Below are 72,089 nucleotides of genomic sequence, written 5' to 3' on the forward strand. Positions count from 1 at the left end.
CTTTGGTATTGTAATTATCTTGGTACTGTGAGAAAATACAGAATAAGCCCATTCACACATTGATATTTCCCCTCAAAAACCATCTAGGACCAAATTAAGCGTGGAAACTTACATCAGCAACACTTTCAGGTATCCTCTGTATTTCATGAATTATACAAACCCAAGTAAAAGTAATGGGTGAACCACTGATAAGAAAAGGACAAACTTTACAATTTCCATCCTAAAATTAGGGTACTGGTTCCAATGTCCTTCTGGGTCCCTATCACATCAAGAGCAGACCTTGCCAAGAAGTTTAGGTGCAAAAACTGGAACCTGCCACTAAATAATTGACAATACCTTCCACCAAGTTCTCCTCTTCCTTGTGTTAAGCAAGCCTTGTCAGTGTCTCCAAATTTTTGGCAACTAAACCATAAAGCAACTCAGAAGGTCACTATTTTTAGTGTGTGTACACTACAAAGTAGTGTAGTGCAACAGAGGAAAGGTGGCAGAGAAACAATTGATGCTAAGCATCTAAAACTAGTACTGCATAGTAACGGGGGTGGGAGGATGAAAAGGTCTCAGAAGGGTACTTCAGACTAGCTCCAAAATGCAATGAAAGGATTCTTTTTATCAGTTGAAATTCACCAATTTTATTCCAGTAATGTCTCTTTTGCTTTAGAGTCACAAAAACAAAAACAAACAAACAAAAACCAACTGAGAAACAAACAAAAAACAAAACAAACAAACAAACAAACAAAAATCCAAGCCCAGTTCAAGCACTCATAAATGATTCTGCGATGAAAACTAAAGCCCAGTAAGTGAAGACATTCAGCAGGACACTCCCTGGCACAGTTGAATTGCTGATGAAGGTTCACTCCTAGCAACAGCTTGCCAAACTGAACCGATCCGCAGCTCGAGGCCAGACGCCAGTCCAAGAGACAATTAACCTCTCCAGTCCATCAACATCTGGAAGAGCTCCAGTGTTGGCTCAAAAGCTGAGTAAACACATGAACTCTTCCTTAAGCCCAGCCTAATGAGTCCACCAGAGAGATGTAACAGTCCAGGCCAGAGCTGTACTAACAGTTAAAGTGCATATGAGTGAAGTTTATTTCTGACTGACTGACTGAATTAGGCATATATCTCTCTATCCAGTTATGTTAAGGCACCATAAGACATGCATATAGAGAAAGATCAACCAAAAAAGAGATAAGACAGCATATATATATATATATATATATATATATATATATTTTTTTTTTTTTTTTTTTTTTTTTTTTTAACTGGCAGACTCCTTCCATTGTAACAGAGAGTCCTTTATAGTATAGGGTATTTTTACCGGAAATTCTTACTTCTTAGCACTGCTCAGATGGATACTATGCCATCTCTGAAAATGCAAAAGAATTGAATAGCTATGTGCAGTGGATCGGCTTTCCAATGGGTGCAGTTCCGGCCAGCCCTGCCGCCACTACATCCAGGGGCTCACTTTGCCAGAGGCGTGGGCAAACTCGACCACGGTGCGGATAGTGCGCAGAATAGAAAGGCGGGACTCTCAGGGTGTGCAACCAAGGGATGCGTGTTCCCAAGGCAGCGTTCCGGAGAGAGACGCTGGCCTCGAAATGGCACGGCTTTTTATTGAGTAGGTTCGGGGGTGGGATCGCGTGGGACCAATTAAAACTCTTTGCCAACGTATAATGAGGGGATGCACAACTTTTGAACCAGTAACAGGTAACTTGGGGAGGAGGAATACATGATGAGGGGGTGGGGAAGTTATATAACTTAAAGATTGACAGGTAACCGAAAAGTGGTAAACAACTATTATGGGATGGGGCTACCAGGACAACCAAGATTTTGGCGGGAAGGTTTGAGGGGGGGGGAAGGAAAGTCTGAGGGAAGGAGAGAAGGAGAGGGAAGGAGAGGCCATCTTAAACAATAGAAATAAATACAAAATTATAAAACACAAATTATAAAACCAAACTGGAGCAGTGAAAACCCAATTGGAATTGAATTTAAGCACCACCACATCTCCCCCTTTTTTATTTTTTTGTGATGGCTTTTGGTAGTGTCTGCTTGGGGGATAGATGTTCTGTTCCGTGAGCCACCTCTCGTCATCAGTCTCCGGTGAAGAAGTCCTCTGGGTCAGGGTATTCCTCATCTTCCCATGACGGGAGCTGCTGCATCTCGATCTTCTCGACGGGAGGAACACTGGCCCAGACGTTGTTCACGCTGAGTGAAGAGGTGGCTGCAGTGATGGTCTTTTGCGTGGATCGTCGGATGATGCCAAATGCAATTCCAATTATAAGTAACAAAAACAAAATTAGGAGTCCTGTGTTTACAGCAGAATTGACCCAGCCTGAGAGTCCTCAGTTTCCAAACAATTGGTCAAACCAGTCCTTCTGGGGCTCTCAGTTGGTATCTGACTGGTCTCTCCTGTAACTTAAAATATAATAAAATAAATTAATCAACAAAAAGCCAGTGAGGAATGGGGAAGGAAGGAGCGGACCTCTCTTCCTCCGGACCAACGGGCTTCCTTTTTCTTCGCCAAGTGACATTTTTCACCTGATGAGCTGACTCTTTGGAGGCCCTGGGAATGTAAGGTTTCACCCACTTGGCCGGCACCCATTTAAGCCTGGTGGGTGTCGATACGCAGGCGTACCCGCGTCCCCAAGTGATTAAATCATGTGGACCTTCCATTCTCATGGTCTCCGGGTCCTTGACGAGAACTGGCGGCTTGGATTCTAATTTCAAATTTGGGTTCCCTCCAAAGTGCCTAATTATTGGGGGATTCATAAGTTCGAATGAACAATTTAGAAAATTAATTGTGTATAAGGCCCTGGCTAATCGAATTTGGGGTGACTCCAATTTCAGAATTTGTCCCTGTTGATTGAGGACTCTTTTGATGTTTTGGTGTGTCCTCTCCACAATTGCTTGGCCTGTCGGGGAGTAGGGGATGCCGGTTTTGTGTTCTACTCCCCATTGCTGGAGGAAGTTGCGGAACTCCTTGGAAATATAGCTTGGCCCGTTATCCGATTTGATGACTTTAGGGATGCCTAGGAAAGAGAAGGCTTGGAGAAGGTGTTTAACAACATCCCCTGCTTTCTCCCCTGTGTGGGCGGATGCATAGACTGCTCCAGAAAAGGTGTCCACAGACACATGGACGTACTTCAGCCTCCCAAACTGGGAGACATGAGTAACGTCCATCTGCCATACCTCGTTGCTGCTCAGCCCTCGGGGGTTTACCCCGGCATGCAAGGTTGGGACTGCATGTCGCTGGCAGCTGGGACAGGTTGCCACAATGGCCTTGGCCTGATCTCGAGTCAGTTTGAATCCTCGGACCAGACCTGGCACATTCTGATGGAACAGTTGGTGGCTGAGCTTTGCCTGCTGGAAAACGTCAGGCAGCGGGGCCTTCGCGACAGGGGCAGCAAGAGCATCAGCCCTCCTGTTTCCCTCCGCTATGAACCCCGGCAAATCCGTGTGCGACCTGGTGTGCATCACGTAAAACGGTTGCTCTCGGTGGGAGATCAGCCTTATTAGCTTCGAGAGCAACTTAAACAGAGCAATGTTAGTCACTTCTTGGAGAACTGAGTTCTCCGCTCTGGACACTACACCTGCTACGTAGCTCAAATCAGTTACCAAATTAAATGGTTCAGAGAACCTTTCGAAGGCCCTGACGACTGCGGCCAACTCAGCAATCTGAGGGGATCCTTCCACCTCAGCAACGTCAGACTCCCACTGCTGAGTCTGAGGATCTTTCCAAGTCACCACTGACTTGTGGGACCCTCCGGACGCGTCTGTGAAAACTGTCAAGGCATCGAGCGGTCTTTTGCTCTGAACACTCCTTAAATTTAATTTAAATTGAGCATCCGAATTAAAAATTTTGTGGGCAGGCCGATGGATTGAAATTTGACCAGTGTAACTGTTCAGGGCAAACTGAAGTGCTTCGTTCTCTTGAAGCAAGTGCTCTAACATTGCCTTTGAAATTTGGCCCGAATTCAACCGAATTGGTACGTGGATCACCTCAAAGTCGCAACCAGCCAGTTCCCTAATGCGGATTCTGGCCTTCCGGATCAATTCAGCCATCAACTCCTGTGGGCGTGTCATCCTCTTGGACCTGTGATGGCTGAGAAAGACCCATTCTATAATAAGAAGAGGATCTCTCCCGCCTCGGTCCTTCCGGGGTATGCTGGTCACCCCGTTGTCCCATTGGAATATCATTCCATGGAGGTGCGGCAGATTCCCTAGAATGACAAATCGGAAAGGCAAATCAGCATGGCATCGATTTGCCTGTCTGGTGGACATCAACTCTTGAACCTTTTCCAGTGCTTTCCGTGCCTCCGGGGTGAGTGACCTAGGGGAACTCAGCCCCTCTCCCCCTTTCAATAAATTGAAAAGAGGTGCTAGGTCCTCGGTAGTGAGACCCAGCCAAGGCCTCACCCAGTTCAAAGCCCCACACAGCTGGTGCACATCCGCTAAGGTCTCAATTTTGGTTCTGATCGCCAATCTTTGCGGGACAATGGTCCGCTTATTAATTTCGAGGCCAAGATATTTCCATGGTGGCATCTTTTGAATTTTCGCTTCCTGCAACTCAAACCCTGCAGCAACCAGTGCAGCCACTGTCAGGTCAAGCGCATGCGTTAACAGGTCGTCGCTGGGGGCGCACACGAGCACGTCATCCATATAATGAAAGATGACGGCCTGGTGTGCAGCTTCACGCACGGGGGTCAGCAAGGAAGACACGTACCACTGGCAAATGGCGGGAGAGTTCTTCATTCCTTGGGGAAGAACCCTCCAGTGATACCTCTTCCTTGGGGCCTCTCGGTTGATGTTAGGAACCGAGAACGCAAACCGCGGAGCATCGTCGGGGTGAAGAGGAATTTGGAAGGAACAATCTTTGATGTCAATCACGGCCAAATTGTAATTTTGGGGCAACATGGCTGGGGAAGGCATCCCTGGTTGGAGAGAGCCCATGTCCTCGATGACCTCGTTAATTTGTCTGAGGTCCTGGAGAAGCCTCCATCGGGTCTTATCCGATTTCTGTATTACGAACACTGGGGTGTTCCAAGGAGAGGTGGTCTCCTCTATGTGACCCTTCCGGAGTTGCTCTTCCACGAGCTCATTCAGCGCCTTTAACTTTTCCTTAGAAAGCGGCCACTGCTCCACCCAAACTGGAGAATCTGTTTTCCAATTCAGTTTTTGGGTGGGGCGCCGTTCAGTGACCGCAGCCCAAAAATTTTGTGGAGGGTCAGGGAATTCAATTGTTGCCCCGCACTGGGCCAGGACATCTCTCCCCCACAGGGGTGCTTTGTAGTTTAAAACAAAGGGCTGGATGTTCGCCAATTGCCCATTGGACCCCTTAATTTGCACCATGTGCTTTGATTTTTTCGCCAATTGAAGGCCTCCAACACCCTCAACTTGCTCCACCACTGTCTGCAACGGCCAACGTGACGGCCATAGGTGTTCCGGGATCACCGTTACGTCCGCCCCCGAGTCAAGGAGACCTTTAATGATGGTGGTCTCCCCGCCCACCCTTAATTTGCACACCTCCTCAGGTCTGTCATGTGTGATGTTTATGACTGTGTTTATCTGGGGGTGGCAGGTCCTGCAGTCGCCCTCAGGACACACCCTTTCAGGGAGTGGTGGTATTGCCTGGGCGACTATCTGTCCCTTTGACAGATAAATGGGTGGAGTCGTGCAGCGAAGCCAGAGTTCAAACCACTCGGGATCCGCAGGAGTGGTTTGGGGAACAATCTCGATCTCCGGCGGGGTATGTTTACAATCCCCCACGACCACATATGTTGTGCCAATTTTGTGCCAGGTACCTCTATTTTTAGATACCGCCACGCGGTGCCATTCATCATCACGGATCCACAGGGCATCAGACAACTGAAGATGAAAGGGCACTCCTTCGCTTGTTGTTGTCAAGGACTTTCCTGTGAAAGGAACAGGCACGTTCGGGTCAGGATCATCAGGTGAAGGACTCCTCAAAGGGGAGCCTCTTGTCTCGTCCAGTAAATTCCCTCTCAGAGGGCTCCTCTGCTGCCTCTGGGAAGAAAAAGTCAAGTCCGTTAAAATGTCATGTCCGGTACAACTCAAATCATCATTCCCCATTCCTCCTCCCCCGGCTTGGGCCACCCGATTGGGGTCATCGCACTGGGTGGCGCCGCGCTCCCTTATTCGTTTTTTTGTTGGGAGCGTCCTCCCCTCCCATTTCCTCCTCCTCCCTCTTTGGCTTGTTTAAATTCCTGAAACTCCCGTCTCAGGGGACAAGCCTGCCACCAGTGTCCTTGCTTGCCACATAAGGCGCAAGGCCTGTCAGCTGAATTTCCAGATGGACGCCTCCCTTTTGGTACCACGGCCGCGTTGTTCTGATGGATGGTTGGGGTCTCTGTGGTTGCTGCATTCACCGCTTTCCGTCGCTGTTCCGGCCTTTCAGGTTTTGCTGATGTCATCAGGGGGACCACCTCAGTTACCACCTCAACATAGTCCTGTAATGTCGGCTTGGGAATCCGTGGAAGGGTCAGCATGGCCTGTTTGCAGACTTCGTTGGTGTGCCTGAACGCCAGCAACGTGACCAGCCTCTCCCTTGCCACTTCATCCTCTTCCTGCTGCTCTATGGCTACCGTTAGCCTTTCCACAAACAGCAGGAAGTTTTCCTGAGGTCCCTGAAAAACATCTGAATACGATTCCATGGGGCCGGAAGGCCGCATGGTGGAAAACGCCTTGACAGCAACCTTAGCAATTTGCTTCAACAACGGCTTTGGGAGACTTTCAGCTTGTTTCTGGGGCATCTCCCATTCTCCCTCACCCATCACATGTGACAGCGTGATCATGTTCCCTTCATTGTCCACAGCTGTGTCAGGGTCATTTGACCATCCTGGGAGAGCGTCCTGCAAGTGCCTTTTCCAGGTTGCAAACCAGAGCTGATACTCAGTTCTGGAATGCAAGCACTTGAATAGGTACTTGATGTCATGTGGGACAACCTCACTCCCGGTAACGTGGCCATCTAACAAACCAAGGAAGTACGGACTCATGCGGCCGTACTCCTTGAGGGCCTTCATGAGTTCCCTGACAACATTCTGGGACAACTGCTGCCACTTTGCCTCCTCATGCCCTCTCCTACCCCTCTTGTAGGTAACTGGAGCGATAGAAGGGACATGGGGACCATCACTTCCTGGATCCCACCCCTCCCCCTCCTTGCCCCAAGCGTGGGAACCGAAAGAAGGGGCGTGGGAACCGGGAGGCAGTGGGCGGGACTTGGGTGTCACCGAGGGGGGTGGCTTGCGACGGGAGGGGGGCGTGCCAGGGTCTGGGAAAGGCACGCCTTCGGAGGAGTGGTTTTGGGTGGAGACTCGGGAGGAGCGGCAGGTGGGGGGGTCATAGGAAGGGGTTTCAGAACAGGGACAGCCTCGGGGAAGAGTGGAAGGGGACAGAAAAGGGTTGGGGGGGGAAAACTTGGAAGACTGGGAAGGGGAAGGGAACGGGGCCATGGCGGCGGCGGCGGCGAGCGGCGCCTCCGGCAGCGGGCTGGTGGGCAGGGCGGACAAAGAGAACGACCGCGTCAGGCGGCCGCCGCCATTCCGCGCCTCTGCCGCGCGAGCGCTGCGTGCCTGCGCCTCTGCCGCATGGCTGCCACGCGGCTCTCCCGCGTGGGCACCGCGTGCGCATTCCACGCGCACGCCGCGCGCGCCTTCCGCGTGGACGCCGCATGCGCCTGCCGCATGGAAGCCGCATGCGCATTCCGCATCGGCGCCGGGGTCTCCTTCCGCATGGAAGCCGCGTGCGCCTGTCGCATGGGCGGCGCGTGCCCCTGCCTCATGGACACCGCGTGCGTTTGCCGCATGGAAGCCGCATGCGCCTGCCGCATGGACGCCATGCGGCTTTTCCGCATGGACGGCGCGTGCGCTTGCCATGCGGTCGCCGCGCGGCTCCGTGCCTGCCGCGCGGGCTCCGAGCGGCTTTTCCCCCGCGCCCCCCGCGCGGGCGCCGAGCGGCTCCGCGCGGGTATTTTGCGTGCATTCTCCTCCGCTAACACTGAACCGAACTCGGGGTTTGTTTAGGGAGGTTTGGGGAAGGGAAAAGTCCTCGGGAGCGTGGCCAGTGCTCCGTCGGAGGTCCCGGGCAGACTGCCCTGTCTGTCCCGGGCGGGGGGGTGGCGTCCTGAGAGCGCCAGGGCTGGCGGGCTGGCATTCGCCCGCTGCACCTCTGAGGATGCCACGGCGGGGTGAGGGGGAGCGGGATACAGAGCGGGAAGAACGGGGGGAAACAGAGCTTTCTCCGGGAGACCGCTCTTTCTGCACTCCTTTCATGTTTTTTACGGCGGTTTGAATTTGCCGCGACCAGAACAGGTATTTCGCTGCATTTTTGTCCCCGGAGGCAGCTAATTTGGTAAGTTTTAAGATGACGGGGTCCCAATATCGGAGCTCCGTCACAACTTCCGGGTTCGTTCTGGGGAAATGCAGACAGAGCATGCGCACAAAACGCTTCAGTTCTCCCTTAGAAAACTTAATATTATTAAAACTCAGAACTCCAACAAAACAACAAAAAACGCCTTTCTGTTCTGCCGTGAGCTTGGCACCCATTTTTCACTTCCAAACCCTACCGCAACACAAAATAAACTAAAAACCGAATTCCAGCACGAAAAACTCCGGTCGGCAGTCCCCTCCCCTGCCTCCCCTCCCGGAGGTGCCTCGTAAAACAAAAAAGCCCCGCTTTAAACCCCGTCTGTCGCCCATGCGCAGACAAAAAGCGGGGGGGGGGGGGGCTCCGCGCCGGGACCCGCCGGGTTCGCCGCGCCTTCCGCGGTCCCGGTCCCGACCGGGAATCGAACTCACGTCTCCCGCGCCCGGGCCGGCAAAAAGACGAGCACGGCGTCGCTCCCGCGATCCCGCGAACCCGGTCCCCCGACCGGGATTCGAACCCGGGTCGCCGCGGCGAAAGCGCTGAGCCCTAACCACTACACCACGGGCTCTGCCGTGTCGCTCCTGCCTCGCGGCTTCCCGATACCTGCCGCGGCGCGCCCCGTGTCGCTCCCCCCGATCCCGAGCGCTGCTGGGACCGGCTCAGAGCCGCGAAAACTCAAAACATAAAGCAACAAAACGAAATAAAAACAGGAACCGCGAAACAAAAACCCGAGAGAGGAAAACAACCCCCCCCCGTGCGCCGCGCGGCTGGATCCCCCCGAGGACAGTCTCTCCTGGGCTGGATCCTCCCTTTTTGGGTAGGGTGAGGGCTAGGGGCTCACACGCTTACCCGTCCCTGGTTCCTGCGTGGGTACAGCGGTTTGGTCTGGGGTAAATCCGCACTGAAAAGGACTTTGCTGGGTGCTGCAAAGCTACCCTTTTCTTCCTCCCGGGAGCGCACCTGAAGGCTGCTTCCACTAGGAGGCGCGACGACAATGAAAAATCCGTAAAAGGTCCCGACGGACCGGATTCGAGCACGTGGCTCTCAAATTGAGGGCACAGCGTCAGAGCCGTCGCCGTCGAGCTGCCAGTTCTTCGCCCACGCGTGACAGCCCCACGTTGGGCGCCAGCTTGCAGTGGATCGGCTTTCCAATGGGTGCAGTTCCGGCCAGCCCTGCCGCCACTACATCCAGGGGCTCACTTTGCCAGAGGCGTGGGCAAACTCGACCACGGTGCAGATAGTGCGCAGAATAGAAAGGCGGGACTCTCAGGGTGTGCAACCAAGGGATGCGTGTTCCCAAGGCAGCGTTCCGGAGAGAGACGCTGGCCTCGAAATGGCACGGCTTTTTATTGAGTAGGTTCGGGGGTGGGATCGCGTGGGACCAATTAAAACTCTTTGCCAACGTATAATGAGGGGATGCACAACTTTTGAACCAGTAACAGGTAACTTGGGGAGGAGGAATACATGATGAGGGGGTGGGGAAGTTATATAACTTAAAGATTGACAGGTAACCGAAAAGTGGTAAACAACTATTATGGGATGGGGTTACCAGGACAACCAAGATTTTGGCGGGAAGGTTTGAGGGGGGGGGAAGGAAAGTCTGAGGGAAGGAGAGAAGGAGAGGGAAGGAGAGGCCATCTTAAACAATAGAAATAAATACAAAATTATAAAACACAAATTATAAAACCAAACTGGAGCAGTGAAAACACAATTGGAATTGAATTTAAGCACCACCACAGCTATGGATAAGATTTGAAAACAAATAATGTAAATTCAAGATATCAACAGCATTGCCCAGGCAATCACTTAAATGTTTTTCAATCTGCTTCTAAATTTTCAAGCATTGGAAATTCTGACTTTCCACAAAATAAAAGAGAGATATCTCTCAGTCTTCTTCTACTAATGTTAACTAGACTATACATAAGTTCACACAATGAGATAACCCAAAAAGAGGGTGCACTGATTCTGCAACAGTAGGAGATCAAAAAGTATGAAGTATGTTTCTTGGCATCTTGAGATCTAAAAAGTCTTTTGTTTGTGACAGAAACTAACCTCAAAATCTTCTGTTTCATCTCTTCTTCACTACATAATGCTTGCTCTTTAATCTGCCTTAGTTTCCCAGGAACATATGTATTTTAGAACTGAAAATCCTTTGAAAAATAATCTGTTTTTAATAGTCTTTAAATGTGGGCCATTTGCATAATGGAAGCACAAACAAAGCAGCTAGTAAGTTGAAGACCTATATGAATGTGGTGCTTCAAAGGAGATGAGGAAATCAATTATTCTTTACCACTTATTTAACTGGAAAATTTCTAATAAGGAAGATACAATAAGAAACAATTGAAAGGAATCAAATCAAAGCTACCACAGCCTGTTACACCATGGACAAGCTCCCAATGGAAGCCATCACTGTGTCTAGAGGCTTCAGATACATCTCTGCCAATGAGAGATGAAATGATCTTGGTAAAAAAAGGGACTCAGGCACTAGTACAGCTCCCAAAGTCAGAAAAAGAAATATCTATAACTTAATGTTTGTAACCAATACCCAGAATAGTTAAAATCATAGGAACAAAATGTTTACCTTTCTATTGATAAATTTGCAGTCTTCCATCATTATTTTACAGAAAATTATTATATTTTGGTGTATTTGAGGAGGTTAATAATACCAACTGAGCTAATCACACCAAGGGAATAATATCAGTGCTGCTATACACACATTAGTCATGACAAATTAGCTAATGTCTCAGGCTAGTGGAAAAAAAAATCAACTGTATTTCAATTAGAGGCACCACAAAATATTAAATCTTTGGAATTATGTCTCCTAACACTTTCTCATTTGGTTATTTTGCTAGCTGGCAGAAGGGAAAAAATAGAGAGAAAAGACTTTCAGAAAAACATTGCATCTGTTGCAGATTTGTAACAGAGTAATGCAATGTTTGGAGTTATATTATCTTTATAGACAGAACTTTACAGAGTAACTTAGTCATTTAGGTAGGCATTTAAGTGATATCAACTTAATAGAATTAGGAATTTTCCATGCTAAAGTAAAAACCTAGGCCTAAATGATATAAAAGCTAAAATAATCTTGAAAATAATCCTAATTTTTTAATAACAAAAAAATATCATATCTCTAAAAATATATTTTGGAATGATGAAGTGAGAGACTGATAAAAATACAAATTTCATGAGTAAGAAAATTATTTGAAAGCAGATTCCTTCACATGAGATTTCTTTAGGCTTCAAAAGACATTTTGCCTGACACGTGTCTTACTGTTTACATGAGCCAACAACATTAGCTTTGGTGATTGCACAGATATACTTCTGTTTTTTCTGGATCTGTACCACAATGACTGCAATGCCAACAATACCAGTGTAGTTTGTGTGTTGCTTCTGAAAAAAAATCCTCAGATTTTTTAATCTTTTTAATGTTATCTGACTAAGGAGCAGATTGAAGCCGCTGAAATCATTATGACATAACATCAATGAAAATCATGCCACTGTGGAAAACAAATAATACCTGCTTTTTAAAATAACAAATCGACTTTCCAAAAAGCACTCAGAAACCTCCGTTGCTACCTGAATTTTATCCATTGTGTCCTGACCTCCCCAAATGTAAAAAAAATATAGCAAATTCCTCTCTTCTGTTTCCATCATTCGTTATGGGTAGAAATGGCCGAGATCCACAAAAAATCTTCAACCCTCATCACAGCTAGAAGGGGGTCACATGGAGGAGGCCTCCATAAGTTGAGTGGAGGTAACCAAGTTAATCAGTTTCATCCTGACCACCTCATATAGTCTGAGGAAAAAAAAAAAAAAATTCCCTGTTGAGCTGGAGTAAAAATAAGGTAAATTAACCTTAGGGAAGGCACACAGCTCTATGAATCAGCTGTGGAATATTCTCAGGGAGTCTTTCAAGCTCAATTTAAGGTTTCAGGCTAAGTGAAATTAATTCTAGCCCAAGACCACAGATGAAACTTTTTGACATCTCCTGACAGCCATCTAGATGTTAGCCAAAAGTCCTTTTCAAAATGTTTCCAAAGCCTTTCTGTCATCTTCCATAACCAATCAACCAACCAAACTCATCAAAATATCACCACAACCCTTTGAAGGGGTTGCCATTTTCAGTGTTTTTCATTCTCTCATTTTTTAGCATTCAAGCTACATTAGATTACATAATTAAACTTGCTTTCACAGGCAAGAGCCAAGAAAATTCTGAAATTTTGGCTGACCTAGTGGATGCAACTGAAAACCATGGAAGAATTTTTTAAGTCCAAATATATTTTTAGTATAGTATTCTGTCTGTTCTTGCCCTAAGTGCACATTTAACTAAAATGAACAATTTGGTGCTGCATAATATGCCATAGTCTTTGCTTTGTGTTTAGATGCCACCCATACTTGGGGATGAAAATTGCATTGAAAAAAAAAAATAATAACTATGCAATGTAAGCCAAAACATCACAAACGATGAAGAACTGCACTTTAAAAGCATTTTTCTCATGTTTGAGGAAATATTACTCAACTGGTTATCTTTAAAAATAACAAGTAACAATCCCATGTAATGGAAGCAGTCTAACAGTGTCAGTTAGATGATTGCTTACGTCAAGTAAATGCAAATGATTCATCATGAATTGTGCTCCTACTCTTCCATAGATCACAATTGGTATCACACAAGCTACTGTGGTAGTCAAATGCATACATATATACACACCATTTCTGGCTGCCTGTAAATCATAAAATCCTTATTCCTCAGGGATAAGGGATATATCCTTATTTGCAGGGATACAATGGGAAATGCTACAGACACTTAATAGGTACTAAAAGAGAAATCAGGGTCATGAGCAGATTGTGTCAGCACAAGTGCCAGAGAAAAAAAGGCAAGTAGAAGACAAAATTATGAATAAGCTTCTATGGATCAATAAAGGATGAAAAAAAGGAAGCTTTGTTGATAGTTGGGAAAGGAGTTTAAAGGGTGAGGAAACTGTTTTAAGAATAAAAATTGGAAATAATGTTAATCATAACAGTAGTGAGCAAAATTAAGAATGTTTCATGTGAGTATCTTTCCTCTATAAAGCAATTTATGCTCTAGTAAGAACTTTATAGCATGTTTGTTCCGCATAAAAAACAGTTACTCTAAGTTATTAATAAACCATGTTAGGATCACTCAAGGACTGAAGGATTTTTCTTTTCAGTAATGCAACTTGAATAGGATTTAGACCGCAATGCTTGCACTTCCTATGTAGCCAGCATTTCAGACTCCAACTATCTTGCTCTGTACAGGATGTGGTTCTTTCACACTTCCTACTTTTGAAAATCATCTGTATTTCAAGGGAGTAATCATCAAACTAGGGATAAACCCACAATCATTTATTCAAAGGAATGAATGGCACAGCAACTTGCTCCTTGCATGAATGCTTTCACTGGTGTCTCTAATCTAAAGCCTTTATTACACACTGTGCCCTACATCTGGGCCTCAGCAGGTTTACAGGTACAAGATAGCTACAGCTGGTATTTGACCTGAATAAATGCTATGAATAAATGCCGGAAAAACCTAACCCCAAATGAACATAAACTCTAAAATAAAAACTAAATCCAAATAGATTAGTTTAAACCTGCATCAAAACAAAAAAGATACAATTCCTTTTTCCTTTTTAATTTTTTTTTGTACTTTTGTTTCTGATAACAGTAAGGGCAGCATTTTTAAAATTATATTCCCCTTTTATGAACTCACTTGTTTTTCCCTTTTCAAGCATTTCAAACTATATTTATTTCATATTATAATATAGTACAGTATAATTTCTAAGCTGTTTTCTCTGAGTTAACACCTTATATGCATACAGCAAATAATATTCCACTTGGGCAGAATTACTGAATGTATTAAAACCTGTCAAGCATTCTATTGAAACAGCTAACAATTTGTTGTTACTATTACAGAAACAAATGTGAAACAATGATTTTGTCTTTCTCAAAGTTTACACAAAGTAATAGAAGGAAAGAGTGAGAAAGGATGATAAATCAATAATAATGCTAACAGAATATCACATTTTTATTAAATTATTATATTTTTTATAAAGTTAAGTCTGAGGCTTAAATGGTAAACTGTGTACAATGGTGATGGTATCTAAACAGCTAAACATTGAAAACAGTTGAAAGTATTGAAAAGTCCACGTTGCCTCACAAACAAGGACCTCGACAAGGCAGAGACATTTAATGCTTTCTTTGCCTGCAGGGGTTCCAGAACCCTGAGCTGTAGGGCCATAACTTTTAGAATGATAACTCCTATCCCACTCTGAACTTGTGCAGGATTTCCTGGTCCAGCTGGATTCCTATGAGTCTATGAAGGCTTATGGGATTCATCTAAGAATACTCAAATAGATGGTTGATCTCATCCCAAGACCTCTCTCAATAATTTTTGAACAGTCTTGGGAATCTGAAGAGGTTCCAGCTGACTAACATTGCCTTGATTTTCAAGAAGAGCGAGAGCGATGACTCTGGAAATTATAGGCCTGTCAGTCTCACTTCAGTGTCTTGTTAAATTATAGGTAAGATTATTCTCCAAGTTACTGAAAAACACATGAAAAACAATACAATCAATGGTCACATCTAGCATAGGTTCATAAGGGGAAAGTCCTGATCAATCAACCTAATTCCATCTTATGACCTCTACCTGCCTAGTTGATCAAAGGAAGCCAAATGATGTAATCCTTTTAGATTTCAGTAGAGCATTTGATCTTGTCTCTCACCGTGGCCTTCTGGATAAAATGTCCAGCACACAGCTGAATAAACAATGCTGGTGACCAATCAGCAGGGCTCCATTTCATGCCCAGTTCACTTCAGCATCTTCATAAATTACTTGAATGAAATACTAGAAGTTATACTAAGTAAATATGCCAATGATACTAATAAATTGGGGAGACCTGTTGACTCCCTCAAAGGCAGAGCAGTGCTGCAGAGAGACCTTGACAAATTAGTGATGGGTAATCACCAACCATATGAAGGTTAACAACGGAAAATGATGAATTCTGCATTTGAGACAGAGCAAACCCAGGTGTTGATACAGACCAAGAGGCTGGAGAGCAGCCCTGAAGAAAGGGATCTGGGAGTCCTGGTGAATGGTAAGTTGAATCTGAGTCAGCAGTGCCCCGGCAGCCAGGAGGGACAAGCGTGTCCTGGGGGCATCAGGCACAGCATGGCCAGCTGGGCAAGGGAGGGGATTGTCCTGCTCTGCTCTGTACTTTGTACATTTTTGGGCACTACAATATTAGAAGAATATAAACCTTTGAGAAAACATCCCAAGGAGGGCTACAAAAGTGGTGAAGGGTCGGAGGGGAAGCCATGTGGGGAGTGGCTGAGATCACTTGGCCTGTTCAGCCTGGAGAAACTGAGGGGAGAACTCACTGCAGTTACAACTTCCTCAAGGGCGGAAGAGGAGGGGAAGGGACTGATTGCTTCTCTGTGGTGACCAGTGACAGGACCCAAGGGAATGGCCTGGAGTTGTGTCAGGGGAGGTTTAAGTTGAAATTAGAGAAAGGTTCTTCACCCAGAGGTTTGTTGGGCACTGCAATAGGCTCCCTAGAGAAGTGATAACAACACCCAGAAAGACAGAGCTCAAGAAGTTTTTGGACAATGCTCTCAGGCACAGGATGTGACATTTGGAGAATTCTGTGCAGGGCCAGGAGTTGGACTTAATGATTCCTGTGGGTTCTATCCAACTCAGGACATTTTATAATATGCAAATCAAAAGCCTTATTCTGCAAATATTTCAATGCAAGAGTTATTTATTCAGATAGACAGTGTTATTAAAATAAAAATGGCCACATCTGTAAAATTATCTATGTGCATAACTGCTTATTAGATCATATACCATGCAAGATGAAGTAGGTATCTGCATACTACCTGAAATTTTCCCAGATCAAATTATTTCCAGCTGAGATCACTGAATTTCTGATTCATTCACTGATGCTTTTAGGGTCTGTCACACTGATGACTGCAACAGATTCCCAGTGGAAAATAGTCCTGACATTTCCACAGCAAAGTAGCAACCCTCTATCAGACAGAGCACTATACACATATACATATAACATCCCTCATCACCATAAAATTGGAAGCAAAAGAATGAGCATTAGCAAAAGCAAAAGTACTAGAGATACCTATTTCATGGAAAGGGTGATGTCAGGCAGGTAGATTAATGAATACTGCCAGTGGCAATCAGTAAGGCCAAATGGCACATTCCATAAAAAGTACACACAGTCCACTTATTTTGTAAGTGGCAGTAGTGCATATGGAAGGGTAATTTTGTTAGTGTTAACTGGAATGCATTACTATTTCTGGGCTCCACTCCTTTGATAGTTAGTCCATAAACAAAATAGGACAACAAAACAACACATGAGGGTCAGTACGCTTCCAAAAAGCATAGGCCAGTAGGCCAGCTTTTTTTTTTTTTTTTTTTTTTTTTTTTTTTTTTTTTTTTTGTTGGTTTGTTTATGTGAAAAAATTTACATTTAAGTGAATAACGGAATCATCTCAGACTGTATTTTAATTTAGATACATCAAATGTAGGAGCAAAAAATTGTACACTGAGATAGAAATATGAAGTGTATTCCAGCTCTCACTGAAAATCAGCAGGTCTGAGTATTATGTTCCCTTAGGCTCTTCTAAAATTCTAGCCTGCAGCCTTATCCATGGATCACACATATTGTTAGTACAAAATAAACTGATATAATTAATATAATTTGAAGAGAAAGGGACCTTTTTCTTTCCACATGCAGCATTGCTAGCCTTAATGATTAGACAATTCAGTGGTTTACAGTCTTGTTAAATGTGATAAGACAGCATTTCTTGCATCTAACATTGTGTTATTGAAACATAAGTGCATCAAAACCATTAAAAATTATAAAAATCTTGTTTCAAATGCAGTGATGTTCCAATGAAATACACTAATGCATTGAAATCAAAACTTCCCACAGGAAGTCATTAACTTCTAAATATACTAGCTATCTCTGTCCATTGTATTTTTTACAGGGTACTTAAAATTAAATAGCTATATAATCAAAATTTAAGAACCTCTTTTTCTTCAAGAAACTCTGAAATTAGCTTTCTTAAAAAAAATCCTATATTTATATATATATATATAATTTTTATACAGTTATAATAATTATAAAAATGAAAAATGAAGGATAACTTTTTTCTTTAATTTATGCAAAGTTATTTTCAGGTTTTTTATGTCCCAGAAGTTTTGGAAAGATTTGTTTCTGTTCCAAAGTATAAATGATGCAAAGTTATTTTCAGTTTTTTCATGTCCCAGAAGTTTTGGAAAGATTTGCTTCTGTTCCAAAGTATAAATAATTTCTAATTCATATTTGCTACAGATTGGGGAATTAAATACCAGCTGTGAGTAAAACATAATTTCACATAATCATCAGCTCTTACCACACACCAAATAAAAAAAGGAAAATAACCTCCTGGTTTTGAAATAATATCTATTATCTTTGGTATAAAAGAGTACTTTTTATAAAAGTTAAAAAACTGTTCATAAAATCATCTTGTGCTCTACTCATACATCAGTGAATGATACCAGAACAGTCAGTGCTATCTCCAAGCCATGGTTCTATCTCTAGAACCTCCTCAAATACCTCCTCAAATTTTTGCTCAGGATCTAGCTGAGTGTGGAGAATGTATTTGCTTCTGAATGTTCACTGACCTGTTCTAGTGCAAAGTAAAATGGAAACAGTAGAAAAAAATAAGTAGAATATCTACTTTTATATACTTAAGATATAAGAGACAATGAATTATAATGGAATGTTGCAATGTGCATTTTGCGTTTTCTAAAATTCTGTATGATTTTTATTATTAAGTTCCTGTAATGGTTCATTCCTACCCCCATCTCCTTTTCCTTAATCACTGTCGTTAACCCACATAATAGGCCTGGCCCTCTCCATTGTACCTCCTTAATAGCCCTGTCCCAGTGTATTGTATCCCTATTGTATCTTATCTATTGACACACCCCGGTGTTTGATAGCCCTGGCAAATCCAGGTGGCTCAGTCAAGGCTTCAGGTATCTCCACACCCCTTTTATCCCAAAATGGCAATGTCAATGTCCCCTGTACCTAAATCACTCCTCCTCATTTCCATCAGTAATGCCCCTGTACTTACGGGACGTAAGAGCCTAAAAGGCTCACTCACACTCTCACACACTCAGCACCCTGGGCCTGAATAAACACCTTCCTAAGTAACACCAGGTGTGAGCCGCTCCTTCTTCCAAACAAGGTCACGTCTCTGTCTGAAATCTGGACCCAAAGGAATAACTCGTTTGTATGGTATCTGAAGAGCAGAGCTAGCCAGGAAGGCAAGCTTGGAAGGACCATACTGGAAAGCACTTTGTCTGTTTCCAGTGGCCTTTAGCCATTGCTGTAGCCTGAAAATTTGCTTTAAGTGTAAGAGAAAAGCCAACAGATTTTAACTATGAAAAAAGTTTACCTTGCTCTCAGAGTCTTTTAAAAATGAAGTCCACAACCTCCAGTTCTCTGGAAATACAAAGCTAGCATGCTGGCACACTGTAGCATGCCGTATCAAGATAGCTGCAGACAACTTGGAATCAGATTAGAACTGCATTCCAGCTTTGCAGTGTTCTTGGGGAAGGAGGCCCACTGCTGCTGTAAGCCCTGTTTTGTTAGAAGCAAGGGATTCTGGCACTTGCAAAAGGGTCCTTTATAATGCCAGGGAAACACAGCCCTGGAAACCTGCCTGAATACACTGCTAAGGTGAATACTCTCCAAAGAGCACCTGGAAAAACCCTATTGGCGCATGCTGAATGCATGAGTCTTGTTAGCTTCCAAATTTGAGCAAACAGGTTCACACATTTCTGACCACACTGCCTGCTCTCTGGTAGGAGAAAAGTCCATCTGGGTATGTATGAAATGTCTGAAATGTTCTTTCTATTTGCAAGAAAAAAAAAAAGATACAGAAATAGTTGCATTATCCACTGAAGTTACCAGATTAAACCAGAGAGGTAAACAGAAAATACTTGGCTGCAATAAAAATAACTTGTTCTGTTAACTAGAAATTTGTTTATGCATTTGATTGGAGAAAAATAACATTGCCACAGAGAATGTTTAGTATTAATTATGCTGTGAGTTTTGTATTTTAACATTTTGAACAAGAAAACCATTTTGTTTCAAATGTCTATTGTAACTGAATCTTGGTCAAGTTGTAAGTGTACAAAATTATATTGAATATAATTAAAGCAAATTTATTCTGCTTACAATAATTTAGCCCTCAAGCTAGAAGTTGTTTTCTGTTTTTCCATTCAAATAAGTCCTGAGAAGATTCACAGGCATATGTCGCAGCTTGAGAATCAAGTAATATGAGAAAAATATCAAAAGAAAGCAAAATCTACTAGAGAAGAATCCATAAAAACAGCTAATCTTTGTTCAATTAAACTTGCTTCATTGAAAAACAAGAAGACAAACAACAATCTTTAATGAGGTCAGGTTTTTTTAAATATAAGTAGATGGGTGAGGGAAAAAAAGGGACTCTAAAAATGGTAGGGGTGAAAGAAAAACAGAATCGTTTTTACAGTGAAACTTTATTTAATAAATTGTTTTCACTATTACAGCCAGTTCAGAGGAAGTTCTCTGGAATATATATATATTACATATATTTTCATTTTCCTTTCACTAAATAATTTCTCCAGCATTTATATTAAACAAATAATGTTGGAGGTGAGAGTACTAGAATGGGTTATCTCAGTAGAAACAAGTCATGGTGGTTTCCTGTTTCACAATATGAATCTATCTTTTTTACTTTGTCTTTTAATTTCTATTCTTTCAGTGCTGCTATGATCTTGAGTCACTGTTTGCATCTCCTTATTAATTTAGTTTTGCATTTCTTATGTAATCTACAATTCAAGAGGAAGTTTTCTCCTAAGATTTAACACTGTTGAACAAACAGAAGTCTCTGCTTGGAAAGGGACTACAAAATCAATTTATATTTCCAACCAAATAATTAGAAGTGGTATATCTACTCCAAATTGCTTTATTACTGTACAAGAACCTAAAAAAAGAACATACTGGTGAAACAAAAAAATGGAAAGGGAAAGCATGTTGATACAAGCAGGGTCAGCTCATGTTTAGGAAATTACTGAAGGCCAAGATCAATCATGATACTCTTCAGTTCATGATAGTGGAAACTGAGGAAGAGTCAAATAGATAGGGAATGTATAGGGAATGAAGCCACTATTCATTTTTTCAAGGTTTGATTAGGAATTATCACAGAACCATAGAATGGTTTGGTTTGGAAGGGACCTGAAAGATCATCTAGTTCTAAGGCCTGCCATGGGCAGGGATACTTCCCACTAGGCCAGGTTGCTCAGATATTCGAGTGAAAACACTACACTGTGAACTGGAGATAGTAATCTGTTGTTTTCATCTGATATTTCTTATGCAAGATTATAGGAACATTCTCATACAGTAATAAATTGTATGATTTTCATAACAGGATTATCATTTTTCTTCTGCTATGACATAAACTGAAATATGAAAAAGAAAGGAAATGTTAAGAGACACAAAATAGAAATATTAATAGACACAAGTGTTTCTTGTGTGGTTTGGGGTGGTTTTTTTGAGGATTCAAGCTTTGGTATTCATCATCCCAAGCCTCTGAGATTTTTTTCCTATACATGTGACAACCGATGAACTCAGCAGAATCTAAAAAAAAAAAATCTGACCCACTGTATTACAATCATACCACAAAAAAGACGCAATTCCAGACTAAAATTATTTTTAAAAAAATAAATAAAAGATGAAGAAGATTTTAAATTTTATATGTATGTATGTATATATATATAAAGTTTAATTAAGATTTTTGTTTTGAAAAATGATGTTTGTTTTGATCTTGAAAAGGAAACTTGATCAATGACAGAGTCAAACATATATTCTTGATAAAAGAAAGGGAAGTTATGGCTACAGTTATATTTTTCAGTACTTAGATACTCCTAGATCTTAAAAAAAAGGGTGAAAATGTTGCATATAAAGTACACATGCTAATAAAGGTACAATAAGAGATTTTCTGATATTATTAATGTAATACACTACTATTATCATGATAGTATTGTTAATGTACTGCATTTGATCCCAGACAACAGGATATTTTTAGACTTCTTCAGCAATTGAATGTTGTGAATCAGTACCTCTGTTCAACTTAAAGCAAAAAAAAACCCAAAAAAACAAAACAAAACAAAACCACAAAAAACAAACAAACAAACAAAAACCCAGTGAAATTATTTTTTATTTTTCACCTTCTTTTTTTTCCTGTAATTTTTTCATTTTGGTCATACCAAGCTATAGGACAAGTATCAATGAGCAGAAACTGATGCACAAGCAGTGCCACCTGAATAAGAGGATGAACTTCCTTGCACTGCAGGTAATCAAGCACTGAACAGAGAGGTTGTGGAGTCTCCATCACTTGAAATATTCAAGAAATGTCTGGAGACACCCTTGCCCCATGCATAGTGGTGTCTGCATAGTTTTTCCTCTCATATGTTCTCATCCCACTCTTCTCTGACTACAGGTACAACTGCTCAGTAACTTTTTTGGTTTTTTTCTCTCTTCATAAATCTGTTATCACAGAAGTCTTAACACCATTTCTATTTGGTCCAGCCTTTACTGATGGCACATCTGCGTTTGGAGCTGCCAGGCATTGGCTCTCCCAGACATGGAGGGAGTTTCTGGCAGCTTCTCACAGACACCACCCCTGTAGCCCCTGCCAACAAAGCAAATATAGTTTGTTAAGATAATTTTCTAATAACAACCCTATTCTTGTCTAAGGAACATGAATGATATCTGACAGTCTCCTGGAGGGCTTCAGTCAACACCTTCTTCTCAGGGAGAATCAAATCTTTTTAGCTTTCCTGATATCAGCAGGCAGCTACATGAACTGCTGGAATTAAGTGCTGCTCATGTTGCTCAAGAAGCATCTCTCTGTTTTTCTATGCAGAAAACATGCTAAAAGGTTTCTGTCTCCAGTGGAAAGAGGACAAAGAATTACAAAAGGTATTGTACTGTAAAACAAATCTGTTGCATGGAATGACAGCCCTAAAGGGACTGACTCTTTACTCTTTGTCAGTTGTTCTGGATGTGGCTACATAAATGATGCCATCTGCAATCACAGCCAAAAAGAGTGTCTCTTTAGACTTGGGTTCAGCCACTGTTATTCAGGTCAGAAATTCACAGTGAATAGGACTAACTCTGACAAAGCGCCACCTACCAGATTCACAAGATCATCTCAAACTGAGCTCAGAAACAATTCTCAGCATTAGAGACTTTATAACATCACCTTTAGCCAAAGCTTCAGTAGCCCTCTCTCCAAAAACCAAAGCATTGTCATCTTGACGTAAAAGACAGCATATTCCATGACATGAGACAGCAACTTGAAAATGTATTAGTTGATACAATTCATCAATATTCAATCCATTTGCAATGGTTCATAGCTGCTGCATAACAAAAGAAACCCAAAAAACCAAAACCAAAAACAACAAAAAAAAAAACCCCAAAAAACCTCCAAACTTTGGTCTGAGATGTTTGATCATGTAATTATCATAGAGTATATAAAACAAATAATGCCTCTGAGATTCACTACTTAGCTATTTTCCTGACTTTATTAGCCTTTGAATTGAACTAAACATGCTGTTTCTTGAATTATAGTTTTTGAATTATAGTTTTGAAACTCAGTTTTAAAAAAAAAACATAATCAGATGAGCCATAAAAAAGATTTGATTTCTAAAGCCAAAACCAACACTTACATTTTATTAAAAATCTGCTGGGATTTTGAAACATCGGAATGGATTTTTCTGTGTATTAGAGATAATAAATTGACAGGTGTTAAGTGTATGTATGGAAGTTTCCAGAAAAAAATACAATAATGATAAAACAACACTATAAACACATTAACTATACCAATAGTTTAAATTTATCCTTATTATGGCCTTTTTAATAGCTAAGACTGGCTTTTTTTTTTCCTAAGAAATTGAAATATTAGATTTTCAAGTTCCATTAAACACCAGTTTAAGATCTCCTGAAACAGACACAGAGCACTTGCTTTTTTAAAATATTCATTCTCTATGGAAAAATTGCCCTCAATTCCATATCTCCATGTAAAACCATCATAAGCAGTGAAGGTCCTAAGGCAAAAGTGAGGGAACAGCTGCATGGTATATCCTGTTTTCTGTACCATGATGCAAAATGCACACAGCACTTGCAGACAGAGGTCTGTGGAAGCTGATGCAGTTGCACCCTAGGACAGCACTGAGGAGCTAGCTTAGTATTTTTTAGAGATCATCAGCTGATGGCAAATATCTTTAATATGAATGTTCTCTTTGCCTAAGTTTATATACTACAAGGTAATAATATTTATCTGTAATTTTGGTCTCAAAATGTAATTTTTACATACCTGGTGATTTATGCTGAGAACATAATAACTTTACAAATTTGATTTGCCAGAGTTTCCTCTAACCTTTTATCTTACTATTACTCCTTAATATTCCTAAATGTTGGAGCAACTAAAGCAATTTGACAGGCAGCCATAGTACTACAAGAAAACCAGTCATTCATCACAATAACAAGCAATTTCAGAGTATTAAAATAAACCTAGAATAAAATGGTGGCAAAGCTTAGAGTTCAATGTAAAGAAAAAGACAGAATGCTCTGTGTCCATGTAAAAACCCTCATAAGAAATCTAATTGTTGCTTTGAGCTGTTTGTGCCAAAAAAGTTTCTAACTGAAAAACAATGACAGAGAAGGAAGAGCTGCTTACTTGGGAGCTGTTGAAGTAATTGTCCTGGATGATACTGCAATTTATCATACAATTCCAGCCCCAAGGTGTCTAGTAAAAATGTGTGAGGACATCCATAGACACATACCACTCAGAACAAAGACACAAAGAACAAAGGCACCATGCTCCAAAATCTTGGTCCTTATTTCTGCTAGGAGAAACAATTAAACAACCTAACACACAACTTTAGGAATGCTTTGATATGATTGAAAGGTTGATAGCACATGCAGATGTTGTTGAAGACATTCCAGATGCATAGAATTAGATATTTATTTATTTATTTACTACCTGTGACCATCTGAAGTGCAACACAGTTAACTGGGTATATGGCTATTTTCAACACTACTAGGAAAATGCTATGATGTAATGTTTGCATTAGGAAAACCATACAGTCATTTCTAACATTAACAAATTACCTTTGGAAATATAAGCAAACTAGAACAAAACTGAGCTGTTTCACAACTAATATAAATCCTCTGCTTTAATTACTTTAAGGAAATACTCTTGATACTTTGAAACCATGTACATGGGGTTTTTATACTGAACTATTCTACCACCTTAAGGCCTACAGATAAGGTAAAAAGTTCAAATCTAATATAGTTGCAAAAACTCAAAGTGTTCAAATATTCTTCAATTAAAGAGAACTTTTATTTCTGCTAATGGAAACGCTGTATTTGATTCATACATTGCTAAAGACTTTGCTATCTATTAATTATGAATTACCAATCAGGACATAATTAATATAAATGTGGCTTCAACCCGAATACATGCATGCATTTTACAACACTGTGATTGCATAGCCAGATAAAATTTCAGCTAAGTATGTGCACAAAAGGGGCAAAGGCAGGTAGATGCAGTTGCAGGTAGGAGGCACTCAAGTAATAAAAGTGAGGAAAAACAACAGGTAAGGAGCGGGAGTTAAAAGTTGCAAAAGTCCAGCTGAACACCCTGGAAGAACAATTGGCAGAACAAAAGCAAACCAAACAAGAAGGTAAGCAGACTCCTCTTCTCAGGAGGGGCAATAGCATAAAAGTATCTGGCATATGACAGATCAAAGGGGCAAGTCTATTTCACTTCCAACTTGCCTCATTAAAGAACTCTTAAGCCTGATCATTCAGATCTCTGAAAGTAAGGACTAACGAGAACTGTAGTCATTATTAAACATGGAATTGTATAGTCAAAGATAATTTAGAACATTATATCTTAAAGACTACATGTTTAATATTTTGCAATGATTATTAATATTGTGTAAGAATGGCCATGACCAGGAAGTATACTGTTCGTGAGAGAATTTAGTAAAATTCAGTTTTAAAGCTTAAAATTGGCCTGATTTCCCAATCTACAAATGCTCCTATTCCAGAGTTCTCTAATCCCCTAAGTGACACATACATCTATTCAGATGTAACACAACATTCACTGCATTTTTGCTCAAATATTCAATCTATTATGTGAGCATCACAAACTTTTGGCAGATTGTCTCAATTTGAAGAATTCCCTAAAATGCAATGTTTGTGGAGTTACAGAACTTTGGACTTTTTCATTTCCCACATGGGTCCTCCTGGCCTTTTATTTAAATAAAATTTGTTCTGCATATATTCACACTGTCTCTACCAAAGCAACAGATATATACCAAGACAGTTGCCCAAATAAATTCCCCAGAAGTTTCACCATTTTTCTGATACCTTCAAAAAGCATTGCATCAGAGCACAATAGACACCTAACTACAGCTTCTTCTGTATTAGGTTTGCAATGTGCTAGATTCTGCCAGGAAAAAAAACCCAAAGAAACAAACAGAAAACCTGGGTCATCAAAGAATATAAAGAGAAAACAAAAGCATTTCTCATAGAAGTGACAGAGGCCAGCTTATGAAAATCAGTATGCCGTAGCAAATAGATCACTCTCAGTTTGTGGTGGGGCTCTCTCTTTGTTCCCATCCCTCTGCACACCAATTCAATCTCTAAAGGAGGTCAGGGTTCTGCTTTTAAGACTGACAGGTGGCTTTCAGATATGTGGAGGCTGTCAGATATGTTTGGGATGTTGGTTCCTTTTGTTGTTCATCTTTTGCAACAATTTATATTTAGCTTTTTTTGATTTGATAGTTCATTATGCTTTTTTCACCATCACTCCACAAAAATAGAGATGAATTCAATGAAAACAGTCAAAAAAAGTGAACTTGTTTTATGTCTCAGTCTGCCTTTCTACTCAGAACTACTTTAGTATCGTTGCCTTAAAACACTTAGTGCCTCAGGGCTTGTGTTGTCTGAGGCATTTTGTCTCATAATCAAGTTTATATCCTCAACAGAAAAATCCCATCGGGCTGAGAAATGAAATATTTATAACTTTAAGAATTTCTACTGATTCATTAAGCATTTCCAAAAGTTATTTTTCTCTTTAAATAGTTGCTAGTGATTGCATTTGTGAAGTACTCCTCTTATGCAGCATTGCAAAGCATATACTTCTGCTCCTGTAACTATTTAGCAAGAGTTACACCTATTTTGCAATATGATCTATCGGAATACATCTATTATATCTGTTGGAAAACATCTTTCTAGCTACCTCACAGCTGCAATGGCTTTGAAGCCCAGCTCACAAATGTTTTATTTCAGATATAAATTTTTAAGCTCCCACTGATTTCAATAACACATGTCAAAGCTAACACACCTCAGACCTGTAGATCACTAAAATGTCACCATGACTTGTGCGCCACAAAGTAGTACCATGAATTTCTATAGCAAGAGTTGTGCCAGTTGGTTTGTGCTCGTTGTTCTGTGCCTGTTGTTCTAGGTTCAGAGATGCTGATGAATGAAGATGTTTCTTCAGACTCTACCAGACTCTACCCTTCCACTTTGCTTTTATTCATGCTTCAGTATAGCTTTGTTTCCCACTATGGTCTTCAAGGCGATTACCTCACAAACAGAAACCACAATTAGATTCTATGTTTCCGACAAATAACACTGGGGAAAATAAATACATTCCAAACTCAGATCAGCTTCATACCCTTCTGCTGAATTCAAAAGATCTTGGAACTCAACAGGAGCATACCAATTATTTCATACAAAACCTGCACCTTTGTTGCATAAACTGTAATGTTAAATGCATGGCAAATATGAATCTACATCCAAGATAGGAATTAAGATCTATTTTTTTTTAAGCAAAAGAATTTGAGGTGTGGAGAAAAAAGCCCTATTATACATCATAAAGGGAAAGGTTCTCCAATTCCTCTTAAAGGTAATAACTATAAGAACTGAATGTCGAAATGTGGTTTTTCCTTCATATGCTAATAAGCCTAACTGAATATGCTTGAAGTTTTTTCTGCTCCAGGCTCCTAAGCAGATGCTTTTTCCAGTATCTGCAGAGCCTGTTAGCTGTCTGTTACAGTTATAATATGTTAGATATTTAAAATTTTCACTGGATAAAGAGTTCCTGCAGTTTTTTAATCTTTCCAATGAAGATATTAAGGTCTCTTAACAAGCTTTTCAGGATATTTTGAACACCTAAAAGATTTTCTAAATAAAACTGCTAAACAAAGAAATGAAAGAAATATAATAAGAATAAATAAGAAAACAGAAGTGAAAATTAATACCTAGCAGTTAAGGTATGAAACAGCTCCATCAGTAGCAGAGTTTTTAAACTGTAGTTACATATAAAATAGATTGTTTAGTGTGTCAACAAACATAAGAATATGATCATCACTGAAGAGAGCCACTGGACAAAAAATTTTGTACCAACCACTTTACAACTCACTTAGCAGAGGTGATTTTTCATGCTCTAAGCATAAAAGATGGAGAGTTTACTCTTTAGCTGTAATTTTCTCTGAAAACAGCACTATTGCTCACTATTGAACCAAGCTTTTCCTGAAGACACACATTATATCATGAAGGAAATGAAAAATAATATTCTGCTGTTTATTTTGACACAAAATATATCTACCTGTTTGTAAGACCTTTATCAAAGTCTTAAAGCACCCACAATATGAGCAATTAAAGAAAGTGTTAACTGTGATTCAATTTTGTCTTTTCATCTCATAAAAAATTTGTACAGAAAAAATATGTCTTTAATGCAGAATTTAACTGTCTTTTTCAGTGTATTCAGTAAGGGAACATATTACTTACTGCAAATGTGTGGAGGGTTCGCAGGCCAAATCTCCATAAATATTCCTGTTGTTTTCTCTAACTTACATAAATATTTGGTAGGACTTTATAGGGCAAGAGGAAATGACCTCAAGTTATGCAAAGGTATCTTCAGGTTGTACATAACAGGCTTCCCACGAAAGTGATGGAGTGTTCTGGTTTTGGGCAAATTTCGGAGAAACCCCCTGAATAGGGTCCCTCTGGGAAGCAAACCCAAATGGTCCCTTATTCCAACTGGTTCGGGAAAGGACTTCCTTGGAGAAAAGTGGAAAAAACTATTTATTCAACAAACAAAGTGCCCACAAGCATAAAGAATGAATAATATGAAACAATAAAAGCTTTTTCTGTTCTGAAAGAAGATGGCAAATTCAGAAAGTCCCTGCCGTGGGTAGCTCAGCTCACTCAGTCTCTTATCTGTCCCTCCAGAGGTCCAGGCTCCGATGGGCCACAGGTGCCAGCTCTAGGTGCTTCATCGGGTTTTTTCAGTCCAGAGCAGGCTTAAACAGTCCCAAAAAAAAAAAAAAAAAAAAAAAAAGGAAGCTTCTCTGCCTCAGCTAAAATTAACTAAAAGCAAAAAGATCTCTGTCCCATAGTCTGTCTGAGTCTCAGCTGAACACCGTCCCAGAGCAAGACTATGTAGGAGTCAGGCAGTTTTCTCAAAAACAAACTTGGCACTTCTCCTTCTCCCCTGCTTCACTCTCAGAACCAGTCTTAAAGACATAGAACTCAATATACAGCACAAACAAAACAGACAACTGAGGATACAAACACCATAAAGTCACCCTACGACATGGAGTCACCATTCTTGGAAGCGTTCAAAAACAAGTAGATGTTGTACTTTGTAATATCGTTTTAGTGGACTTCATGGACTAAGAAAAGCTGGACATTGATCTTGGGGGTCTTTTCCAACCTTAATGATTCTACAATTTTACAACATTTTACAGTCACAGACAAATAATATCTCCTAGGCTAGGCCTGGCAGCCGTGCAATCCTGTTACATATGTAACATGACTTCAAAGACCCATGAGTTTCAAAGTTCCATGCTGGTAGTATCATCATCTCTTCAGACATCACTAAGAATTATTTAAAAACAAAATAAAACAAAACAAAACAAACTAAAACAAAACAAAACAAACTAACCAACCAACCAAACAAACAAACAAAAAAACAAAACCCAAAAAACAAGGAAGGATTTCTTAATCTCTCTAGAGTCCAGTAAGCTACAATAACATTAATCTACTCAGGGAGAAATAGTGGACAGGTAAAAACAAGAAGGTTGTAAAATTGTCAGATGTTTAGGTAGAAGACAGTCTGACAGAGATAAATAGGAGTAGTATGTAGTAACATCTGTGGACAGCAGGGACAAGGAACTTTGCAGACCTGAGATATTCTAGAAACATGTGGCTTTATTGCAAGGGTCGTGGGTAAAGAGGGTCTGCCTTCAGCCACCAGCCTCGGCTGAAGGGAAGCCCCAAAGAGAGAGAATGGGGAGAGAGAGAGAGTAGAAAAGAAGAGTGTAAGAGAGAGCGATCACCTTGTTACAATACATCTCTTTTTGTGTTGAATAATTTAATTTACAGTGACCAACCCGTGCAAGATACAAAACCTACAAACTTTGCATGCAGCCTATAAGAACTACTACATTACCATGTCATTTTATATTCTAAATTTTAAAGACTACTTTTCTTATCTGTTTTCTCCCTGATGCCTTTGGCAGAGTGGAAAGGCAACATTCCTGAGTCTTTTAGTTTTCCTGTCCTTCAACCCATCTTCAGCTAATCACCGTTTTCCTGCCTCCCATGCCTACATCTCAAAACTGGCTTTCATTTCTGTTTCACTCACATCTGCAGTATTTCTTACCATACAATCATATCCATAAGTCCTTCCTGTCCCATCTTTCCCAACAGTAATACACCTGCCAAAATGAATTTAACTCAGAATCTTCCTTAAGGTCAAGGCAGCTCAAATGGACAAGGAATATAATTAATTCAACAGTTCAAATAGGCTGCCTGGTTGTTCAGTCATAAAGACATTAGATACAGGGTCCAGGTGCTACCTGTCCACAACAGGCGTCCAAGCACCTCATTTGGCTGAGACAGTACCAAAAGTCAGAGTTTTCTTCTGGCTACCTACCCAGAAATGGCTGGAAGGCAATTGAAGATATTAGCATAGAGACCATTAAAGTATATCACCCAAGAATGACATGTCTTGCCCATTATAAAAAGAGGTTCAGGTAGACATTTAACATCATTAAATAACTATTTAACTTCCCTATATTACTCTGAATGAACACTCATAAAAATACAGACTATACCTATAGAAATCACTGCTGGATTTTTAGAGACTTTCTAGGGAGAAATAAAATGCTTTTGCCCAAGTACAATGCTCAAAAAATTGCAGTCTATTATGTTTGATTAGGCAATAAAAGCCCATCTGCACACCTAAAAATGATCCTTACCCTAGCTACTCTCAAGTCCATCAAAGGAACCATAGCAGACCCATCTCCAGAAGTTGAGAGGCACATGGATTCACAGTGGAAGGCAGGAAACCACTATGGATCCAGACAAAAGGATATCCTGTTCAGGGCCTTTTCATGACTGTCCCAGAAGACCCTCAGCCCAATTTTGCAGGTCTGAAACCCATCATGATGAGTCAAGCATAAAGGGTCCTGCCAGCTGAAGGGGTGGTGCTTCCTGGGTGAATGGGACATATACAGAGATTGCACAGGACACAGTATGGGATGATAGGAAATGGAACAAAAGGCAGGGAAAGGGATGGATATAGGTGAGTTGGAAAGGAAAAACTGTGTGGAAAATAGAAGGACAAGGGATAAAAGGGCTGGTTGCTTGAAAATCAATAATGTATGATCACCGCACTTTTCTAGCCACATCCTGCATTCCAGCAGTTTAATCTGGTTAAATTTCTTATTGACTTTGTTCCTAATTTTCTTCTTGTGTACATGTGTGTAGTGAAGGGTCTGAGTGCAGTAATTGTGCAGAGCACAGGTTGGAGGTCTGTAATGTCAGCAACTGCATCTGTAATGTCAGCAACTCGAGAGACTAGAATGAGAAATTTTAGTGCCAAAAACTGGAGGTTCCTGGGGCATAGGCACCCGTGTGTCCAGAGCAACAGAAGCTGGAATGCCAGGACTGGGTGCTACCATCTGGACTGGGAACACAGGTTGATTGGCCTACATGCCAGCTGAAGATGGAGTGAGATCTATTGCCAAGCATGGGGATGGGACCAGGTATCAGAGCCCCACAAGCCCATATCGCCAGCAACTGCAGCAATGTAGGATATTAATACTTCCAAACAATGGGATGGGACTGTCGGGAGATGTTTGTCGAGCTTTTAATTTAACATCAGCCTCTGTACAGGGTAAGACAATTGAAAGATGGCAACAGCTCATGTCTTGCCAACAGCAACCAAAATTCTCTGTGCTACAAGGCCTTTTAAAACTTTTCAAACCAATAGCAAATTGTTAAGAGCTTACAGACATCTGCATAAACCAATCATTAAAACTACTCATATACCTTATATCTAACAATAGGTGCTTGATTCATATTTCTTATTACTCAGGAACTTTTTGCACTCTTCTATAAACAAAGCACAGAGCCTCATTATTAAACATTTCTATTATAAACATTGCATAACATATTTTCTGCTATAAACATTGCATAACATATTTTTCTACTTGCTAAGGCCTAACTGTACTCAGCACAAAAAACACAGTCTTATTGTTCTGTGTCCTTATTCTAAAATCCTTCTAACTTTAGGCCTATATCTGCACTGTTATGAAAGTTTTCTACTTTTTCTATTTCCCACACAGCAAGTGCAAGTTCTAGCAAGAAACAAAATGGACCAGCTGGCAAGGACATGATGCAGCCTGGGGGCCAAGGAGGGACACGTGTGTTTCAAGTTAGGAGCATGTCCAATCCATGAAATCAGCCATAGCCCTGAATGTGTGCATACATACAGTCTTCTCAAGTATTCTGCCTGTGTGTGCCTGCTGGGAATATAGTTTCAGTGTCACTGCTGTTTGGGCCTGGGACATGGAACAGTGTAGCTGTTTTGCCTCACTTGTTCAGTGAGATTCAGGGCAATATATTTTCTCTGGACATCTTCCAAAGTAGATAAGTACAGGTGTATAGCTATAGTCATAGGTTGTAGATTTGGAATAATTATATTACAAGATTCAGGCAGAATCATCTGAAGAATGCTCCATTCTCTGAAGACCAGAGAACAAGTGGCAAGATAATTTTGAAAATTATGTTCAGTATTCTCTCTTCTCTTTTTCTTGTTACTCATTTTTAAAAATGACAAGTTACATTTAAGCACTGTGTAGAAGAACCATAAAAAAATATTACTTAGTTCAGATTGGCCTTTAGGGTATAACTGCTTCTTCCTAACCCTATATGAACATACCAAACAAAATATTTATCATAAGTCAAATTCTATCCATGAAAAAAAATAAAAATCAACCACAAACAATTACATCTACATTTTTGTAACACGGACATTTACCTTTTTGGGGAGAGAAAAAAATACAACAAAAAGAGAATCAGAGATAATCTTCATCTAAAGACATCATGCTATTAAAGAAGGATTGCTGATGATATATTTGTCTCAGAAGCACTTGCTCAGCCACAGTGAATCATCCAATAAGATATTAAATAGTCTGCAGGGAAAGCTAATTCACATATATATATTTTCCAAACTTTTATTTAAAAATTATTTTAAATATTACTACTCACAGTGATTATTGCTAGGTGCATTTCAAAATGTTTATGATCTTACAGGACAAGAGCCTAACACAAGGTTACCTTTATAATGCAAAACCAGAGATTTCATAGGAAAAAAAACTATCTTGCAGAACAATGACCAAACCATCTACTATAATGTACCCTGCTAAATTTATCATTAAACTCATAAGCATCACAAAATCATTGATGGTACCTTTGGAAATTGCCTAGTCCAGCCCCACCAGCAAAAGTCAGGGGTGGTCAGAACAGGTTGCTTAGGAACATGTTAAAATGTTTTTACATATCTCCAAGGATGGAGACTCAACAAAATCTCTGGGCAACCTGGTCCAGTGATTGGACAACATGATGGTAAAAGTTTTTTTTTTTATTTTGCCTAAAATGAATTTCCCACGTTTCAGTTTGTGCTCCATTGCCTCTTGTCCTTCAACTGTGCACCACTGAGAAGATATCTCTTTTTTTGTTACTCTCCCCATCACAAAAACAAATAGATTAAATTTCATAAGAGGGCAATCTTTACCTTATTATCTGTATTCTTAATGAAGATGTTAAACAGTAGTGTCCTGACTATGGTCCCTGGGGAGCACCACCAGTTGATGACTGGCGTCTAAACTGAACTTTGCAGCACTGATCAAACCTTCAGTCAGTTTTCATTTTACCTCATTGTCTGTTTATCTAATCTGTACTCCATCAGTTTTTCAATGAGGACATTGTGAGAGAGACACTTTACTAAAGTCAAGATAAATGACATCCACCATTCTCTTCGTGCCCACCAAGCAACTAATTTTGTGGTAGAAGGTCATCAGGTTGGTAGACACAATTTCTACTGTGTAAATCCAAGCTGACAACTCCCAATCACCCCCTCGACATATTTAGAGTACCTTGGTTATTTTCACATCCTTTGTCTTCAACTCCCCTGACTCATTTACTCATTTAACAATGTGCCTGCATTTTCCCTTATCCTTTTTTTTTTTTTTTTTTTTTTTTTTTTCTGCTGCATGTAAAATCTCTTTTTGTTGTCCTTCACGTCCCTTGGCATATTTACCTGCAGATGGGCTTTGGCTATCCTAACCTCATCTCTGCACATTCAGATAATGTCAGTACAATTCCTCTTTTTTGTCCAGATCCTTCTCTCTCTTCTATGCACTCATCTGAAGCTTTTGTTTTGTCAGAAGCATCCATGTAGGCCTCTTGATACTATTTCTCAATTATAAATTACTAACTCCTAAAATACTAAATGGAAATTGGAAAAGCAGAAAAAAAGAAAACATAAAATTCATGCTATAATTTCTGCTAGTTAAGGCAGACACAGCAGACTTGTATATCAGCTATAGTGCATGAAGATGAATTACATGGAAAAAGAAAGCATTTATTCTCTTTGTAAAACCGAACTTGCATCTGATAAATTACTGTTCTTGGCCCAAGTTCTCAGCTGGTATTTATTTACACAGCTCCACTGAAGACAAATCAACTACTCTCATTTGTACCTGCTGAAAACAGAGATCATTAGAATCTTTTTTACTCATTAAGTTTGAATGTTAATGATTTGTTCCCTGTTAAGAAATTAAGCATCTCTAGACACTCTAAATTCTTACCAAGTATGCTCAAAAGTCTATGTATCATGTTTGTTTAGCAGTTTCTGCCTCAGAAAATAATTTGCTAAGGATTCTTCATCTATTCAATGTAAGTGGGTGACAGACTAATGAAACCAGGACAATTACTGCCCCCACCACTGTACCCACACAGTGGGTAACCAGAAGTAGAAAAGTTTATGCGTCACAGTAAAGGCTTGCTGGACTAAATCATATTCTTTCACTAAAATATTGAGCAGAGGAATACAATGTAATAAAATTCGGCACTTGATATTTCTTACAGTATTAAAAAAAAATTGAGTTTTAATCCACAGCAATGAGGAAAATCACATTTCTTACCAAAGATATAAGAGGATATCATTGTGTCAGCACAGAGTAGACAAAAGCAAAAGAATTAACTATTAAATTCTCATGGGACTTTAAATATTTTCATTGTCTGTTTAAAGATAATTTCTTACAACTATGCATCATAGTAATAAAATGTGCAGTATTTTTAATAAATAAATTTTGCTTAAGTAATATTACTCTCTTAAGGTTTCTCAAGTAAAAATGTCTCTATTTTTGCATGGATGCTCATTACTCACAAAGTTCTAATTTCTACATTTTTTAGTCAGACAATGAACAATCAACTAAAAATACCTTTAGTGATGATTGAAAGCACAAAACAAGAAGGAAACTCTCTATAAAAGTTAGCTACAAATAGTTAAAACAATTTGAAAAGTCTGAATGACAAACAAGGGAATAAAGTATTGCCTCTCAAGAATGAACAAGATTAACATAATGACATATCCCATCAAGAACAAATCTGGAAAAAAATCCTTCCAAATACCAAGAATATGGTGAACATACAGCTCAGAAAGCTGTAATGAAATATTTGTTAATGTGTAAGTGCTACACTGGGTTTTGAAGGATGAAGCTTTATTTATTACAGAGAGTTGATACTATCAACTTAGAAAAACACTGAAAAAGTTCACTTCCAGTTCCTTCAAGATTACTCTTTGGTGCAAGACTAAAATTGTAAGAATGTGAGTTAACTACACTATATCAATGTGTTTATTAAAAAGAGATTGCTGACTCAATCTTAAAACACTAGTTCAAATATGCAGAAACTTTTCATGTTTATCCTATTTATTGGTAACACATAGAATTAAAGAGTATTGGAAAGGGACAATTATAATGCCTACATTTGAAAAGGCAAAAGAAGAAATATAGAATTATAGAAGAGGTATCCTTCTTTTAAATTAAAGTAAGTTTACAGGAAAAATATGGCATTACCAATGAATATCTGAAAATAAGGAGCAAACAAAACCAAATTTGGATGCATTAAAGTCAAATGGTATTCAACATTTCGTATGGTATGATAAAAGATTTGTTTAAAAATAATAACTAGGAGACTCTTAATATGATTTTGTGTAGGGATTTTGACACCATTTCAGATGACATTCTCATACAAAAATTAACAAATATAGTATAGATAGAGCATTTATGTTTTATGGCCTGTAGCTCATTTTTGTAATGTAATTCCTCAAGGGATCTCTCTTGACTCTGGTTGTGTGTAGTGTTTCAGTGATTTGGCTGGTGGTATAAACACTACACGCACAAAATATGTAGTTGATGAAAAAAAACTTGTGATGCTTTGCAGGTAAACTGAAGATAGAGATCAGAATAATCTCTTAACACCTATTGCCCCCCTGAAAAAATAGCCTCAGAGGAAAGTAAAGAGTGTGGGTCGATAAAGACAAGACAAAGTTTTACACATAAGTAGAAATATTTTTCTAACCGAATACAGGATGAGAATAACAGTTGTTCAGAAAAGGTCTTTGGGTTTATAGTGGATCATAAAACTATATGCTACTTAATTATGTCATGATGTTACTCTAAAGACAAGCCATACTAACATGTATAAGCATAAAATCCTGCCTGAAAGACATGCAATTACTCTTTGCTTTCCCCAGTGCTGATAAGGCACCAGCCGGAATTCAGTGTTCAGTTTGTGCCCTGATTATCAAGAATGATCGGGACTGACAGGGGAGAATTCAGGGAGATCAATAGGAATGTTACAAAGAGGAATGGATGAGTTTCTTTAGCCAAAAAAAGGAAAGATCATAATGTTTATGATTACAGCTTTCAGACACAAATATTGTTGCACTGAAGAAAGAGGGGCCAATCTTTCCTTCATGTCTTTGATGAATAGAATCTAATGAACCAAAACCACAGAAAATAATCAGGTTAGGTATTAAAGCAAAATTTGAAGACAAGTGTAACAGATTGACTGGGAATATGGTGGAGCTCCATATTTGAGGGTTTTAAAAAAGGAACCATACAGAGGATTGACCCAAATTCTTTTCAAACAATTCTTTCCTTCTTGACCTATTCTCAATATATTCTGTGAAGGTTGTAAAACATAGTCAACTGAGAGAAACACTGGAATATCAAGCAGAAAGGATGAGCTGCTTATGATAACTGTTAGAAAGAACTTAAAATCATTCACAAACCCTTGGATTTAGTGACTAATAGGAAAACCTTCAGAACCTAGAAGTTCGCTATCTGGAAATGAAGATATTGAAAAGATTAGTGTATATTTGGTAATTTTACAAGGGTCTTCTGTGAGCACTTTTTGCTTTGAAGAAAAATGCTGGTTTATAATATATACTGAAAGGTATAAAGTCCATTATGAAAGGCCCTTGTGATAGGCTCCTCTTCTTGAGAACTGTGTGTGGTATCTCTTAATCAACTTTAATATGAGAAATATTTAATTTTCACTTTGCCAGAAGCAAAGTACAGCTATGAAGATAAACAGACAAATGAAAAGCTTTTATTACTACATGGTCCAAAAGCAGTTATTCTGTACACTGTTTGCCAGACTTCGAGCTGAGACCAGTATTAAGTAGATTGAGGATCACAGGATAATTTCAATTGGAAAGGATCTTGAAGATTGGCTAGTTCTAACCCCATTGCCATTGCAAGGGACACCTTCCATAGACCAGGTTGCTCAAAGGAAACATAAAAATAGTTGAAATCTTTATATAATACTCAGGAAAAAAACAGAGGTTAGGTCATCAACAAACTTATGTTAGAAATTTTAGAAAGAAGTTTTTATTAGATATATTTGCAAAAACAAAACAAAACAAACCCCTCCTGCCAATCAGAGAGGCAAAAATCCCCTCCATATCATTTGATATGCTTCTGAAGTACAGTGGTTTAGAATAATAGTTTTACTAGAATTATAATATGTTTTTCAGCTATACATAGGCATGAGCAATTCATACTTCCTGTCTACCCAAAGATTGCATCCTTAAAATGCAAATAATTAGACCTTTTTTACAATAAAGGAAGTGTAAAATCATTTTAATATACCTGTACAGGTACACACACTTTCCTGTTTAACTTATCGTGACTATTCATGGGTCTCATTTGGTTCCTATAGCTTTGATGACAGCCTTGTTAATCAAGCAATGATGTTAACCAAGCAGTCTTAATCTTTTCCAGGTCTCCCTCTCTTTGCTTGTTGGTTGTCTGCTTACACTGTTTAAGGGTCTTCTCACTCATTTACTACATACAAATTTCATCAGTTTGCTCCCTCATTCATCATTCACTAACTAGTATACTTCAGAATAATTTTTGACGCAACTGTCTTAAAATAATTGTTTTCTGCCAAAAACCTCAATGAAAATAGCACAGAAGTAATGCAGATTATTTAGGGAAAAGAGCTGAATTCCTGACCTTCAGTGTGACACCAATGGCTTGTGAATTCCTATTTCTTCTCCATGTTTCACTAATGGGGAGGATTACAAGATATCTTTTTTTTTTTGTTACCCAAATGGCATACCCATAGACTGATGTCTAACTTAACCAACAGAAAGGAAAGTTGTGATCTTTTTCTCCACTACTACTACTATTATTGATATTATTATTATTATTAGTGATATTATTGATATTATTATTATTTTGACTTCAATAAAATTTCACGGGAGTTTCAACTGTTCCTCGAAATCAATTCAAGACATCTTTCAGTCTAAATAGGGTGATTATATTTGTTTGTTTGTTTGTTTTTAATAAGAATAATACATAACCAGTCTTGATTTCTGGGAACTTCTTCTAGTGCTTTGGAAAAGTATCTGGAAGTAAAGCTCTACATTATAAATGTGCTTCATCTGAGCCAATATGAAAATAGCATTTTTAAATTTCACACTGTATCACATAAGTCACTCAGAGAAAATATTTTTGTACTTTCACACCCTCATTATGAATAATGTAAGGAGCCAATTAATATAAAATGTTCTGAATTATGAATTAGGACCAAATTAAAAATGCAAAATTACAGAAAAACAATGACTGCTTGTTTTAAATTCCCCTTCCAGACAGGTAACCATTTTTAACTACATCTACTATCCACTGTTGACCTATATCTTTATCTATTTCTATGGCTAATGAGGAACAAATTACTTATTACTCATGAATGACACTAACTATCCACTCTTGCACAGAAGAAGAATATTACAATTTACATTTAAATGAGATTTGAAATGTTAATGAACAGAGACAGTATTCTAATTATCCATAACACTACTAATTACTTCAGAATCATACTCTATGTTTGCCCAGCAGCATTAATGAAAAACAGCTATGGATTTGTAGAATAATTCCCAATAACAGGGAGTCAAGACTGGGCAAACAATGCCAATATGTATTTAATATCGTTTGATAGGAGGAAGATGTTGTATGTGGTACATATACAAAAATATCTTAAGAAATCCCCTCAAAAACATTTGATATTTTCTTTAAGTTTATATAGAATCTTAGATTTAAGATGTCTTTCTTCCACGTTCATCTCGGTCACTTAGGTCCAGATGGACATGGAAAATTGGCCTATATCTCCATTTGTAATGTTTAATTTCCCTTTGCCTGTATTTGGTTATTTTTGTCATATTGTTGTTGCTGTTGGGTTTTTGTTTTGTTTTCTTCGTTGTTTTTGTTTTGTTTTGTTTTTCCCATAACTGTCATTTAAGCATTCAGGAGCAGGATGGTAAAGAAATTCACAGGAATATTTTGTGCACACAACATAAACATTGATTTTTTTAGCCTAAAATATCAAATTAACTTTTTTTTTTTTTTTTTTTTTTTTTTTTTTTTTTTTTTTTTTTTTTTTGGTATTTCATTCAGAAATATCATCCATCTTAAAAAGATCGTCCCTTGGTTTTTTCAACTATTACTCAGTTATTCCAACTCTTCTATGTATATGCAGATTCCAGATATCATTAAAGTTTTGAGAAATTAAAAGAAAAAAAAATAGTTCTTCAGAGGGATATAATTGAAATAATGCATTAATCAATGTAGTGGAGATGTAGTAGAATGACATCTTGAATTTTACATGATAGTTCAAAAGAAACTTAATACCTTAATTGTCAACAATGTGGAAGTACAAAGTTGTGACAAAGATAGCAAAGTCCAAAGAGATTTAATTTTTGTATTATAGAACATTACTGAATGTTAAAGCACTCATTAATATATTTTTAGTCCATATTATTTGATATTTAAATAATAGAAAATGTCCATACATTAGTTTGAGTAACTTTCTGTTTAGGTACTGAAGTGATTTTCCCAACTTTGACACTTCTTTCTAGTGATGCATATATGTGTTTTCATAGTGTTCTTCCACTAACGTAACAGTCCGCTCAGAAATTCCAGTTCCATTTTTGTTGCACCTCTTGCTCATTTGCATTCTACTCTTTGTTTCAAATTCAGCAACAATCTCTGATGCCTAGAAACATTTTTTTTTCTGACCGAATAAGGTCTTAAGAACATTGAAATGAGTAACTGATACTGAATTATGCATAGATTTAAACTCTGATCTGAGTCTATTTTTTAATCATTATCATTATTACTATCTTCTGTTTCTCTTAGTAACAACTTAAATAAAGAAATAAGACAAGAAGACAAGAAGCTCCCAAGATTTTTAAGGTTAAAAGTTCAGCAGTCTCCAGGTAGACTGGGTCAATATCAATTCCACTTTCAGCATCCAGCAAACGATCTTTAAGAGAGAGTAGAAGAGCTACTCGTGATTAACAATTAGAATAACAGTTGCAGATTAACTGCTAATTACTCACAACATTTGGCTCAAATATTTTACACTGAATAGAGACAGATGAGAGTTCTCTGCCCATACCAAAATAAAAGAGCATACTGTCAAAAGGATTTCAAACATTACAGTAAAAGTCAAGATTTTGGGGGGACTCCTTAACTGACATTCTATTCTAAGCAGAAATTTCCCATCACCTGCAGCTCATAAAATTAGCATAAAAATGAAAATCCCTTCCTGTCCTTCATATTTCTGTACACAACATCTTTTGTGCAAAAAATGACACTCTGTACTACTCTGGATTATAACATGAACCAGGCAACTACATATGCCAGAGTAGGTATAGGGCCAGATCTCTTGTATCATTGTCTGGACAGTAATGATAACTTTTTTTAAACACTGCCAGTCTAGATGAAAAGCTTCTGTTGAGAATCAGAAACCTTGAAAAAACTAGTGATTTGGGATTAAAATTAAATGTACAGTAATCAGGAATATCTTGAAAAAGACTCCCCAGACTGAGCTTTTAAAATATCTGAACTCAACAAGCTAGGCATTCATGTTCATATTTGGTTAATAAACAATTATTGTACAACTGAATGAAAAAAGGTGAAATACTTTCCATTTAATATTTTAGTAGGACCACTTGAGTCTTACAGAGAAAAAAAAAACCAGGAACCATGCAGCGGTGTGGTGCTTCTCTGGGGGCTTTTGCCCGCACCTCCTGGCCAGCTCTGGCACCGGCGCTGCAAAAAGGTATTGTCCTGTATTCTGGAATACAGTTCTGATCCTGTGAGTCTTTGTCTCAGAAGCAGCATGAACAATGTGAGAAATAAAGGGATAGAACTCCGGTAGGAAACTTCCACTGAGTTTTATTAAGATCATACCACTTCCTTTCACCCAAGAGTCAGCCTGCTGAAGCCTGCTGAACTCCTGGGGTTTCACCTTAAATATCAGGGAGGATACAGCCTGGGACCAATCCAGAATGGGATAGGAGTGACCCTGAACCTAAATGACAACCCAAAGAACGAATCAAGGAACAAAATGGGAAGGAGAACCGAGTCCTGCCAAATCACTCGACAGCCTCACTAGAACTTTCTAGGCTTCAGGACGGATGCAGAGTGATGGACAGGACCCAAGTGTCACATACATGATGACTGATTAATTACAATAACTGGGGTAAACCATAATGGGGTAAAACATGGGGTAGATGAGAAAAAACATTGTGAAACAGTATAAAACAAACAGATGCATATAGATAACAGGTAAAACCCCAAAACACACTACTACAGAACCATGTATCTGTCTGTCTTCTTTATTTTGTCTCTGAAAATTCGTTGCTAGTGAAATACCATATTCTGGTTGAACTGTATTCTGGTTTTAGAGTATCTTCATATCTCATTTTCCATGTGTAATTCATAGACATCTAATTATTATTTTTGTTATTGCAAACTTCAAAATTGTCTCCTCTTCCTGAATTCTGAATTGTGTAAACAGATGGCACTAGGCATAAAACGAATTATTTTTTCTTAAACTTTCAAAGGCTGTGAACTGTATTTGAAAGACTCAATATGTATCTTGAGTTCAGAATTTTATTTAGAGTAAGTACTTTAATGTCCAATATACATGTGATCTGTACACCTGACCTATGCAGAAAAGTGAATTGACAGGCGCAGGAGATTTATATTTTATATTTGTATCAAATTACACTGTACATACAATCACAGCAATCACTAGCAATGTTTTAGATTGTAGTTCACATTTTTAAATGGTGCCTGAGTTTCTAGGTATCACCTTTTCATCCAAAATCTCTTTCCCAGAATTTTAGAAAACTAAGCCAACTTTTTAACTTCTTTCTTTATGAATGCTTACAATTAAATTTTAGCATTCTTATTTAAGGAGACATAAAAGTATCACTCTGTGCTTTAGACTGTCCATATAAAACTGAAACTATTCAGCTAAAATAAGCCACTAAAAGCTCTCTCCAGCCAACAAGATGAAATGAAACTTTTAAGTCTCTCTCAGTGCCAAGGAAAAAATTCTACAAGCTTCAAAATAGCAATGTTTCACATGAATTACCTGTTGACATAAAGTAAATTCACAGCATAGTCATTCAGTCATTCATTCTTGTCATCTCCCTACAGGTCAAAAATAGTCCCATTTTTTGCGGCTTTCCCATGACTACTTTTGAAAATTGACTAGAGTTCATGTAGAGCTTCCACAAACAAAAGAACAATCCCCAAGAAATACTGGTGCCAGTTTATGTTCTGCATGGTGAATTATCACTGAATGTATTTTTCCTCTAATACTTCTGTTACTCAGTGAAAAACATGCAGATATTTTATCTACAACAGCTATGGGATTTACAAAGTATATATATTTTTTGATTATGTGTACAGCTCCAAGCTGGAAAGAAGCACAAAATAAACTGCTTTTTATACTTACTGTTACTTTTGAAACCTCTTTAAATTGTATTTGATGACAAATTAAAGTCAGCATATCCTTTTCTGACCTTAGTTCTGTAGAAAGTGTGGGAAGAACCTTTGCTTGTTTTCAGCAAATGCCTTCTCTTGTTCAAATATTACATACCTGATAAAAATCCCAAAACATGGGTTAGAGTAGTACTATTTCCACTAAAGCAGTTCGCCATTTCCATCTACCTGCCAGAACTAACTGTGTTTCAAAGGCCTCACATAAAATATAATCACTTATCACAAAGGTTCAGTAGACTGTATTGATGAAAATCTGAGCATTTAAGATGAGCTGGGTCTGGCTCGTGTGGAGTCAAATTTCTATACAGCCGTTCATGTGGTGCCATGCTTTGGACCTGTGATTACACCACCCTCAATAATACATAGTGCTTCAGCCATTGCTGACAAATGCCTGCACATTGTGAAGGTTTTTCTGTTTCCCACTCTGTCCACTTGGAGAGGAGGCTGAGGCTGAGCTGAGGTTGAGAGGAGACACAGCCAGAACAACTGACCCAGACTGACCCATGTCATAGTCCTTGTCATGTCATGCTTAGCAATAAAATATCAAGGAAAAGAGGAAGAAGGAGAGATTATGGTTATGATTTTTGTCTCCCCAAACTAGCTTTATGAATGCCAAGGCTCTGCCTCCCAGGTGGTAGCTCGGCATTTGCTTGCTGATAGAAAGTATTGAGTGAATTCCTGCTTTGATTTGCTTTGCTTTGCTTTGCTTTGAGTGTGCAGATTATACTTCATTTATTAAATCATCTTTTTCTTGATTCATAAGCCTTCTTGCCATCCTTATACATTCTCCCTATCCCACAAGAGAGGGGAAGGAATGACAAACCATAATGATTTAACTGCTGGCCATAGTAAACTTATTACGAGCAAATAAAATAAACTTTAAAGTGTATTTAAACAAAACTCATTTCATAAATTTTCAAAACTGGGTATTATCTTTTCCAGATATATCTGCATAGATACTCATGTACTTTAATTCCAGAAGCCTTTGTGGACAGAACATTGCTCTAACTTAGAGGAGACAGTGGGCTTTACACAAAATGCCTGTGGGCTCCACAGAAAGCGAGGAGCAGTCTGGAAGCACTGGACAAGTAACCTACTGAGATATTCCCTCATATGCTTGAAAAACTTGTCTTTTTCCAAGTTCCACCCTTGTGCTAGTCACTAGGGACTTTAGGAGGAAATAACTGTAGACCTGATGTAAACCTCCATTTCTCTGAGCTGAAAATACCTTTTTTTTTTTTTTTTTTTTTTTTTTTTTTTTTTTTTTTTTTCCCTGGAAGAATTCTTTTGTAAAAAGCGTGAAAAAAATTCAATGTAAATAATTCACTCAGTTTGAAAAAGAAACACAGAAGCTATGTGACAATGGGAGGAGTAAACTGGGTTTAAACAACCTGCCTAAACAAACAGTAAACAGCAGAAAAAAACTGGGACACAAGAAATATTCATCGAATCTGAATTTTTTTTCACTTGACCATGTTTCCCAGTTCTGAGATTTGCTTCCTGTGAACATTTGAATATTAGAAGCTGACTGACATGAATTGAATGCTCAGATCAGTGAGTTTTAAACTTAAACACTGAAGTAGTTATCTAAAGTTTGAGTTATATATTCACTCAGAAATTAGAGCAAGTTTCACACTGGCCTGTTAAATCAGTCACTCAGACTCAGGCAACTGCAACAAAATAGATAAAATCTGTAGCTAAAAAAGCACTTAATGACTTTCAAATACCCAAACCAAATTTCAGCAGCTATATACAAAGAAAGTACACAGAGATAGATGTGCATCCATGCAAGAAATGTAGAACTCTTGATCATGTACAAAGGCTGCATTTGTTGAATAGCTACATCAGATATCTGCACTATTGATAATTATCCATTGCCAGAGGCTGATGCAGTACCATACACTCCCCTTCATACTACAGAACCCAATGTCACAGATTTAATTTATCAGATGTTAGGGCCACATCTCTAAGGTATTAATTAACTGAGTACCAACAGCTTGTACAGTTATATAATCCTTCAGAAATACCTAATTCTTTCTCTCAAAACTTGGAAGCTGTTCAAAAATGGTTAAATAAACAATCACTCAACTATCACTTAAATTACATTAGTATTATCCTTCTATTCAGCACAGTATGCAAAACCTGCACTATAAACATGAAAGCACTAAAATAAATTTAAAACATCTTGAATCCTGTGAGCATCTGGCTATTCCTTATCTTGCATTCCTTAGGATGTACCAAAGCTGCTGCTTATTTTATGGAATGTGTCAACTTAAATCATATAATTTTGTCTTTTATATAGAATTTCAATGCAAACATTTTACTGTATCTCATCATCTTTTACTTTTTTCATTTCACTGCATCAAATGCTTTTCAGTTTTCCTGACATTATAGAATATTGTCCACAGGAATGTAAATGTTTGTTATTGAGCTGTAAATAGTGACAGGAACTTGAGTCATAACTGTAACCACAAGTGACCAGGTGCAGAATTCAGCAGAGTGAATCTAAGGTTGTGGTCCAGCAAACTCCAGGAGCTGGGAATTGCTTCTGCCCAGCTGCCAGAGCCTGGCCAGGTCCATCCAGAAGTCTTTCTTTCCAAGACCAATCCATGCAGCCAATACTTTCCGTGTTGATGGTTCTACTGGGAAGAAGGCTGTGTGTGGGTCAGGGCCAGACACTAAATAGTGCAGATGGCTACACAGGGGCTGCCTTTCTACAACACCCACTGAAACGCCGCAGAAAGAACTCCACAACCAATACTAGTTGTTAGAGTGGTATGTATTTATCAACGTTGAGATGCGTGGGGAATAATTTCACCAAAGACACGCATACTCACCAGGGAACTTGCCCTCCTTATTATTCCCTGAGTTCTTACATATGCATGACATTCTGTGGTCCCTCTTCATACATATTAATTCCCTGACCCCACCCATCCTCCCTTGGTATGGTAATTACTCCACGCCCTTCTAGGCGTGCTCAGTCCTTAGTGGTTGTGGTCTCCAGGCCGTGGTAGTGGTCTTCTGTCATTCACCTCTTCATCTTTATCTCTCCCATGTGTACTTTGGCCCTCTTGGCACGTTTTCAAGGGAACATATCATCTTAGAGTCTGTGTTCTTCTCTTTATATGCACCCTTATCCCTGTTCTTCTGCTGTTTAGGCTAGTTCTTCTAGTTCTTCTTCTGAGTATGCTGAAGGTTTCCCATACTTGTGGTGCTCAGATATATGTGAAAGGGTAACAGACACAGCATTCAGTGTTCACTAAATGTCTTCTAAAATGCGATCTCATATATTCTAAAGTACTACTTGGAATGCATTCTAACATACAGTGTATGTTCTTAAATCTACTATAAAGGATCAGCTGGGATTTTTCAAATCTATGCCTCACCTACATATAACACCTCCAGAATCTGCATGAAACCTAACAAGTCTTCTTCATTCTCCACAGGTATCAAGGCTGACGCTTGCTAAAGAAAACTCAGATTCCTTCAGACTGTGCCACAGCCGCTGAGTTGCTCATCTGAATCTTTCCTGTCCTTTGTACAGCAGACTTGGGTCTGTTGACATTTCTCTATGTTGAACTACAACTGCTCTCTTGTACACAGTCTAGGCTCCAACCATCAAAGTAAGAATCCTGTGTGTTAGCATAGAAGCAGGGACGTAGCAAATCCTGGTAGTTAAACCACAGAAGAAAGCAGAAGAGCTTGAGGTGTCAGATACCACAGAGGGACATCAAATGTTAGCTCTCCCTGAGGGAAAAACAATGAACAAATCTCTTGTGAGCTTATGTTTGGGTGAAATAATGGCAATAAAATGGCAATGGCATTTTATACAAACACTGTTTCAAAAGTCTACCTGGCTTTTCTGATGAACATGTTTCAAAGTTCAAACCAGAAAAGGTAATCAAGACTAACTTTAAATTAGAATTACTCTTTATTTGCATTCAATACAAGTACATACGAGTCCCAGGCTGTGATCAAAGCTACATTGAGTCTGTACATACCTTCTGTACAAAGAAGAAACAGACAAAACCCTAGGTAAGCAGCATATATACTGTGAAGTATGTCAGAACATGTGGGAGAATGAGGGGAGCTCAAGATACTGGAATTATGTCAACAGTCTCCTCATGAAAGAGGAGAGTTCTAAAAGTTCATTGCATGAATCTTGATGACACCTGCTCCTATATTCACTGGAAGTGACTTCTCTTTCAAAAAGAAATTGGGTTGGTGTAAGTACATTGACTTCAGTGGAAGTACAGCTAAATATCATAGAGATGATAATTGGTCTCTATATTTGAAATAGTAAAATGCAGCAGATCTAATAATGTAGCTCTGACTCGTCTGAAAAGGTCGTGATCATTTAATGTATATGCAACACACTTTGTACTACACTGGTTATCGAATTGTAGGAAAAGGTAATTTCATGCATGATCATTCACAAACTCATAAAAAGAGTGCACAATATATACCCATGTGTTTTTGTTATACCTTCCAACATTTGCATTTAAATATTTCTAATTATTTTATATACTATGTCTTGCTGAGACAGAATGGGTAACTTGAATATACAGGCAGTTGTAAGCCAACAGTGAACATGAGTGACATGCAACAGCCTTTAGCCTTCTGACTTATTCTTCAGCTGAACAGACACAGCATTATTTTGTTATGATTACCAATTCAGAACATATTCATAACTAGCAGATGTTTTCCTCTTGGTTGCTTGGCAATTAAGGGATGTTGCTGCAGCTGAATTTTGCACCTGGACAGCAAATGACCAAACCAATTCTGTAAAACCTTTGACTTACAAAAATTGTCCCTTAGTGCAAAAGATTATTTTGAAACTAACACTAGATCTATGTGTCAAAGATAATTAATTAATCACAAATCACTGGTGAATTTAATAAGATCGCATTTAATATCCAACCACTATGTAAATATATAAAGAACACAGAAGAAAACAGGATAGCATTCTCAGTGCTGCTGCTAATTTTAAAACACTCAATCATTCAGTTCCAGGTACATTATAATTTTTTTTTCTCTTCAACAATAAAACAAAAAAGTATGCATCCATAATGAAAGAATAGCATGCAACTGGCTAGCCAAAGGCTATTTCTTGTTACATAGCTTCAAAAAATAGCAAGCCAAATATCTTTTGATTTATAGTGTTGTGGTTTAACCATAACATAGTGATTGTGAAAATGCAACAGTAAACTGCTTGGGAGGAACATTCCTTAGAAAGTGAAGCAAACAAAGTTGACATGAACTATTTCAAAAATAATTTTAAAAGCATCAAATGGTTATATTAACCAGTTTCCATAATCACTTAGCAAATTCTGGAAGCAAGGATTAGTATCTGCCAATCTCACAGTAAAGACAAACACAAGTTGAGTCATTCTATTTGGTAATAAAGAGAGAACAAAACAAAACAAAACAAAATAAAAAAAACAAAAACAAAAACAAAACCAAAACAAAACCAAAACAAGCTACAGTTTCTGTACAATTTCTGATAAGAATCACCACTGCATTGCACTAAAATACCTAGATGCCAGTTAGTAGGACCTTCAAACAGTGCTCCGAGCTATATTTCTGGTATATTAATGAAACACTTTGGGGTCTGAGAACAAAATTCTGCCTCTTTGCTCTCTCTCTCGCTATTCTAAGACTTAAACAAGCAGTCTCTTTATTCTTTTTTATTCAAGGGGTTGACAGTAAGAGAATTACTCCCTAGTATTTTGAAAACAAAAGGTCGGAATGTATAATTTAAGATCTAATAAGGTTTGACAGAATTGAGACCTTTGGAAAGCAGTTTAATGCATGCATACTTAAGGTATATTCAACACATATCTTTCAAATATAGGTTAGTTCCTTTCTATCAAGTTAAAAAAAACAATGAAGTAAGATCTTGAAAGAACATGGATTTTTCTTTATAAAATAGCACAAAGCACAATTAAAGAAATGCTGACAGCCCAACTGTCAGTACCAAGGCAACTAAACACAGCCTGCCACATGGCAACACTTAAGGATAATTCCTTTATTATTCTAGTTAAAAAAAAAAAAAAAAAAAAAACAAACAACAAAACCAAAAAAACCCAACACATCCATCACTAACACTCTGTGTCCAATCACTGTGAACTCATTTGTTATTCATTGAAACATCCATCAAGGATCAAAATATATTCATTTTCTATTCATGATGCTCCCATATGCACTTCTGCAGGTCTTGCACTGTATTTCAGCATTTAAATGACTGTACAGTGGGAAGTATCATTATATATTAACACTTTGAATGCCACCTTGTAACACAGTCCAGAAACACATTATACATGTGTTCAATAAAACAAAAATGTATTTTATTTTGAACATTAAGTTAAACTCATTGCTTTGTGAAGCATTTTCTGAGCATTTTAGCCTGGGATTTTGGGTGGTTTGTGGAGTCCTGAATCATCCACTTTAGTATTTAAAATTTACCTAGACATACCATTTTTCTCACAGAAATTAGTAATACATATGCGTAAGATGTAAAAAACATTACAACAATATTACATGCTACATTTAACTTTGTGGGAAAGATAGCATGTTTTGGAAAAAATGGGGGAATTTTGTTAGAAGAGATATCATGAAATTCCGTAGAGAGTTGGAAACAGATTTTTTAGAGAAATAGAGTTATAACCTGGGACCATCTTTCAGCATAACTAATAATTAGTGCAAAATAAAAGAAGGTATGAGGAAGCAAGAACAACACAACAAGTAAGAGCATACATAAATTGCTTTTGTATTGTCTGCTTGAGGTTTTCTATTTGCAGCAGGACATAAAGACCAATCACTTTCTTACATGATGCTATACACACAGAGATAATTTTTCATCTCCTCCACATAAAGAGGGTAGTGAACTGTGGTCACAGTTTTCTAGACCTATATATGGACCATTCCTTTTGAAGAGAGCAGCAAACCACCACTTCAGACACATACCTCTGCTCTCTTTCCAAAGGCAGTCTGAAGACTGAACAAACTGTTGCACAAGCATCCCAGATGTTATACATCACATTTTTAGGTGTCCTTATTTTATCACACTTTTCACTCTGAGACCAAGGGCTTAGCACAGTGTTCTGGGATCTATCTCAAAGGCCAGCTTGCTCAAATTATATCTCATGGGACTTAAATACCCATATGTGTGCTCCTTTCCTTACACACTGCAAGAGCAAAACAGATGTACAAAGCCACTAACCAGAATGGCAGAATTCCGAATTCATTTGATACTGCAGTAAATCCCTGCAAAAGTCATAAATTCAACACCTTCCAGAAAACCTGATATCTGTGGTATAATCTTAAAAAGCAAGAAACAAGCATTTTTTTTTTTATTTTTAATAGTTCCTATTAGAAAACACTGGTTGAAAGTTTAAAGAATAAGTACCTTGTAGCAGTTTCAGACCTTATTTAAAAATAAATCTCTAGTAGTCCATTTACATAAAGAATTCTTATATTAAATAATATAGAAAATATCATGTTCATATTTAATATACCTCAAATTTGGTATGCCACCAACTATTTTTTTCAGTAGTTTGCCACTGAGTTGCTCTGAATCTTTCCTGTTCTTTGTACAATGCCAAGTTTTCAGTGACTTAATTTAACAGCTTAAGTGACAGGGAGTTAAAATTTTAAAATATATATATCTACACAGGCACTGAATTTTTAACTTCTTTGAATTTGAATAAAATGAGATATTAAATATTCGCATGAAATATTTATTCGTATTAGAAACAGACAAAAAAGGATAGCTCATGCATAACGCAGAACAAAGCAACCATATTATGCAAAGAAAAAAAGAAGGGTTATATATTGACTTTGCTCACATTTTATAGTGGATTATTATTCCTAAAACAGAAAGGACAAACAAAATAAAATAAATATTAAATCTTCATCCTAAGGTGTTCTGACTTTTGTTTGTACTTCACCATAATGTGTTTTTGAACACCTCCTATTCAAGAATAATTGCTATGCTTTATAAATTTTAAAATAAAGTTAAAATACGTTTTATTTTATAAACTGAGTGAAGAACTTGGTGTAGTAGAGAAAATATTACCAATCCTTTAGAGAAGTGAAAAAATAATTTATTGTATTAAACTTTATTATAAACAATTCTTACGAACTACTGGCAAGACCTACCAAGCTGCCAGATTGTTCCTATGAGACATTAGTAATTTAAATTTATAAACAAAGAGTTAAAATACAAAGCAAGAAGCTTTTTTTTCTTTATGAATACTTTTAGGCCTGAATTCAGGAAACAAACTTTATTATGTCAAAACACATCAGTCCACACACACATTAAGTGCACAGTGGTTTGCTGCCCAGCAATCCTGTCCAGGAGACCATATTCCTATGAAAATACTGGTATTCAAGATAATTCAAAGAGACAGATTACAATTACAATTGCAGCACAATATGGCTGTACTACTCTCAACACCCAAGATACCCAGTTTAAAGCTGAATTTAACCTGAATGTAAGATCCTAAGACAGACTTTAATGTCTCACATGTTTTGATAAATTCTGAACATTGTCTCTGAGGTTTTCACCAGTTTTTGTTGATGGCATACACATCTCAACTGCTTTTGCAAAATTTCTCCAGCAGGTGCTCCAACTGCGACATTCCTTGCTGAAGCTGTACAAGGCTGCCTGACCAACCTATTTTGCTGCTTCTCCTTGTATGCACACTGAAACTTATTTTTGCCTTTTCTTTGCCCACCCTGTAACAGCATCTTACTGTTAATTGCATTGCCAAACATAAATTTAAAGGAACAGAAATAACTTTGCATACAACTGAAAGAACTGAAAATTGGTCCACATCACCTGTAAAAATAAATTAACTTCATCTTTGTAGTAGATGCAATTAACTCATTTGGTTTTGAGCTGCACAACAATATTCATTTAATGAAAATACAAGTAAGTTTCTCTAACCATTTATGCATTTTGGCCATGTTTGTCCTGATGGTTCAGTCCATTGGGATTTTGAAATTTTTTTTTTTTTTGATTCTTAAATAGGACATTGAATAGATAGTGAAAAAGTAATGTTGATTTTTAGAAAAATTACTGTATGTGCTATTATGACATCTTGGTTAAAAAAGATGCTTTTTTGAATTTTACAATTACACCAAAGCTCAAAAAAATATCTTAAGAGATCTAAAACTTTATTGTCACAGAATTTTTTGACTGAAATATTATCCTGTTAATGTTATTAATAACATTAATTAATAATGCTATTTTTGTTAAATGTTAATATATAATGTATAATGTGAAATGGTAATGATAATGTTAATTATTAATGTTATTTTTCTAACTATCACCTCCAACATTGTGAAACCATTTGACATCTTAACAGTTGTTGATATCTAACAAAAGAAATTCTACTCCATGTAATAGTTAACACAAGTCAAAACTATATTGGTAGAACAGCAAGTAACAGACGTCTTAGGATCTATTTTAGTGTAAGAACTCCAAAACAAATGGGAAACATAATGAGATAACTTGATAATAAATTCAATTCAAACTCAAGCATGCAGTAGTTGAATACAGCTAGAGGTGCATCAACTAATGGTTTGTCCCCTTAATACCTTTTCTTTTTAAAGGAAAAAAAAAAAAAAGGAATATTTAACAGCCATATGTCTACGTTCACTAAGTCTGAAACAGATGTTTGCAATGCTGACAGTGCAATGTGCAAATTTCTGTTTTTATATGTGTATGTATATATATATATGTACATACACACAGAATTTTTAAACTAAATGTTAGAGAAATTTTCCACCACCAAGCTATATTCACATAAACTCCAGAAATGTACTACTTTGAGTAAGAAGTTACAGAATTTTCTGAGTTGGAAAAGACCCACACGGATATTGTCCAACTCCTAAGTGAATGGCCCATATAGGAATTAAACCCACAAAGTTGGCATTATTAGCACCATGGTCTGACCAGCTGAGCTAACCTCAGAGTTGAGATCAACAGAAAATAGTTTTCCTAAGAGAAAGATGAATTATTCCAGAATGAACAAGACAGTCAATCCTCAGATACGGCCAAGAAAATCATCTAATGGACTCCTAGGTATTCCTCAATCCTCCATTCTTAACTTTGCTATAAAGCAGATAAATGAGATGATCATTAAAGCCTCATGCTTAGGCATGAGGGCCCTGAAGTTTCCTTGAGTTTAAGAAGCAGTCATGCTTATGCAAACAAATTTTATTTAGTCTGACTCTGTCACCAGGGAGATGGAAGGTATCAGTAGGTAAGAGAGAGAGAGAAATGAATAAAAAGATGATGCAGCTCCCTTGTCCCCTGAGGCAGGCTGGAAGCTTTAAGATTCAACGCCTTTAGCTATCCAAGGCTGAACCTCAGCAGAAGTTTCCTCTGCACCCAACATAGCTGCAGCAAGATTCTTTACTGGGCCAGGATGAAATAGACACATGGAAAATAAAGTTCTTAATTCTCATTCCCCCTAGTTAACACTGCTGCACTCTAAAAAAATGTGACAATGCTACAGATAAGGATATTTTCTCATCTGTTCCCATTCCTCCTCCAGGTATGAAATAAGGGAAATCACAGTTACTGACAGATGAAAATTTATATGCTGAGATTCCACATTACATAATCACAAGTGATAATAATTTTCACCAATAACATTAAGGACTCAAACACAAGCCATTATAATTAAATATAAAGAATGTATAGTCTAGAATGTAGACTTTGCACAGAGCAGCTTCTCCTGCCATTGAGCAGGATAAAGAAGCTATAGCTTTCTTTAAGTAATCATATGCTAAAATTAAAAATTAACATAAAAGGCTGTTTGAAAGACTTCTACAAACTCCTGAAGTGCAGGAGGAGGATGCAAAGTTCATGCTGGAGGACTACTAGGATATGGCAGGACTAAAACAAAGACAGTAGTTCCTTTCTAGCAAGAAAGTAAAATGATAAAATTCCTACTTCAACTGTTTGGGCCCCATCTGCCTCTGCATCCAGTCTATCTTCTATTTTTTGTTATTTAAAAACTGAGGAGTACAAGCTTTTCTATTACTTCCCTTTTTCATACATACTCTGACTTGCTCCATCTCTATATTTTGAAATCACTGTTATATTTAAAATAAAAAACCTAAACACAGAAACACAGAACAGGAGTCCATTGTAGCTACTGTATCAGAGTAGTGAAATTGTGAAATTTCACTTGGTTCAAAAATAGAACAGAACCAAAAAAAAAAAAAAAAAAAAAAAAAAAAAGGGGAGAGGGTAATGGTAAAATAGAGGGGTAAAAAAAATTGCCTCCTGAAAGAGGTTTCCCTTTTTCAAAGCACCATTAAGTCTCTATGCCTTCATATTTCCTTCCTCCATCTACACAATAAATTGCCTACAACACCACTGGAAAAACACGTATTATGAAAGACTGATCAAAATGTTACCTCTGCATGTTGAAGGATCCTCTGCCATTAGGAAACTATCCCAGTGCTGCCATGAAAGTAACCCAGGGGGTTATAGATGCTTGGAACACCATAACAAATGGATCTGTGACTAAGCTGACATGTTATAGGAATCATCTTTGTCCAGTGAAGTGGTTCTTTGCTGGAACTCCACACCTATCAGTATCAACATATATGTGAAAATCCTGTCTGTAGGGCAAAGACCTAGAAGAAAACTTCCTGGTATGCTTATCCTTTCTGGAATGCTTCTCAGTTTCAGCTCATTCTATAATGTCTTTGAAGATGGGCAAAGGGAATAGAAAAAATAATGGTACAGTAGGAAGAAAGAGAAAAAGTTACAAAGAGCAAGTAGCGAGGAACACAGTGGTATGAGCTAGAGGGAAGAAAGCCTGCCTAGTGAGAGATAAAAACCCAAGACTGATAATGGAAAGAAAGAGCCAATAAAGTCACTGAGAGGAGTCCCACACGTGGCTGTAGAAGCTTCATTTTTTGTTCAGATAGTTACTTGGGGCCTACAGGAGGAAAGTGCAACAAAATACACAGCCAACAGTTATCTCCATCCCTTTCAACATCCTATAACCTATAACCTCTGACCTCTGGCTTCAGTCTTTGACACTGACTTTGTCATGTCTGACATTTCCTATTGTTTCTCCTTTCAACCAACAGCATTGCATTCTCCTGCTTCGATGGAAAAGCCATGTGATTGAAGACTTACCTTCAAAATACCACTGCATTATGTCTCATGCATTCCAGCTTCACTGTCAGCTGGATTACTTCCTTCATGCTGTACAGCATTCTTAAATCCTACTAACTGAAGAGTCCTCAAGGACCCTGTAGGATAACCCAAAGTGTAGTGACACAAACCCTGATATGCCCAATGTATGGATAAGTAACAAGAGCAGTTATTCTTAAAGCAGAACACTGCCTGGGAGGGATAAGTAGCTAGCAGTATGCCATGCACAATTAGAGAACGTACATACAATTGTTAGCAATGAAGCTCCAAAGTTGGAAATATTTTAACTTTTTTTCACTTTATAACTGAAAGAGTAATATAAACCTCCATGAATCACTGCTGCTGTACAGAGCAAGAATGTAAAAATTAAATTTTTTCAATTACAGTGTAAATAACTGAAGGTGCTACCACCTTCTTTGCAGAACTGTATTTCTGAAATTGTCAACCTATGTACATGGGAAGTTATTACATACATTGAATTTCTATTTGCTAATGTTCTTCCTAGATATTTAAAACTTAAATATTCCTATTAAAAATTCCTTTTTTAATCTTGTCTAAAACACCATAAACAGCTTGGTCTGTTCATGCTACTGAAACTAAGAGCAAGCCCACCATCATAAGATCACTGAGTTAGAACAGATGCCTCAGGCTCCTAAGCAAAGTGCCTTGCTATGGAACATGCTGTGTGATTTAAATCCCTTTCGCAACGGAAAACACCCCCAAATAAAGTTAAAAACAAAACAAAACACAGCTTCCTTCCTAACAATTCTGTTTGGAGGATCATTTCAGAATTTGTTTACTCAAAAATCTAGGAATCTTGCAGTTTATGAATTATATTTATTCAGAGTAATTCAATACCCACTTATTTGTGTCAGTGTGGCTCTTTAGACAGCTAGTTCTTCTATTCTCTTTGCCGTATTTACACCCAATAGGTTTGTGAATTTCACTCACAACTCTTCTAAGCCTTTGGTTTGCTAGAGTAAACAAATCAAACCTTTTCAGTTGAAGGGGGTTTGCTGGCTCACCGTTTTCTTGACAGTGTTCTACACTTGCAGCTGCTTAAGCTCTAGTTTGTCTTTTCTCTTTGTTCTCTTTGAACATAATGTTTCATAATTTGTTTTATCAAGATGTTAATAGCACCAATTGTCTCTTTTTCTTTCTTTTTTCTTTTTTTCTTTTTTTTTTTTTAAAAAAATCACCTTAAATTTAACATAGTTCTAATTGCATTCTGCCCTTTTTTGCAAATGTGTTGCAATAGCAGTTTATAGCTGCATCAGCATACTAAGACCTACCCTGAGCCTCTTATTTCCAGATTAGGAACTCTCAATGGAAAAAACTTAAATGACAACAGGAATAAGAGCAATGAAAACAAAAAATTAGAGACACAGAATCTAATAGCAAAAATTTTCTCTGTAATATATTAGTCTGCTTTTGTGTCCTCCAACTTCATTTTGTCAGCAGATTATGCTGAAAACGTTTCTCTGCTATTAATGTAAAGGTCATTAAAGAAAACATTTAAGAAAATTACTCCCAATGCTAACTTTTGAGAAACACTAATGATTTTCCCTTTGCTTGGTATTTCTTCTTTCAGCATGAATAGTTGCATTAGCCCATACTTTATCCTCCTTTTTAATAACCTACATTGCTTTCCGTAACTTCTTATTTAAGACATAATCATGCAAAATTTTCTACTGAGGGCTACTTAGAGAAGATCTATCTTATTTTCACCAGAGGAAAACCTCTACATTGTGCTACATCACATTAACCTCCAAACCTTTACTTTTTCTCCTTCTGTTCAAAGTATCATGATTGCAGCAGTGGCACTCAAGCTTTTTCAAGAAGAAAAGCTTAACTGGAAAGCAGAAAGGATGAGATCCAAACAGCAGTGGAAGGAAAGACCAAGGACTAAGGATAGAAAAGGAATTAATGACAGTGTTAACTCAGCTGTTAACATTCTACTCGAACATACGAGTTGCCCTTTCTTCAACCAGTAGAAACACATACCTTGAAACCCTTTCTCTTGTTATCTGAGTATTATCAGCAGAAAATTACTGGGGCTGGTAAACACCTGGGTCTCACTCCTGTCAGGAAAAAAACAAACATGGTGCAATCAGGATATACATTTGGAGCTGGCTGCTTTATCCCTGTGTAGTAAGAGAAGAATCCAATGCCCACAATCTCTGTTAGCTTTGGGAAGGAAAGGTAGGGGCATTGAAGTTAGAGGGTGTTCCAGCACCTTCAGTCTGGACATTGAGGGAAATCAGCACTGAGGATTACATCGTGCAGAGTTCATCTTCCATAACTGGGAATTAACTACGAAGAGTGTTTGTGTAACTTGATGTGGACAACCATCCATCCATCCATTAGGACTTCCAGGGAAGCCATATATATGGAAACAACAACTAGTCAAAGGGCAGGGAACAATGCCTTAGACTTGAAAGTCAGACAACTGATCTACAGGTGTCACTTGTTTTTCTTTCAATATGTTTTTGTAACCTGGATATGTCAGGAAATGATGAAGCTGTGAATACATTGAAGGTGCATGTAGCACAAAGAACAAGTAGCACATTTAACTTCTGAAATAGATGACCAAATTAGTTAGACTTATTATGAAGTTTGACAGGTGCTCCTACACAGTGAATGAGAAGCCAGAGCATGCTGTTGTTTTTTTTTTTTAAAGTTTCCAGAGGCTGAAGTGTTCACAGTACAAACCTAATAATTTTGGTTACAATCCTAATGTCTTATAAAGAAGGAATTAAATGCAAGTACTTATATTAAAGCACTATTATTTTTGTAGTCTTTCACTCTAGATTCAAGAACAGTCAGGATCCTAAGAAGAGAAAGTGTCTACTGTAAAGGAGGTGCAGTACATATGTATATATATATATATATATGTGTGTGTGTGTGTGTGTGTGTGTGTGTAATTTCATTCTTATTAGACTTATTATGAAGACTTATTATGAAGTTTGACAGGTGCTGCTACACAGTGAATGTAATTAAACATCTTTAAATTTAAGACTGTAAAAGTGCTGTTACATTGACTTTTCTTGACGTAAAGGTTTGATTTAGAACCTTAAAAATTGTTTAGGCATACAAGACAACAATTATATATTCTTTATTTAAAAGACCCCAAAACCCCAATCACTTATCAGAATAAGCAAAGTAAACTAAATGAATTTTAAAAAATGCAGTAAGTCCTCTATATAACTCAGTCATCAAGACAAATGGCAATAGCTCATTTGTAGTACAATTGGAATGCTTATTTTTCCTAGCATACATTTTGACACATTGTTATTTCTCACATTCTGTTAAACTCTGACATATTTCAACCTTCTTAAAAGATATTCTTACTTTTAAACCAGAATTTGTATTTCCTAAATAATATACAGGTTTGCTTTCAAATTTCCATTTCAAAGGTTCAATTAATTCAAGTGTAAGCTACAAAAGCTACTCATCATCCAATCTGACTATCAAAATGTGGAGGGAAAAGTAAGTTAATTTTCTTCTATTCAAGTTTTAACAGAGGTTCACATCAGATGAAAGCTTCCATTCTTTACAGGTTTTTCTTCCTGCTGTCCCTGGCATACAAATGGCAAAGAAAACCCCAACAAACCCCAATAAACTTTAATAGCTTTAATATCAAACTTCAAAAAAAATTTCTAAATTATAGTTGCTTAATCTAACTATGACTTTGATGAATGACTCAGAAAAAAAATCCAGAAAATAAAGCTTCTATTTTATATTTCAAATCCTTCTGGCTCTATGATAGACAATCTTCAAAGGTAGCAGAGCTTTGGTAAGGTTTCCTCTGGATTATCCTAAGCTTCTTTGATTTACCTGAACTTCTGCAGGTCCAGTGGCTCATAGTCCCTCGAATATTCTTATTTGGCACAGTTTGCTGTAGAGGGTACAAGTTATGGGTCTTCAAAACTGTCAGTCCTCCTTTGAGTACTGGCAATCAGGAGAATTGTTTGTCTTGTCCCTTGCCTACGCTGGGCAGCTCTAACAGGAATCCCAGTTCTCAGCCTACTCTAATTTCCCTTAATGGGGAAAAAAAAAAACCACAAACAAACCCAAAAACCAAGAAAGAAACAAAGAAAAAACCAACACCACAAAATAACATAAATACAAACCAAAAACAACCCAATGCACTGCAAGGGGAACTAAGTAGCTTCAGTCTTGATATCTTCCTTTCTTAGTTTAGATAGATATCAGCTTGAAAACTATGACAATCAAAGCAAATGTTTCTCAAAGAAATGAATGAAACAATTTAAACCCATCAGTCCTTAGCAAAAAGATGAAGTGTCCAAGTGTATGCTTACAACAACTGGAGCATTAACAGTCAGCAACAGAAAGTCACTGAAAAGGTGACAATCATTCTGAGAAGAATGTCTAATCAGAAGGTATGCCAAGTAAAATTATATTTCTCATCAGTGATGCAGCAAAAAACAGGACAGATATTTGGACTGGAATCCCACCAGCATAAAAATTTGGAAGTGTTTCTTTCCTCTTCATGTTACTTGTCCCCTCATCATGCTGTTCTCTACTTCCCCATCAAAAACTGTACATCTGCACCAAAAACACATCCCATACCACACCTGTATTTCTGGGCTTCAAACAGAGAAATTGGTAAATTTATGATTTTTATGAATATGTAAGTCACAAGAGTCAATCACTTACATTACCTCACATTTTAAAAGTCTCAAGTGTCTTTCCATTTCTGGAAAGGAAACTGGTGAAAATTAAACTAAACCACAGAGAAAATAAATGCTGAAGTTTCATCAAGGCTTAATTTGCCTGGTTATTTTCTCTGCAACTCTACGAGTATAAGTTATGACTCAGTCTAATTTGGCTATACAAGTGAATAAGGATACTACTTAACACTTGGTGGAAAATTCCCTGAGCCAGCTGTAAAGTTAAACAATAGAGAATATCATAAAATCACAGCAGCCAATGAACTTCATTATATAATTTTGAGATGTGGTCCCTTTGCTTCTTTTTTAATTAAAAATTGAGCTAGCCAAATTCTAAGGAAACCAGAAAACTCTGGTCTTAAAATTGTTCTGGTAAGTGCTAGACATAGGTGTCTTAACATCTGTAAATACTTAAGACAGAGAACTAAAATACTTAAAGAATGAGTGTTCTGGCATGATTGCAGTATAGAAACAGAGAGTTCTGCAAGTTGACATTTTAACTTGTGTCCAAGTTATCCTTTGGCTAATCATCAAAAAACATTATGCAGTTTAAGACAAGTAGCTTTGAAGATGAAACTACACAATGTTTTTGGATTTTTTCAAGATGAATTTAGCTGTACCTCTAGTGTAAGTAGTATACTTAATCACAATTCCTTTTGAAGAGAATGTGAATAGGCTTTTTTCTAAGAATTTAGGACTACCCAAGTCCTTATGAATGTTTTAAATCCTTACATATGCTAGTGCTGTTACTCATACTAATATCCTTCCGTAAAGGGTTTGAAATGTGAACATAACTATGATGAGCTCAGATCATCCTTCTCCAAGGATAATATAAAGGAAATAAAAGCAGAATTAAAATCAACTCATATTAGAATGCATAAAGAACTTATTAAGGATAGAATAAAGTTCTGTGATGCTCTGGAGAAAGCAAGGAGGGAAGGAGGGAGGGAGAGATCTTCTATAATAAACAAGTTTTCTTTTTTTAAATCTTCTCCCTTCTCTGCATCTTTTTTTTTCCTTTCTTTGCCTGAACTGTAAGGGTTAGAAATGATACTACTAGAATCAGAACTTCAGGATAGTTGGCAAATAACAAACTAAAACAATACTGTCATTAATTGGTTTCCTAAAAATCATGTCCACTACATTTTCAAAATAAAGGCTAAAAATTCCCTTCAGCCCAAATCTAAAGAATCAGATTTTCCATAAGCTACTCTCCATGGCAAGTATATATCTAAACATATAACAAGACAGCTCTTGAGCCTCTGCCACATCCACAAGACAAAAAAAAATAATAAAAAATATTAATTTCCCACATCTGTCTACAGGAGTTTCTCATAGAGCCAGCAATGATAAAAAAAGACACTATAATATTACATTAGCTCAGTGGACACAATAATTAAATATCACTTTTTAAGAAATGGATCTCAATTTTTTTATCTGTATGGGCTATTTAAGAACCATTTATCATTTTTCTTATATACATAACATAAACACAAAGAAATTTAATGGAAAAGTGTTCATCCTATGTATTTTATATTATGAAAAAAAAGTAAGAGAAACTTCACATTTTACTCTCACGTAACGAATTATCTCATAGATGTGCACTACCTGCATATTATTTAACTTCCATCAATAAACACAAACACTGAATTAAAAATTTAAGATCCTGATGGAATATGAATTTCCGTCAAAAGTTAACTTCTGAGCAGCAACTGGCAAACCAACGATTTTTTTCACCAGCACTGAAAATAAATTCAGCCAAGGATGGTAACTACTGAACCATGAAATTGTGCACTTAAGTGGACTTCACACTGACAACAGAAATGCCAGATGAAATTTATATAGGACCTGCTAGTATCACATCTGCTGAGTCTTATTCTCCAGAATCTTCTTACCCAAAATCCATTTCCAATGCATATAGCAGCCTAACCATTTGCTGTATCAATGCCAGTTTTCAGCATCATGTTGATCAAATTCTTTTTCCCTGAAGTTTCAACATCAGAAATTATTCCCTTCATCCCAAACTTTTAAGAGGAAGGTGACAGCTAACAGTATGTATGAATGTTAGGAACAGAGTAACTATCTGTACCCTGTCAGGATTTTTGGGATTTGTTGAAATTAATCAAGAGAAAAACCCCAACAAAATGTAAAACAATGTGTATGCAAAGCTAGACCTTGAAAGAAGATATATTTTATAAAAACAGAAAAGTATTAATGCATATGTTGTATGAATACATTTGTATATTTAGCAAATACTATTTAGAAGATAGGCAAGTATGGTTGGTTTAGAACAAGGGTTGATTCTTTTTCCTTTATGAACAATGGTGATTGATAACACTGGATTTATTTTTTAAGCTTTTATTTTTCACTTTAGCATTCACCTGGAAAGCAGGAAAACTTCACATGACTACTGGAAAAAATTCTAAAATGGTATATAATTCATTAGTCTGGAATAATACCTAGAAAATCCTCAATGCTCTCAAAATGAGTATTTCTTCAATTCATTTATACTACTGGATTTATACACGATACAGAAGGTTACCTGTTAAACTACACAGAAACCTAAGGCACAGTTTTTCTATACAAATTAATAATGCAGATGATATGAGAGAACCTTTAAAGAAAAAAACTCTAATATTGAAAAAGATATTCTCTCTTCATTACTCCCAAGTCAATATTTAATGCTTGTAACAGTAGCCAGTTTCACTTACATGTAATTGTAATTTTCTTCAAGAACAATCTTTCCCCATATAAATTCTGTAAACCCAAATCCAACTACCTGTTCTGTAGCTGTACTGCACAACTTTGACATTCTGCAAACTAAACACTGAAGAGAGAAAAACACAGATTTATATGTTTATAAATTTGTAGCATCTCATCTGGGCAACCACTGTGGCAGCAGAGTCTCTGGCAAGCCAGAGACTCAATCCAGAGACAGCAATCCACCGTTTCCCTCAGTCACCTGCCACTAAATGTGCACATAGATTCATTTTGTTCACTTTGTCAACTGCCAAAGCAAGGTCACAAATCCAGAAAATGCTGTTCCAAATATTTGACCCAGTGGACCAGATCAAGTACAAATGACCAATGAATTCTATTAATTTAAATTGGTTTATGCTGATTTATATCACTGGAGACCCAATCTATTTTGAAAATGTTTTTTAGAGCAAATTTGGTAGAAAGTTTCCAGCTCTAGCAAGCACAACAAAATTTTCTTCTTGCTGTATGTCCTCCCAACAAGTTGTCATCTATGTACGTCAAGATCCAAGATAAAACAGAAGCTCTAGATAAGGGAGAAAAAAAAAAAAAAAAAGCCACCTAAGGCAGTAATTCAGTAAACTCCTTAGGTTTTCATATTAACCAAAAGCAGCTTGGATCACAGTCCAGACTGAAATATTCCACTCAGAGAATTTGCATCTTTTTCTCCACAATGGGCAGGTAGAAAAGCCATCAGAGTATCTTGGTGCTCTTCCCAGCCCAGTAAAACAAATTTTTTACTGAGCTTTTCATTCTGATGAATAGAAACCATGACAATGAACTTTTTTCACACTTGCACATGACAAGGACAGCCCAAACTATTGGATGAAATACCATTTCCCCTACAGAGTCTATATTTCGCCTGCAGTTTTCCTCTAATCCCTTGTTGATGACTGCAGGTAGCAATCTCATTCAGAGTATGACAGCTCTGTTCCTGGATTCAATAGCTGTTAAATCTAGTTTGTTTCTTCAGCAGATTTTGCTATGTTTCTAGGTGAATTAAATGTGGGAAGCAATGTGAAGCCCTCTCTCTCTAAGTCCCAACTGATTTTCAGGGAAGACAGGATAAAATCTCATATAGACTGCACAGTAATCCTTCCTGTGAAGAGTTTGAGTGCCCTTTACATTACTCTTGCCCCCTTAAATAACCAAAAGCAGGAGGATTACCATGGCCTCACTCCAAGGTTGCTACTAAGCGACAATCTCTGTTAGTCTCACACATGTTTTTAGGTATACAAATCTTCATAGTAAATTTCAATAAACCTATTAACCATATGTCAACACCAGCAGAAAAGTATACAAACTGTTAAATTTCCTCCTAGCACATTCTTAGCAGTGTAGATAGGAGCTAGCTGGCACAGCAAGAGCTAGATGGCAAAAGTTATTTTCAAGAAGGGATATTATAGCTGCACTACTCTCTGCAGATGATCACATTACTGATATTTTTTATGGCCTCATTCTATAAGAGCAAAAAAACAGTGCAGTGACATTCTATACCAATCTAAGATAAGAGTAGGAAAATATTCATTATGTATCTATATTGGGTCTACCTGTACTACTGTTTTTTAAGAGTTTCCATTTTACACTTTCATGTAAATGAGACAGTCTAGCCAGCAAAGAGATACTGATGTATATGAGGCCACTGTCCAGACAGTAAGTAGCCATTATGATTCCCATTATTACTCACTAATAGAATTCAAATCTAAAAATACAAAAACTATCTTTAATCTTTCTAACTCTTTCATCTCCCCAGAACCTTCAGTAGAGGATGTATTTCTCAACTTTCTGGCACTGTCCAGTGCAGTCCATTGACGGCTGTCAGAACAGTCCTCTAATTTTATTAAGTAGGAAAATGAGCTGCCAGATTCCAAAGAGACCAATAATTTATACCACAGTTTCTTGCTAGTTAGAATGTGTTCAAACTATCAAAATGTTACTAATAAATTTTTGGGGGTACTTGGAAAAAAAAAAAAAAAGCAAAACCCCCAACAAAAGACAAGATACCCATAATTTCAAATAGAAGTTAGAATCCAAAAAATATATTAAGACAAATATGTTCCAGAGCTTTGGAGAGTTCATTCTCTCTTTCATTCATAGCAATATTTTCATCTAGGAAAAAAAAGCAAGTTACAAAACCAAGCACTACCAATTAATATGTTTAATTTAGCATAAGTTTATAAAGATATGTGTCTCAAATAAAGGTAGTTTTTACACTTAAATTATCACTATTTAAAATAAAACTGAAGTGATAAACAGACAAAACAGATATGCTAGTTTATATTAAATATAATTTTTTGTTCTGATTTTATAAATGTGACCAAAACATCTGTTCATTACTGAGAATAACATAATCATGTCAGTTCTATCACTATTTTGCAAGAGAATTAATGGAATTTCATTTATATGTAACATTTTTTTATGAAAATAGTGCCTTTGATGTAGCCTGGTTTCCTATAAGAGTAGACATTAGTTTACTTGATAGTCAAACATGCTTGCATTCAAGCTCTTACAACAATTGCTGTCTAGACATCACTAGCATTCTTAACTGTGTCCTTTAAGAAGTTCAAAGTCCAAAGTTTTCAAAGTTCAGAGTTGAAATATTTAATTGGAGTTGGACTTCAAAGAAAATTGTATGCAACACTAAGAACTCAAAGAAAAAAAATATTTTGTGTTAAACCTGATGCCTAAATTTAAAGGATAATTGATATACTTATTTTAAAAGGATGAACAGAAAAAGAAGAACCACTTCATTTCATAGGAGTGTTATGAAAACTAAAAAAAAATTCAATTTTAGATTTATAAGATAAACATGAGGGCTGAATCTACACCGAATGAAAGGGAATTAATGACTGCTTTTTAAAAAAGAAATAAATTTTATGAAGATCATCTGTGGCCATGGCTTGTGTAATAAGAACCCTCCACATTTACTAATTTAAGATTGCCCAGCATGACTGCTGTGTAAAGAGAAACTCTATCCCAAAACTAGTACATTGTCAGTTTTTGTGCAGCTATACATATATATGTGTATATGTATATATATATGTACTTATAGATGGTTATAGAAGTTAAAAGGTTATAGAAGTTACAGTTATTAAATATTTGTGTGCACACCCTTTGAAACGGCATATAAACCTCCAAAATTCTACAAAAATAAATGATTTGTAGGTATTTTTCAAAACACAGCATCCTGCTTTATACCAAATATTAGAGAGGTCAATGAGAAATTTTTGTCATTAATCTTTAACATGATTGAATTTTCAAATCAGTCTGCAAACATGCTGATGCTTAGACACATTCAGAACAGTGCATGGATATATTGGGACAGTGTGTGCAGTCCTGAACAGAGTGATTCCATAATTCAGGCTGACTGCCAAATAAATTCACAACCCCTTTTAGGCGGTTAAACTAGTAGCAAAATATAAATATTTGAAGGGAAAAAAAACCCAAACAAACAAACAAAAAACATAAAGTACAAGAGAGAAAGCATTTAAGAAAAAGTAAAAAGTATTTGAAAGTCAAGTTTACCAAACACTTGCTAACTCTAGAGTCACTTTCCACTGTCTTCTTGATTGTTTCCTATAGACATACAATTCAGCCACACAGTCATGAGTTTAATCCCTGTACATAAATTTAGGTCTTGAACTGCATCTCCACTCCTACCCATGGAATTTTCCACTCCTCTTTCCTCTATTCATTTAATTTTATATTCTCCATCATAGAAGGTCTCAGAAATCCCAGTCAGGGAATGAAATATTACCCATAAGAGTAAATCAAAAATTTACCTATTTTTTACTTAATGTGGATGTTAGTTTCAAAACTTCCCTCACTAAATTCTTAAATCTCACCGTGTCTTCAGAAAAACAAGCCTCTTATTGACATTTCAAACACCACATCCTCTACTTGATTGGAAGATTAGCAAATCAGCCTCTCATTGCAGGGGGAAGAGAGGGGAAGACGACAATTGTTTTTTCTCTGAAGTGAACAGGCAGTGATTAAATTTTAGTTTAAAATCTTCTGAATGTGTCTGATTGCTGCCAGTTGATCTGGTATCCTGATTCCACATACAGCAGGTACTGGTGCTTCAGATAAAGAAATGAGACACCTTCAAGATTCATCCAGCGTATGCCCTTATTTGCATTTGGGGAGTCTTCTGACCCCTATGCAGGCCAGTGTCTGAACCCCTGAGGCATATGATTTGATTTTCTTTACCATCTTCCCTACAAAGAGCTACGTGTTAACATTGTAGAATTAAAATGGAGGTTAATGTTCCACTACTGTGTGTAAGCATAAAGGCAAGGCATGAAGTGAAAGCAGAATGAGTTCATACATCACACTGAGAAAGATTATACATCCTTAATCACCTTGAACAGCACTTCACTGAAAAAAACATGAAATTCAAATTTGCTACAGAGTAGAGACATAATTTCCTCTATAAGAGAACAAGAATATTCTTTGCATAGCACCAAAAACATCCTTTTATATAATGACAGATTAAAACAAGTCTATTTTGGTTCTTTAAATATTGTTGGGAGGAGGCAGTTTTTTTAGAAATACTAATGAAACTACCTAGCATTTAGTTGTGGTGCTTTTTCCCATGCAGAAAGAACCTAGGATGTTGTGTTCTGCAAAATCTGCAGAACAAGAAGAAATTCTATTAACATTACCAAACTGAACCTTGCTGTTGATATAAAAAAGTTTCTATCTTATTCAGTCTGACTTTAATAACATTCACAGCATTCTGTTAATTCATTAACAAAAATAGGAAGGGCAATTATAAATATATATAAATATATGACATTATATTCAGTGGGACACACCAGTTACATCACACCTTGCAGTGAGACTCTTTCTGAATTCTACTTAAGGAGCAAAGATAAGACATTAGTGCCTCTTATCTACCCAAACTAATATTATTTGGGCCTATGTAATCTACCCAAATTTCATTACTTGCTTTTGGATTTAGAGTTTAAGTTGCAGTTAAAGAAGTACTGTGTTATTTAATATGCTGAAGTGTTACAAGCTGTATTAGTAAAGGTAAAAAACCACCAGAAACAAGATAGTAGAGAGTGGAAGAAATATGATATAGAAGATAAAGTTATTAAAAAGGCAAAAGCAGAAATGTTGCAGTTTGAGTTCTATGAAATTATCATGCTTTCAATATATATTTTAAACTTCTATAAGACCTAGCAAAAATTGTCAGTGACTTCTAAAGTTAAGGTAGTTCAAATAAAACCAAAATAAACCCATCCAAAATCCATTCAGTGTAATGACAAGGATATACAGCAACCAAAGGGATATTTTGAAAAAGTAGCTTGTCAGATCCTCTCGTTTTAGAAAGCAATTGGAGTGAAATTCTTCTAGTAGTCAAAAATAATAGCACAAGAAGGAGCAGAGCTGAGATTCAAATTTTAGGATCTTACATCCAGTGAGAATTCATTATGTCCATTTTTCTGCTTGAAACTTGCAGTTCCCTACAGTTTTAGCTTTTCACAGTACCTGCCAATGAAGTGTTTAAAAGTTTTTTGAGATACTGAGATACTGAACCATTTGTTTAGATCCTCAAGTACACTGTGAAGCTGCATGTATTTCTGTATAAACTGCACTCTCCCACATTCCTAAAAAAAAAAGAAAAAAGCTATTGCATTTCCCATATGGAGGCAGCTTACATTCTGGATTTCTGTCAGTGAATGGATCAACAGTCCTGGGAGCTACAGACTGTAACATATTGGAAAGGGTCTTAAGTAGATTTTTCCACTCAGCAATACAACAATTATTCAATATGAGAGAGATTTTCCTGTCTTCACTCTTGGTCTCTATTTCTGAACCACACCGGTACATTTCTCTGCTTGCTCTAATACTTCTGATTCTTATCACATTCTTTTTTCTTCAGCACTAATCAAAGAGCAGAGTTCAGAATGGAAGTACTTTTATGAAATAAAACTACTGTGCAAACTCCAGAACAGAAGAGAGTCTAACAGTCTCTGTCTATAAGCAGTTACAACATATAAAACATTATCCTCCTCCCAGGTAAAGAAAGAAAATCTGCATTGGGTAAACACTCTGTGATTACATGGTAATACCATACAAGCCTAAGAAAGATCAGGAAAAGGATCACTGGGAGCAAAATAGGTGTGGAACATAATGGGGAAAAAAAGGCTCCTGTCAGAGCACTGGGGGAAAAAGAAAACAGGACCAAGGAAAATTCACATTTGCTCCTAATAAAGATAGGAGATATCTCGTGATGAAAAAAGAACACAAACTTGTTTTCTTCCTCTGCCTTTACAGGTGAGGTCTACTCTCAGTACTCCTTACTGTACTGAATGGCAGCCTCAGGGTCTGAGGGAGTACCCACGAGAGGAAATCACACTGGAGAGGAGGACAATAAATTGATCAGACTGGAAAAACCAAGTCCATAAGACTGCATGAGACTCAAGGACATTGAGAAAAAACATTGCTTTGAGACTGCTCCAATCTCTGAGAGATTGTACCTTTCTAGCACTACTACTGTTGCTGCTACAAAAAGTGGTTTGTTTTCAAAGAGGAAGGGGAAATGAATGAGTACTAAGAGTAGCTCACTACCACTAGTCTGCGTGATTGCCAGAAAACACGGCCATGATGAAAAAAAAAAAAATAAAAAAAAAGCACAGAAATCAGCAATAACAAAGGGTAAGTAGCCTTTGTTCCATAAAACAGCCCAAACAAAATGTTTCATCAACATTTTCTGCTGCCAGAACATTAAGATTTCAGCAGCATAAAAACCTGTGTGACAAAAAACCAAAGTATGTGAGTACACAATGTTTACAGAAAACTGAACCTTTCTTAACAATTGGAATAAATCCCACTGGGAAACAAGAATATTTATTCCCTTAAATATAAATAAGAAATTTCCAGAAATTTTTAAAGTATTAGGGACTGATAAAATAGGCAGATTCCCAATCATGTATGTGTTCAACATTCCTCTTCTCTCAGATAAGATGCCATGTCTGAAATTCTGACAAAACTGGATTATCTACAGTACTGACTTACTACTGAAACTGAATTAATTTACTTCTTTAAAAGTGAAGATTGTAATGTACATAGTTTACTTAATACTAAGCTTTCATTAATAATGAAACTGTGCTGTACATTTAGGTACTTCAGAGCTGTATCCATGAGGTGGGGCAGGGGCTACAGCACTCTTAAGTAAGAAAGGATGGTGAACAGAAGAATAAAATGCCAAAAAATAAAAGCATCAAAACTGTTAAATTACAAATAAAGAGAAAGGTCTAGGAAATAATATTCAAATAAAGACCTGCTGTTTTAATGAAGACACAGGAAAGAAAAAGAAAAACCTCTTTAGATAAAAAGTGAACTTGATATCCATCCATATATTATGCATGCCACCACAGTGTAAATATCACATATATGTGATAAATAGTCAATTATTATACAGTTCAGAGTTTTGAATGCTGCCTTGTCACCACCCTACATAAAGAATAATTATTATATATTGACTAGCTATTTCTACAAAATCTGAAATATTTATCAAAAGTTAATACATGTTTGATTGATCTGTGTAAATTAATTGCCAACTGTGAAAGGGCAAACGTTTAACTCAACTACCTAAAGGAGTTGGGTTAAAAAACCCCCAGGTTTTAAGAACTAATGCACAAAGTGAACAATCTTGTATTACTCTAAAGGTATTTCAAGGATCATCAGTATTTGGCATTGAGACATATTTCATATAAAGCATTATTTCCTGAATTTAAAAGAATCCTGTCTTGCATGACTGAGACGTGGTGGTGCTTAAATTCAATTCCAATTGGGTTTTCACTGCTCCGGTTTGGTTTTATAATTTGTGTTTTATAATTTTGTATTTATTACTATTGTTTAAGATGGCCTCTCCTTCCCTCTCCTTCTCCCCTTCCCTCAGACTCTCCTTCCCCCCAAACCTTCCCGCCAAAATCTTGGTTGTCCTGGTAACCCCATCCCATAATAGTTGTTTACCACTTTTCGGTTACCTGTCAATCTTTAAGTTATATAACTTCCCCACCCCCTCATCATGTATTCCTCCTCCCCAAGTTACTTGTTATTGGTTCAAAAGTTCTGCATCCCTCATTATACGTTGGCAAAAGGTCATGATTGGTCCCACGCAATCCCACCCCTGAACCCACCTAATAAAAAGCCGTGCCATCTTGAGGCCAGCGTCTCTCTCCGGAGCGCGGCCTTGGGGACACGCATCCCTTGGTTGCACACCTTGAGAGTCCCGCCTTTCTATTCTGCGCACCATCCGCACCTTGGTCGAGTTTGCCCACGCCTCTGGCAAAGTGAGCCCCTGGATGTAGTGGCGGCAGGGCTGGCCGGAACTGCACCCATTGGAAAAGCCGATCCACTGCAAGCTGGCGCCCAACGTGGGGCTGTCACGCGTGGGCGAACATCTGACAGCTCGACGGCGACGGCTCTGACGCTGTGCCCTCAATTTGAGAGCCACGTGCTCGAATCCGGTCCGTCGGGACCTTTTACGGATTTTTCATTGTCGTCGCGCCTCCTAGTGGAAGCAGCCTTCAGGTGCGCTCCCGGGAGGGAGAGGAGGGTAGCTTCGCAGCACCCAGCGAAGTCCTCTTCAGTGCGGATTTACCCCAGACCAAACCGCTGTACCCACGCAGGAACCAGGAAGGGTAAGCGTGTGAGCCCCATCACCCTCACCCTACCCAAAAAGGGAAGATCCAGCCCAGGAGAGACTGTCCTGGGGGGATCGGCCGCGCGGCGCTCGGGGGGGGTTCGTTTTCCTCTCTCAGGTTTTTGTTTCGCGGTTCCTGTTTTTATTTCGTTTTGTTGTTTTATGTTTTGAGTTTCCGCGGCTCCGGGCTGGTCCCAGCAGCGCTCGGGATCGGGGGGAGCGACACGGGCGCGCCGCGGCAGGTATCAGGAAGCCGCGAGGCGGGAGCGACACGGCTGAGCCCGTGGTGTAGTGGTTAGAGCTCTGCGCTTTCGCCGCGGCGACCCGAGTTCGAATCCCGGTCGGGGGACCGGGTTCGCGGGATCGCGGGAGCGGCGCCGTGCTCGTTTTTTTGCCGGCCCGGGCGCGGGAGACGTAGGTTCGAATCCCGGTCGGGACCGGGACCGCGGGAGGCGCGGAACCCCCGCTTTTTGTCTGCGCACGGGCACAGACGGGGTTTAAAGCGGGTTTTTTGTTTTACGCGGCACCTCCGAGGGGGGA

This window comes from Zosterops lateralis (genome assembly GCF_965231275.1).
Source record: "Zosterops lateralis genome assembly, chromosome: 1".
NCBI classification, from domain to species: domain Eukaryota; kingdom Metazoa; phylum Chordata; class Aves; order Passeriformes; family Zosteropidae; genus Zosterops; species Zosterops lateralis.